This window comes from Phocoena sinus, chromosome 14, assembly GCF_008692025.1.
Source record: "Phocoena sinus isolate mPhoSin1 chromosome 14, mPhoSin1.pri, whole genome shotgun sequence".
NCBI classification, from domain to species: Eukaryota; Metazoa; Chordata; class Mammalia; order Artiodactyla; family Phocoenidae; genus Phocoena; species Phocoena sinus.
Window position 1 is genome coordinate 35,282,824 of NC_045776.1, and position 72,089 is coordinate 35,354,912.

Here is a 72,089-nt window from a genome sequence, read left to right on the forward strand (position 1 = left end):
CCCTTCAGAGAAGTCTTCTTCTTCCCCAATAAAAAGGTTCATCCCAATTCCTTTGGGTCACATGAGGCTCTTTTATTTATATTATAGCAAATATCACTGACCCAAACAATGCATACAGTCTGACTCATAGAAATACAAGTTCCTTGGGGGCAGTAGGCACCTCATGTGTGTCTCCTTCACTGATGTATGTCCAGGATCTGGAGTATTATCTGGAACATAGCAAACATGTAACATTCAACTAGTGTATAGGAATTTGAAGTTTGGAGTCCAGTGAGATATTTTCATGCCATTTTGTGTAAAGATTTATGTTCTAAACCTATAAATAGATAAAGAGATGACTTTGTGGAAAAATATAAAGTTGTGCCTTGGAAAAAATTATCTCCAACCAGCCAACTGCAAGGTACACAACATCGGTCCATACAAATCAAGGCCGAAACACAGTTAATTCTCAAACACTTCTTTTGGAGGTGAGATAGTTGCAGTCCACAGAGGCTAAGTAACTTCCTATAGGTTGATTTGATGGAAGGGTAACTGTAAAACTTCAGAGCAATCAACAATAGAAAGAGCTGTTTTGTTATATGGTACATACAGCTAAAATTGTTTTTAGAATAGCGTTTTCAAACCAGGTTCTTCATAACTTTATTCCACTCAGAGATTTCCAATGCAGTATCAAAACAAAGCTCTGAGGACAACATTTTTTTAAAAAGCTTTACAATTTAAACCTGCCTTCTTTTTAAAAGTAATGCCTACTATACAACATGCATAGTAACGTACAATTTATTCAACCCCTGATAGCTGGCTTCCACTTCCACAACTCTTGGATAGTTTACCAACAAAAGAAAAGATAATAATGCTTGACTTTTTAAGGCAATGTAATCCAATAAAATTGTAAATGAAAGATTTTTAGAAGTATGAAGTCTTTTGAAAATAATATAAAGTGTTTGAGAAAAGATGCAATATGAATCCAAAGAAAATATTATGAAATAAAGGTCAGAGTTAGGATTTAGTTGGCCTTCATATTATCAAACACAAAACCCTGAAACATAAAGCAAAATTCTCAAAAAGACTCTAGTTCATTAGGTTACTTCGGAATGCTCTGTACTGATAGAGGCTCCAACCCCCACTGAAGGAAAATCCAGTCCCATTTCACTTAAGGTATCCCAGTTTCTCTTACAGTCTGCATATTTCAGAATCCCGAATTTCAAGAGACAAAGGGAGAACCTGTTTGCTCTGGGGAGGGCAAAAACAAGCTTAATATATCAAATTCGGGCTTCCCTGGTGGCGCAGTGGTTGGGAGTCTGCCTGCCGATGCGGGGTGAGCGTGTTCGTGCCCCGGTCCGGGAGGACCCCGCGTGCCTCAGAGCGGCTGGGCCTGTGGGCCATGGCCGCTGGGCCTGCGCGTCTGGAGCCTGTGCTCCGCAGCGGGAGGGGCCGCAGCAGTGAGAGGCCCGCGTACAGCAAAAACAAAAACAAAACAAAACTATATATATATATATAGATATATAGATAGATATATATCTATATATCTATCTATCTATATATATATATATCTCAAATTCACAGAAGAATTTCAAGTTATAAAAGCCACTCGTATGGGAATGAGTTTTTGAAATTGCTTAACATGAAGGATGTTTGAGGATAGTGGAATATTTAACTTCAAGAAGAAAAGTTTAGGGATTTTTTGATAGTTTTCTTCAAATATATAGGAAAGTGATTAGATTTATTCTGAATGTATCTAGTGGTCACAGAGCAGTCAGAAGTAGAAACAATACCTGGGCAATACAGTGATTTCAACTTAATATAAGAAAGACAATAAATGGAGCTGCAATTGGATATATTGAGTTGTCCATCCCTAGAAAGTTAAAAACAAAGCAAATATTAATGTGATCCTCAATACTGTAGTAGATCAATCCTTAGGTGAGTAGTTGAGCCAAATTAACCCTGTGGTACTTTCCTGAGGTTCAATGAATTCTGTTGAGATTCTTCTGCACTCAAGATGACATTTGGAGCTAAATGCCAGCTCCATGATTTGTAGGTACAGAATGGTTTTGGAGCTCTTCAAATTACATCTCAGCCAAAGTCTTAACATTCCCATTAGTTATTAAAAATAAAGCTACCTGATGTACTGTAACATATATGAACTCTCCTGATTTAATCAACACACTCTGAAGTGATTATTCACCACCTCCAAAGATATCTTATTCCATCATTGCATTATTGCAATTGTTATACATGATTTTCTTAGTCTGATGAACTTGAGCAAGTAAACTCACCTTTCTGAGTCTCAGTTTTCTCATCTATACAATGAAAGATTTATGTTCCAATTTCTGTGCACCAAGTAAAAGCCTAGTTGCCAACAAAAGCTCACCAACTATTTAAGGAAAACTACCACAGTTCAGTTTTAGACCTCTGTTTAGGAATTCCTCGCAGTGTCCGTTTATGACACAAGAATACAAGTCTCATTAGGTTATAATCAAATCTTGTTTTTAACAACAAACTATTACCCAGCTTGATCACTCATCTTATTCATTAGACTTGGTTCTGAATGACTTTTAGCTATTTCCAAAAATTAAATCCATCTGCAAAAGATGAAAATTTACCACTATTGAGTTCTTTAAAAAAAAGTACTACAAAAAAAAAAAAAAAAAAGCTTTGAAGTAAAGTCCAAAAGAAGAGATCAAACAGTGTTGTGAGCTATAGCAGCATCATTAAAATAATTGTATAATTGCCCAATGGACAACAATTATTTGAGAGTGTAAGTTCTGATATGACAAAAAGTGGTGCCATAGCATATTTCATTCACAAAAACATTAAGGAACAATACAAAGCAGCATGTGGGAGAGATAGAACATAATAAACCTTACAGAGGTCCAGAGGAGGGGGAGGGGGAACCCCTTTATATGGACTAGTCAAAGGAGGTTAAATGGAAAAGATGAAATCTGCCTAGACTTTGAAGGGTAGACAGATTATTAACCTCTATTCTTATCTGAATTTTAAAAATTATTTCATCAGAAAGTATTAGTTGGTACTATTAGTTAGCTTTCACTTAGAAAAAAGTTGAATTCTGAGGGACTAGAACAAAAGGCAGTTGACCTTTGTCTTGGCAGAGGTCTGAAAGGGCCAAGAGAGAAGCCACAGTCAGAGTAGACTGAAGTGGATAGACTACCAAAGGGATGATCCTCTCTCTGCCTTCTAAGTAACGTGGCCAGTTCTCTTGCCTATAAAGACCAACATCTTCTTAAGGAAGTAAAATCCTACCCACCATCAAACAGCACCACCAAGTATGCCGACAAACAACATCAATAAGAAAGTGAAGGGTCTACTTTTCCTGTCAGGAAGGCAAGAGAAGACTCCAAAGACCCAGTTACGTGTTGGCCTAACTTAAATAGTGATTTGGTTCTTAATCCCTGTTTACCTACCCCAATTTATAGTTTTCTGTCTTTTTTTTTCCTGGAAAGATGCTATGGATCAGGACTCTCAATTCTGACTTTTATAACTATGCCAGAAAAATAGCTATGAAATGACAAGATTATCAGGACATTTAAAATCATAGAGATGGGTTAACACAAGGAGGCTGGTGATGATGAAAATGATCTTTCCTCAGAAGTGTCACTCAAGTGAAATCTACTTATTCTTTCTATGTCTCATCAGGGATGGGAATGTCAGTAAACTGGTGCATCACATGTTTGCAAATCTCTAAGTGTTCTAAAGGTCATTTGCAATCCACATGGCTTGGCATTTTCCTTCCAGAACACTAAAAGAAATAAGTTAATTAACTCTTCCAAAGAAACATAATCAGACTTAATTGGAATTTATGCCAATCAAGGTATTTGAGTCTAGGACCTGGATAACTGAAAAATAAGTGATACAAAAAACACTTGATAGTCGGTGTCAGTAAGTTAAGGTTAAGTACTTGAAAAGGAGATCAGAATTAACCTATAAGAGTTTGTATTTCATAAGAGTTCAGTTTAGCACTCTGGTAAGTTTTTCTTGGCCCATTTCCCCAAACTCTTAATCTGTAGAAAATATGTCAAAAATGAGTCAATAACAAAGCTTGCCTCTGAAACAGAAGCTTGACAACAAATACTGTCCAGCTGTCATTGTTTAAGCTGTAGTTTACTTATGAGCAATTGAATCTCATTATTTCAGCCAACTTATGTTTTACTGCAGTGAGAAGTCAAAAAAATAATAATTTAAACTGTGTTTTTTCTTTTTTTTTCTTTGCACTTCAGACTTCAGTGATATGGAAAAACATTGAGCTCTCAAGCAAACAAAAATGTCTTTAACCAAGAAGACTATCCCAGGGGCTTCGCTGGTGGAGCAGTTGTTAAGAATCCTCCTGCCAATGCAGGGGACATGGGTTTGAGCCCTGGTTGGGGAAGATGCCACATGCCACAGAGCAACTAAGCTTGTGCAACACAACTACTGAGCCCATGTGCCACAACTACTGAAGCCCGCACTCCTAGAGCCTATGCTCCACAACAAGAGAAGCCACCACATGAGAAGCCCACACACTGCAACGAAGAGTAGCCCCCACTCGTCGCAACTAGAAAAAGCCCACGTGCAGCAATGAAGACCCAACACAGCCATAAATACATAAATAAATAAATAAATAAATAGAATATCTCAGGAATGATAACTAGGTCCTGTGAACCTAGAAGATAGGGGGAAAAATTAACATTTTAGCCAGATCTTTATCATCCATGTGGGTAGTTATTTAGAGACTGATTGTTACCGTATAGAAAATAAATAATGGATATTTCTAATATGTGTTTGGCAGAAAAATGCAAGGCATCTTACACCTTTTTGTAAGATTTTTCTTGCTAAATGACTAAGAATGGTTATTAATAATAACAAAACTACTATAAATTGAGTAAGCTAATATGTTAAATTATTTGTAGGGATTCTCTCTTTTAAGTGTTACCAAAACACTGTGTTTCTACAGAGGAGAAACCTGAGACTCAGAAATATAAGTAATTTGCTCGAGGTTACCCAGCTAGTAAATGTAATTACACTGCTGTCTTAGTAAGTTGCAATACAATGCAAACTGGGTAAGAGTGAAAAAAAAAAGGAAGAATGTACTATTATTTCATGAACCTGAGCAGTCAATGCAAATGTATTCTCGGTATGCCAAAGACATGATTGGGATTCAGCCTCTTTCCTTGATACATTTTCCTCTTTGTGATCTTCATTCTTTGCACATTTCCTACATAATGGCAAAGATGGTTGTAACATCCTAGGATATATCTGCAGAAGTAGACATTACATATCCTCAGAGATGCAAAGAAATAAAAGTATATTGCATGAATAACTGCTCTAATTTTGTTCTGGAGTCTCCATTAATGCTGAAAGTGACATTTTCCTCCACTCTACACACACCTATTAAAAATACCACAGTCTCTGCCACTTTATTTCTTTTAATACATTTATTTTTGGCTGCATTGGGTCTTTGTCACTGTGTGCGGGCTTTCTCCAGTTGTGGCAAGTGGGGGTTACTCTTTGTTGTGGTGCACGGGCTTCTCATTGTGGTGGCTTCTCTTGTGATGGAGCACAGGCTCTAGGCACATGGGCTTCAGTAGTTGTGGTATGGGGCCTCAGTACTTGTGGCTCACAGGCTCTAGAGCGCAGGATCAGTAGTAGTTGTGTCTCTGCCACTTTAAACCAATCTATTTTAGGGTATTTCAAGGAGTTGCAGATAAACATTTGATTAAATTTGAGGTTCAAACATTTCTCCCAACTCAGATATCGACCCACGTATTTCCTCCTACCGCATATGGTGACTGTGTATGGGCAAAGCTCATGTATCCCATGGAAATGGGTAGATGTGGCTGGTTTGCCTGCCATTTTCATTGGCCTTTCAGGGATGTCCTTTGCTTCAAGGCCATTGGCTCTTGACTCCCAGATCCCTCCTGCCTCACTTACCAAGGCTTACTCCACATTATACCCATGCTGGGAAAATAGACACACAATCTGGGTCTGTTCCCTTTCACCAGAGATGTTCTTCCATTGTGCTACTTCCACCCAGTGTTTGTCCTAAGCACTGTGTGAGTCTCTGTCCTCCACCAATTCTAAATGGTAGGAAAGCCCTCCCTGTTTTGGATTTTCTCCTCATCTTACATATTTTTAGATATTTCCTTCCTTGGTTGAAACCTCAGCTGAGGAGTGGAAAGCAATAACCATGCACTTCTTATTTCATGTCCTCCTCCCAGAATCTAAGGCCATTTTTAATTTTACTTTCATTTCTGAGATGAATTTATTCGACATCATATTCTCTCCTTTCCTGGGGGACAAAAATGCCTAACTGCAGCAAAGAAAAAAACAAAACAAAACAAAAAGAACTACATTAGGAAGAAGGGAAAACATATCATCAACCCTGTAGTGAAAATAGTTCCTCTTTCTTGATGGCTTTAGTAAAGTCATGACGTGACTCACGGAGACCCATATAGGGCCTATGCCCAATCTGAACTCACTATTGTGGAAAGGAAATGAAACACCATCATTGGTCAGACCCAGGTAAAATGCTAATATGATATTGATGAGATAGAGATTAGGATATAGCTCCATCTAAACATAAGCACAGTTTAAAAGAGGAAAGTTTAGAAAGAAGTACGTGATTTGTTACAGGCTATACTAATTATGCATTGTCTGCATAGTGGATACAGGGGAATGCCTCATTTTATAATTAATTTACATTAATTTCACTCTACATATTTGGAAAAACACATAAACCTAGGTCTATTTCCTATCTATCTATCTATCTATCTATCTATCCCTTTATATCTCAACAACTTAGTCTCTACTATCCTAAGGAAATGTAGTCCTCAGCCTAAATACAAAGCCAAAAATAAGTTAATCTAATGTCTGTAAGTATCTAATGTCCCAAATTCTAGTGATTGGTAATTTAAGCAATTTTCAGTAGCAGATTTCACTATATGAGTTTTTTTTCAAATTATACCTTAGATTTTCAGTCAAATTGCCAGTAGGTCATCCCCCACCTCACACACCTCTGACATGCATGCATACCTAAGAGGCAGTTCTTCTGAATTCAAAAGTTCATACTCAAGGACAAAGTCAAAATGCCTACCTAAGTGATATTCTATCCTGAGTTGTGACAATAGCTTCAAATTGTGGTGTTATTTTTGTTTGTTTGTGTCTTTGTTTTGTTTTGTACCTAAATTCCCTCCTCCGTAGTACCTCATGAGCCCAAATGCCTTTTGCTCAATTATATGAGGTCTTTCTACTGTCCTCAGGAAAGAAGCCAAAGTCCTGAGTCTAGCATTTAAGACCTTTTATAATCTGGCCCTGATATACATTTCTTATTAACTAACATCTCTATATACCATTCATTCTAAAAATTTAGGAAGTTTAGTATTTGAACATCTTGCTAAAAATTAAGAATTCTGGGCTTCACTTGCTCTAGATTCTGATTCAAGGGTTTAATATGGTCCATAAATTTATATTTTTAATGAGCATTTTTGTTAGCCAGGATGGACTATGTTCCACTGCAATAACAAACAAACCTCCAAATCTTAGGGGCATTGAACAATCAAAGTTGATTTTCTTCTTAACATAGGTCAGCTAGAGGCTCTTCTCCAGGATCAGGGCAAAAATGTTACCATTCACCTGAACTGAGGAAAGGAGAATGTGTTAAACTGCTCACTAGCTCTTAAACCTTCCACTCAGAAGTGACACCAATCTCCTCATCTCTTTTGTTTATACTTCACTGGACAAAAGGGGTTCTGTGGCCGTATTTAAGCTGAAGGTAAGAGGAACCATTTGGTGCATGATATTTATGCAGCTATTCTGAGGCCGTCATTTTTGGATGCAGGTGCCATAGTTTTTATTCTGAGTTAGCTTGTCCCCTAAAGGTTTCAAAACCTGCCTTTAATCTTCCTCTACACATTTGTATATCCATTACTGATGCTGTATTTGTCTTCCCTGTTTCTAGGCGCAAAAGAAATTCCAACTCTAAGTTTATCTTCTGAAAATAAGAAGTCAAAAGGTACCTTCTACTTAATAATGTATTTGATTTTACTATATTTTTTAATACTCAACTTGTTCAAAAATCGTTTAATGTACCTATAACATACATTGTAATGTTATTTTTTTTTTTTTTTTTTTTTTTTTTTTTTTTTTTTTTTTTTTTTTTTTTTTTTTGCGCTATGCGGGCCTCTCACTGCTGTGGCCTCTCCCGTTGCGGAGCACAGGCTCCGGACGCGCAGGCCCAGCAGCCATGGGTCACGGGCCAGCCACTCCGCGGCATGTGGGATCTTCCCGGACTGGGGCACGAACCCGCGTCCCCTGCATCGGCAGGCGGACCCTCAACCACTGCGCCACCAGGGAAGCCCTGTAATGTTATTTTTAAGAAAAAAATCTTTCAGCAATAAAATCAAGGCAAAAGAAATATAAAGGAAATTAACTTTTTCTACTCAGCAGAATAAAACTACCAACAGATTATTTTCTGAAAATTTCTCTATAAATCAGTTGTTTGAACATCTTTTCTGTTTCTCCATTGGGATGATATTATAGTGATTGAGATTTCTGGGAGAGTATTTCCAATGCCTAATTAATTCATTAGGCTGTATGTTCAAAATAAAAAATGTAAAATAAAACAGTGTAAAATAAAAGGCAACACCTTTGCAATGCTAGTAATTTAACAGAACAAAAAAATGTTAAAATTCAAACCATATGTTTGTTATGTATATTTTAAGCTAATACTGAGACAAGCCTTTTCCATTAGAGAAGAATGAAAAGGTAGGTAGAGATTTTGGAGATATTTTGAAAGGGACTTATGAGTATTTTCAAGGGTTTATATGTTATCAACAGAGGATCTTAATTATTCCTAATTGCCACTTCAAATTGTGTGATGTCCTTGCTTTAACAAAGGTATATCACTAATAATACTTTAAAATTTCAAACTCTGATTAGCCCATTGTTCAAATCATGATTGCAATAATGAGGGTGAGAATAAAAATGTTAATGAGTAAGAAAATAAGGAGAGAAAATATATACTGTGCTAACTGAGAAAAAAGTTTTAGCAAACAGAGGAGGAAACAATAAAATTGAAGTGGATGTGTTTATGTTGTGAAAATTGTCTGATGGGAAAAGCTGAGCTACTACTGGTAAACTAAGGTGGACAGAGAGAGAATACAGTCTGTGCATGATACATATGAGAAAAATTTGGTTGTAATATAGGAATATATGAGTCAGACAACTTGCATAGCATAGGGCAAGGGAAAAGGGAAGAATGAAATTACTTGCTTGCTTTTTAAAGTAATGTGTCTGAGTGGGACTTGAGCTCCTGAGATAACAGGGGTAAGGATGGGAAAAGGAAGGCAGAAAAAGAGAAATGAGATGAGAAGGTTCATAAAAGATGTTTTCTTTAGCATTTAAGAAAAACATCATCTTCCCACTTAAGTTTCCTGAAGATGAGGAAGGAGTTCCCACAGTCCCACATCCCCTTAACGATCAGAGCCCATAATCTATGTCAATTTTTCATTTGTTGATCAATGATGTCTGGCACATTTTGATGTAGTGAAGTTTGCTGATCTTCATTGCATTATACCCACACCTCTGTCTCCTTCCTGCTTTAAACAAACACTATCTTCAGGCTCAATCCTGAGAATTTCTCCAGAGTAGATCCCAAATTAGATTAGAACTAGGACTATTAACAAACACAGAGCCAGGGAAAAATGGAATTAGCAATAATCCAAGGAGGACAGTGACTTGATTCAAGTGAATCAAGTATGTATTGAGTGTCTACTTATGGATCAGATGCTGCACTCTGAATTTCACATACATAATTTCTATTTAGCATTTAATCAGTTTTAGTGACCATATTCTCAGCAACCTTAGACAGAGCCAGAGGGCTAACTGGCACAGTCATAGGTTCAAGTCAGAGGAAGCAGAAACCAGAGCAGTACCATGACAGGTGGGGATCACCGGGGATGTAAGGCTGAGGGCAAACTCTAGGGTCTGAAAATGTGCCTTTTGTGTCCCTGTCTTCTCCACTTCTCCTCCTTTGAATATCCCTCAAGGAACCATTGCAAATGAAAACTGGTTCTCAGAGCCTTCATCACACTGACATGTGAGTGAAACCAGCTTTAGGTGCCAGCTGTTTAAGAACATCAGGCAATTTCTCTTGAATTGAAGGCTTGGAATAAATAAATCCATTCATTTATGCATTATTCAGTCATGTATTGAATACCTTCCACATGCCACACATTAGACAAGGCTTTATTGTCACATGTCAATAGAAGCTATAAATGGTAAAATGGAATTTCAGGTATTAATTTAAAAAGGTGAGTTTGGAGGATGAGGATATCAAGGCCTTTGGCCTCCTCTGAAATCAGATCACGATGCCCTATTTCTTCAGTTTCCCCTCATTAGTTTAACTTGTTCATAGAAATACAGGAAGAACATGGGCACATAGATAAGCTTTCAAACTAGAAAAGGCCTTCTTTTTTAATTTTTAAACAAAATTTTTTTTTAAATTTTAAACAAAACCATATCCCAATATACTCTAGTCCTTTCTTGAAGCATAGAGACACTGTCCTGTGCAATAGGGCATTGGGAGGAAGAGCTTCCCTCCAAAACTCAGACATTACTGTATGAGAGCTCAGGCTCAGGATGGTAAGGCCACGTGTGAGGTCTTTTCTGTCCAAAAATATCTTGTATCTTATTCTGTCACTAAATTGTTCCCCAAGGCATTCATTCTTTTCCTATATCAGGACCCACCACTGTCACTTCCCTTGGGAACATAGATATTTCTAGGAGGAGCAGCAAGCTGCTGGAAGTCACTTCAAGATTGTGGATTATGTTCAGAGAGCTATCTTCCTGCACAGCCACAACTTCAGACTAAAGGCAGAGCCAGGAAAGGCCAGACTTGGCTGAAACTCTGATGTGAGGTCAGCTTGCTCCCACCAGACTTTTTGTGTGGTTTAGGCTAACATTTAAAGACAGCAGGCAGATCACTGGTTCTCAAAGTATGGTCCCCACATCAGTGGAATCAGCTTTACTTCAGAACTCGGTATTAATGCACATCTTCAGGGACCATCTCAGGAAGGCTGAAGAAGGAACTCTGGGGTGGGGGCCCAACAATATGTGTTTCAACAATCTCTCTAGGTGATTCCAATTCATGCTCAAGTTTAAGAAACACTGACCTACCTGACAGTTCCACTGGGGACCCACCCTATACTGTGGATCCAGGTAATAACCTAAGAGTTTCCAGTGTTTTCTTGAAATAAGACTTTGCAGCCATGGAGAAGGGCTAGAATAAAAGCTTCTAATGTTGGGAGTTGGGAGTAACAAGGGTAGGGTAAGATGAGAAGGAAGAGGAATAAGGTGGTGTGAAAAAGAATCCAGAAACAAAAGAACAGAAGAGGATGAGAGATTGCAAGAAGACACATATATTACCATTTTTTTCTAGCTTAGTCCTACCTTAACTTCAGTCTTTTCCATGATAGAACTTTACACTAGTGACTACTGCATTGCAGACCTGGATTAAGGCTGCGCTGGGGACCATTTTATCCTGGGTTTTTGTTTTTCTGTCTCTAAAGGCAGTAGCAGCAGGTTAAGCTGCCTCTCTGTGAGCTTTCTTCCACCCCAACTTGTGTTTTTCTTACTTTTTGTAATGAATTCTAATGTACTTACATCTTTCCAGGGATTAAGCCTGACAGCAAGAGCCACAATAAAGTGAGCACAAAGTCACACAACAATATATGAGGAAGAATGAACTACAATTAAACAAACATAATTGCTTACAAGCAACACCCTCCAAAGTAGGGAACAATAAATCTTTGGCTCCAAGTAATGAGCCAAAGATCAGGAGATCTGGGATCAGGAGACGAGAATGTTGGAATGACTCAATGGAGCAGTCTTAAAACTCACAATGAAAGGAAAACACATAACAAAAATTTGCCATAGATTAGTAATTCCAGGAAATCAGCCTGTCCTCCAAATGTAAGACACATACTTTCTAAGGTACGTGGTTATTGACCACCACTTAATCCCTCCTGGTTTGGAAGAGCAGTTGGACCTTTATTTAGAGCCAATGTTCAATTACAAAGGTAATGGGAAAGAGTCTTATTAAGAAATACCCAAACCTAAAGTTAATCAGTTCAATTCTAAATTGTCACAATTCATTCTATTTATTAGTATTTTCATTGCAAAAACTGAGTACATACTTTCCTTCAAATGATTTTTAAAATTCTCCAGTCTCAGCAGAGTAGAGGCAGGTTTTTTGTTTAAGCATCTTTTCTTACTGTAAGTCATCTAGAAATTGACCTACTCTGAGAGGAAATGTGCCTGTGAGGGACTTGGAGATCCAAGCTAAAATGAATATGCTTATTACTTTTTATCTCTTCCTGATGGAGGAGCGAAGAGGCAATTGTATGAGAGCAGAGAGATAAGGGCTTTTGTTTTCTTTAGAAATTATTTTTCTACTTGTGACTTTATAACAGAGGATTAAGTAACTTTGATTGAGTCTATTTGCTCCTATACTACCCATATCATAAAAACTTTCATAATTAAGAATTAATGAACTAAAAACTCAATTGCTCAGAAAATATTTAAAGAGTTTTACTAGGTTTCTAAATGTGGTTTAGTCATTACCCAAACAGGTCATGGTAGCATTCTTTTTCCCAAAGAATACATATTCTATCATAGGGGTGGGTTTGGTCAGGACTAAGACAGTTAGTTGACAAATCATAGACTAGTTAAGTGCTTATTTATAAGCTACAGATTATCAAACAATAGGGAAGCATAGAGAGAGATATGTTACCTTAGAACAGAGAAGCTGAACGTACTAGAATTGAGCTTGACTTGAAAGGGAATTCTTTGCAAAACCAGCAAAGATCCTGCTCTCCACCTTCTTCCTTATACTCTCCCTGCAAGCTTACAAAACAGGGCACCAAGCTTTCAGTCTACTTGGAAAACATCTATACGATAATATCACCAGGGACTGTATTTTATCACATTAGACCTTTGTGGGATACGGAGAACATCATTTAAAATTCAGTTCTTGTCAGTGGAGAAACTGGGTAGAAAAGACATCAGATTGGTTGGAATCTTAAGAAGACTGTGGCTTTTGAAAATTTCCCTAAATGAGGCAAAAGAAGAGACAGAGATGGAGAGACAGAGAAATAATGAGAGACATATAGGAGGGAAATCAAAGGAGAAGAGAAGAGAAAATAAACAACCAAAAAAGAAAAAATTGAGAAGAAGGAAGTCAGGATATTTAGAATATTTCTATTTTTTGGTGTGAAATCTTATGTTTTAGAAGCATATTCTGTGTGTGTGTATTTATGTTAGTTCTCTATTTGATTTCACCTGACGTGTGTTGGTTTTACAAGTGTGATTGGCCAGTTGTGTTTGAAAACTGATGCCATGTGGGAAAACCTTTTCTGCTCACAGGAGGAGCAGGGTCTTTCATTTTTTTGGCTTCAGTATAGTGACAAACACAATTCTGGACACCTTACCTGTGCTTGGTACCTGCTAACCTAGTGACTTGAATACATAAGGTCAGTATTAGCTTTCCTTTGGCCCCAAGTTATTTGACTTTGAAGCCAGGAGCCATAGAACCAAGACACAAAGGAAGCTGAAGCTGTAAGGACAGAGAAAATTAGGGATCCTCTCTTACTTCAGATATGGAGCCAAACATGTGTTAGAAATGCTTGTGCTTACTAATTAAGTACCTTTCATTTGCTTCTACATCTTTTTTGCTTAACTAAGGAGAAAATGTGCATTATTTAAAGGAACCAAACAGAGTGAAAACACAACAAAGGAAATAAATCTTTTTGATTTGAATCTTGGCAAATACCCTACTTGCAAAAACTTGAAGATTTAATATTATTACATGCACACACACACACACACACACACAAAAACCTAATGCTCATCCAAGCATATTTCAATCAAAACTCTCTCTGGGAACCTTCCTACTGACAATACAATTTCATGCAAAATAAACAATAAGATACCAAAACTATTGTAAGCAGTTTAGGAAATTACATATCAAATATCTTTCTAAGAGCCTGGGGGTCTTACTGAGCAGATATTTTGCCTAACAGGTCTCATTGCATATGCAGATTTAAATAATTCACTTGTTTAAGAAATCTCCTATTCTCTATTTACTCAACACTTCAGCAGTGGGTTGTCGCCAGCAGTCATGCCAAGAGTCAAAGGGAAAATTGTTATTTTTATGGTTTCGAAGGAAATGATATGAAAATAATTAGCAAGCCTAAGGTTTTGCAGTAAAATCATGTAACAATAGTACATTCAATCAAAATCTATTCTCCATAAGTGTGATTTCAGAAACCAGGATAATTCATACAAATGTGCATAGACTTACACTGAATAGTTGTATGGTTATGCTTAGCTACCTGACCAACTGGTCTCCTACATCTCTTATTACATCAGTAGTAATTTCAAAGAGAGATGTTGTCCAAGGTCACAAGATCAGCCCTGGAATGAGTCAACAGAACTTCCAAAGGTTGGTTTCTCTCTTCATACATGGCATCCTGTATGTGTGAATAAAACTATATAAAATCTTAAGTGTGTGTGTATGTGTGTATATCCTCCCAGACTTACAAGTTATTTAGACTCTGATTAAATGGAATAAATCTCCAGTTCTCTCATGTACTCACAGATCTTCTTTGATGATTTAGCCAATAATAGAATAATAAAGTAAAAAGACAACAGCGACAAAATAACCAGATCTTCTCTAAAAGAGTAAATTAACAAAATCAATGTCTGCAATACAAGTTGTACTGAGATAGGTTTTCAGAGTTTTTGGTCTGAAAGTTTGAATAGAAATGGTCTGATTACCAAAATTCTTGTGCTTTCAAGAGGTTCATTTTTATTTCAGTCTCATTTTTTTAAAATAAATTAGATTAACATGTATTGGAGGGGATATAAAAACACTTTTTTTTACCACCTCCTTTTCAGATAAAAGTGGCCCACAGAGTGTAAAGCAGTTGTTGGTAATAAAACCACACAATAGGTGTGGACTTAGTTGGATGTGTTCTTTGTGATTTCCAGACTCTATTTCACATGTTCAGTTTTTCTCTGTAAAAGTCTCACAGGCATTCCAAGACATCAACTTCCTTTACATAAAAAAACTCACCATGCCTAGAAATTCAAAGTAGAAGAAATTGTCCTGCCTTTAGTGGAGTTCACATACTTTTCAGGAAGAGATGACCTTTTAAAATGAAAAGTTAATTTCCTGTTCAAGGCTGTATCCCATTCAGTGACAAAAAAATGGCATAGAGCAAAAGCTTGATTCAATTAAGTATGGGAGACACTGTCCTGAGCTCTGGGGATCAAGGAAGTTTTCCTGGGAAGACAGACTTGCATGGGCTACACATCAATGAGAAAAGAAAGCCTTCACTTGAAATAACTCTGGAAGGATGAAAGCCAAGCTGTTTATAGTGTTTTCCTTAGATAAGGTCTGTATGAATATGGTATTTGAGTGAGAAAAGTCAGTTTGCTTTATATATATATATATATCTTTAGTCATTAAGACTTTTACAATAAAATATATTTATATATTACTGGTATAGTTATTAGGAAAATAATACAAGGCCAAGTGCACAGTTTAAACAAACTGTTTAACTGTTTAAAATAATGCAAGGCCAGAGCTTCCCTGGTGGCGCAGTGGTTGACAGTCCGCCTGCCGATGCAGGGGACACGGGTTCATGCCCCGGTCCGGGAAGATCCCACGTGCCGTGGAGCGGCTGGGCCTGTGAGCCATGGCCGCTGAGCCTGCGTGTCCGGAGCCTGTGCTCCGCAACGGGAGAGGCCACAACAGTGAGAGGCCCGCGTACCGCAAAAAAAAAAAAAAAAAAAAAAAAAATACAAGGCCAGGTGGACAGTTTAAACAAACAAAATATTCAACTACATTAAAACTGGGGTTTGATGTCTATACAGCATTGTGGGAACTGTGAGGAAAGCATGGTGGCTGGAGTTGATGTTGTGGTGGTACAGAATGGAGTGGAATTTGCACTCAAGTTTAGTAATGTTATGAAATTAGATTTGGAAACATTGACTAAGGTAAAGCAGATGATGGCTGATCCTCATTCATCAAGCAATTCATCATTTTTTCAACATATATTTATTGTGAATATTAACTCTATCACATGCATTGCTCTTGGGGGAAAAACAGCTGAACTTTCTTGGAAAATGTATTTCATGGGGGTAGAGGGTTTGTTATGTAAATTAATGATAAAATACAATTTTAAAATCAGATAGTTATGTTCTGTGAGGAAAATTAAATGGAAGGGGGTGTAAAGGAGATGAAATCTGTGAGTTCCATTGCTAATTGTGAATCCCTGTCTGAGAGGGTGACATGAGCTATGATATTAATGATGATAAATCCTGAAGAAAAATGGAGTGGTTCTGGTCTGAATTAGTTGTGGGTACCAACCAGAATACATGAAGTTATGCATATACAGAGATGTAACACAATACCTAAAATCTCAAGACTTCTCAGAACACCTTAAAAAAACAAAACAAAGAAAGAAAATTCTTCCTTCCCTGACAACTTAGCCTACTCAAAGGCAAACTACTCTGTTAATGGCCTTCATTCAATCAGCTATCTAAGCAGAAAAAACCAAAAACAGACAAACAAACACAGGACCCTGTTCCACAGTCTGTAGTTTTTACTTTTATAAATGTAAACTTTTTCTTTGTTTGGGGAGACAACCTATACAGGATTGATATCCCTCAGATATGAGTAAATATTCAACTACATTAAAACTATCTCAGAGTCATTCTTTGACAGTATTAAGAAGAAATCAGCTATGCAAATATCAGGAGGAAAACCATTCTGGACAGATGAAACACCTTGGGTTAGAATAGTTTGAACTGAGCTGTAGAAGACTGGGGAGAAAGCAGATTTTGTTGGGTTGGGGAGAGGTATTGTCAGGAGTCTTGTTTTGACCACATTAAGCATGGATGCTTTATTAGTCAGCTTGGCTGCCATAACAAAATATCATAGACTGGGGGATTTGAAAAAAAATAAATTTATATCACCGTTTTGGAGGATGGAAGTCTGAGATAAGGGTGCATGGTTGCATTCTGGTGAGGACTCTCTTCTTGGCTTAAGATGGCTGTCTTCTTGCCCTATCCTCACATGTCAGAGAGATCAAGCTCCATTCTCTTGTTACAAAGAGACTAATCCTATCTTGGGAGCTCTGCCCTCATGACTTCATTTAAACTTAATTACATGCTGTCAATTGGAAAAATAATGCACAACCTATAAGTTGAAATTATGTTTAATTTGGCAGACATACTGAGGACATAAGCCTGAGAGACAGCCTGTCGGATAGCTCTGAGGGACTGTTCCAAAGAGGTAAGGGAGGAGCCAGGATATATGAGTTTTTGAAAAAAAACAAAAAAAACAAAAACAAGTAGTCAGAAGACCAAAAGATTATTGTTAATTAAAGACAGTCAGACATATCAAGTTAATTAATTTAGCAGTTTTCTACATAAGGGAAGATGCAAGAGTCTGGGCTCATTGAAATCACTCCTTTGATATGCACTCTAACTATCTAGGGCTAGTATGCTGTTTTATCCACCCTCTATCCCACTGCAGCTGCAGTGGCTGATGGCTTGGTGGCCCCAATATATTTTGTTTTCTGATATGGCAGGCAACATGCTTTGTCCATACTCCCAAAGACCCTACCTCCAAATACTATCACATCAAACATGAATTTGAGCAGAGGGAGGAAAAAAATTTGGTCCATAACAGATGCTTATTAGATTTACATGTGGCGAGGTCAAGGATGCAGTGAGATGCTCACATCTGGTGTTTTGGAAAGAGGGCAAAATAAAATATTGGATTTAGGAATTGCATTATGTAGATTTTTTAAAGAAATTGGACTAGATGAAATTGGAGGTGGGGGAGTGTACATAGGGAAGGGATGGGGATCTGCAATAACTTATGAAAACAGCAAGACCCTTCAACCTGAGAACATGCAAACAGCTTAGTTAAGTCAAACCTAAAGTTATCTTTCTGGCATTTCTCCTGGTGTAAACATAAATACAGGTCCTGTCCTTAGTTGCTAGGCTTACATGATTAAACTAATCATTTTGTTTAGTTTATAGTTAAGTGTACCCTGGTATATTGATTGACGTTCATCAAACTTATAAGGAAATATTTTAACAACCAGAATTCTTGTTTGTTACTTGGTAATAAAGAACTTATCCTTCTAACATCCTCAACTAGTTATCTATCAAGGCACAAGTAGGTCAAGATGTTAAAATTAGTTTATGGTAGATCTAATTCAAGAGTTGGATGGCATATAACCATCTAATTATTTTTGCAATGAGTTAAGAGTAATTCTCAGTTTCTTTAATTTATTTTACCAAGAAAAAAGACCTCAGATTCAAACAAACCTGGTTTTGAATCCTAATACTATAAATAACTACTGAATTTAGGAAACTTACTTAACATTTTTATGATTTTCCATACCTCAAAAATGGGAGTAATTTTACCTTCCTTCTAGGACTGTTGTGAGAATTAAGTAAAATAATGAATGGGTGAAGGCATTAAGCACGTGACTGATACATTGTATTCAATCAATGTTATTGATTATTTTGTTAACATTAGAGATGCAACACGCACTCAGGAATTTAAGGATTTGGACTTAAGCAGCTAGATACAAGCATTTAGTTTCTTTGAAGTCTTGTGTTGAAATTTCAAACATTTTGTGCATTTTTATTTCCTCTCATAGCAATCTGTTTATGTTGATATAGAATTATTCTCCGTCAAACGATGGTACATATTGACACTTTAAGAAAAATCTCTGTGGTTTTACACACCATCAAGAATTCTGCTCCATACATCCTGGGATGTCATGCATTGAAAAGGGATGCTTGGATGTAGAGAAGAGCTCATCTTGTAGTCTTAAAAAAAAAAAAAAGTTGGTTACTATTAATGTAATATTCATATTTGTGAGATACCCATGATCTCCCAGATAAAAAGATAAAAACATCTTAATATTTGCCATATAATAGACTATTATCACTTATAATAAACTATTTCCTCAATAGATTTTCACAGATGGATGTTTTTATCCACTTATATAAATTCTTATGAAATGAGTCTGAGTGACCTTTATTAAACAGTCATACTAAATCTAGGGATAAGCACTACAAATACAAACTTGGGACAGGGTAGATAATTTAAATTCAAATCTGAGTTAGAGAGTCCTGGGAAATATGAAGAGTTTCATATGGAGGACAAATCACTTAGGGTTATGGTGCTGGTATACACACATGCAAACATGCACACAGAAAGATAAACACACACACTATATTTTTTTCCCTGAGGCCCCCCTGTTTTAAATAATTTTATTTAACAATGTGTTTTTGGCATTTTTACTGATCATAGGTAGATACTTGACAAAGTTTCTGATCAACACAAGATAACTTACTTCAACTAGGGTTACTGTAGTGACTGGATGTTATTTTACACAAGGCAAAGAAACCAGATACTTGACCTAAGTGTGAGCAACTTTCTTAGTTACTAAAAAAGGGTGTTTTTTGCATATTACAGATGACTTTTGTGGATATTTATCACTTTATGTGGACCTTTATTACTTAGCTTTATAAGTTTAAAGACCCAGAGTATAATAACTGACCAGGAGTGTAAGCTTTCCTCTTTGGCAGTTAATGTTGAAAGAGTATTTGGAAGTAGGGACATGTCTGAAATTCAGCCCCTTAGGAGGCATCTGAGAGCTTTATCAAAGGATCCGTTGAAACCTGCCTCTTATATGCCCCAATTTCACAGAATACCTCTCTGTATTTTACAGTCTCTTACTATCTCTCATTGCACTTAGCATAGAATTGCAAATTCCTATTGAGTGATTAAACCAGTTTAGACTGGTTCACTTGCAGATGGCCCAAAGGGAATAACACAAAAAACAAACAAAACAGAAAAAAAATCCAAGTCCTTTCTCTTCCAGAGCCTTTGGAAGCTCTGTAATACAGAGAACAACACTCACTCACCGTTTCTTTTTTCAAGATTCCATGTAGGTGGTTGTTGTTTCCCCTCCCCAACCCCTCAAAAAATGTGTAAACAGTAGAATACAAAATAGGCTGTCGCTCCTAGTAATTTGCAGTTTCAGGCTGATATCTTGTTGCCTTTTTTCCTGAGTCATTAGTTGCAGCCTAATGGAACATAATCTTACACACACACACACCTCCTTCAGATGAATGTGACTAGTTTCACAGTTTGAAGAAAGGACAGGGCCAACTCTCACTCTTTTTGAGCATTATGGACTGTGTATAAAACTCAATCCAATTTGGACTCTTCGTCTGAAACTTTGAAATTGTGGTGATCTAAGAAGGGTTTGAGGGGGTAGGAACTGAAACAAAGGTGTGAATTAGATATATGCTTGAACTCTGATTCTTTTCACAGGAACCTCAACAGGAAAAGGTAACTTCACTTAAAATTAGTAGCATGTAGAAAAAGAGGAAATACTGGTTGGGGGTAAAAAAACTGTGCAATGTTTCTACTCATGATAATATTAATTTATCTATTTGTGAACAATAAGAAACAGAGAAAATGTTCCCAAGTCAGCCACATGGTTCATTTAGTCTTAGGCTATGACTCTGTTCAATGTCATGCCTCTGTTTTGGGAAATGATTTTTGTTCTTGGCATCAACCTCAATGTTTGGAGTTGTGTTCTTATAAAGATGTTCTTTGTTGATCCATTTTATTTTTGGCATCTGCAGATATCTTAAACTATTCACATTTATGGGATACTGTAGGGAAACAAAACTTGCCACCCTAAAATGTCTCTTTGGCGTGTAGATTATTTCAAGCTGAAAACAATCAAGGCCCAAAAGGCCCAGGAAGAAATTTTGACCTTCTCCCTAAGTGCCTAAAATAATTTACATAGGAGTTTTGTTCCTGGAATACCACTCTCACCCAGAGATATCTACAAAGAAAATGGGTTAGGAGTGGTGGGGGAAACTCTTCAGGGCTTAGAGATCAAGTCCACTCTGTGTCTCACTATTTTTACATGACTCAGAAAATATTTATTTACCAAAGATCTGCTTTTTCATCTCCATGTGAATTGCCTTCCTTCCCTTTGAGGTCCCAAACCACTACCCCAACGTCTCTTTTGTTTTTAGCTGAAGATGGTTTTTAAGGTGAGGGCTTCAGCTATTTTGGTGAGTTACTCTGTTTTCCTGGGTCTCTCCCATGGATACATGTTTTGGGCTGCACCCTACAGGCCTACAAGTCCCCTCAAGACTGAAGAAAGAGCCTAGAGTCAGTGACAGAGATATCAGTGGTTTAATGGATGGGGGAATCTTACATGTCTGAAGCAAAAGAGTCCTAGAGAGACTCTCCACCCTGTGGACGGCAGATGGCAAGCAGGACAGTACAGAAGTCTTCCGTCCCGGGGAGAGAAGGGGGTTACCAGTTATAGAAGGAATTGAGTCAGGTTGGTTCATTGGTTACTAGGGAAATCAGCAGTGGAATGTGCCCCTCACCGTCCCTTTGATAAACTATCATCCTGGAGACATTCTAATCTAAATATTAGAACAATCACTAGCTGGGGTTGGGGCAAATATATAGGCATTTACTGATTAGGCTATATGATTCAGAGGGAAAGTCAGTCATGTAAGTAGCATGTAGGTGAAGCAGGGATTGGTCCAGCAGGAGATGTACAGAGAGCAAGAGAACAGCCATCTTGGGTGGCCTGACCATATATATGTTATTAAACTTTGGTTTGATTTTTACCTGTTAATCTGTCCTGTGTCAATTTAATTCTTAGGCCAGCCAGAAGAACTGGAAGGGTAGAGAAAAAGTTCTTCCTTTCTGATGAAATTCACTATTTACCCCATATCACTTCTTGGGATTATGAGATTTATCCCTCTGTTTCCTAATGATCAAATAAATTTCCTTAACATATTTTATTAGTTTTTAATTATTTTTTGTTTCATAACAACTGAGGGGGGATTTTATTTGCAAAATTATGTATTTAATTATTACATGGTCATGCTGTAACTTCAACTACTTAGTCTTCATGATTTAATATAATTTTAAAATATCCACTCTGCATCTTTGTTTGATCAATGGGCTTTAAATTGTGCTTGTAGATCCCTTTCCAGAGTCAAGGAATAAAAGAGGAAAGGAGGGGGAAAGAGTCCCTTCTTCCTAGTCTAATCCTTCATAATGTATTCTCACTTTCCCTGTTTTACACATTAGGTGACATATCTGAAAAATAAAAATTAGATAACCACCAGTCAATGCTATAGAATTTTAGTTCTTTTTATTAAACAATACATTTATTTATTTGATAACAATCGATTTTTTTTTTCTAGGTGCCATGTATGTGTAAGGAAAGAATATAAACTAAATGATTAACCCCTTCTCCCTGAGTCCCTCCATTGACCAGTCCAAGGTATAGCCTGGGAAGTGTTCCTTTCTCTGTTCCCAACAGCTTGTTTCACATGCCTTTTTAGAAGCATCTTTGTAGTACTGCAATAATTTATTTCCTATCCTCCACATTACAACCTGAGTTCATTGAGGGTAAAGACTTTGGCATTTTTCTTTGTATACATAATATCCAGCACTGAGGAAGAGGCTAATAGGCATGTAAATCATAGTGCCAATTGAATTTGATCTCATCTGAGCAGAAGACCTCAATAAATGATGTAAATTTCACTCAAAATAGGTAATCAAGTGGGAGAAATACTTCCCTAATCACAAGGAGATTGTATATTCTCTCCACAAAAGACTCTTTAAAAAACAATTATTATTTTATCTTTGAAAGAGTAACCCTCTGCCTCTTAGTTAAAGATCAGATTATCTGACTGATGGATTGATTCTTTCCTTCCTTCTTTCATTAAAATTTCATCACAAACCTACTATACACACAGGGTTATGCTAGGGACTGGGGGTACAAAGATGAATAAACTGTGGTGTATATTCCTGAGGTTCTCATAATATTAATGAGGATCTACATGGAGACAGAGTCAAATTGTAGCTCAAGATATAATATAGCAGGCCAATTAATTAGTTCTAGGGAGGTTTTCAGGAAGACAGAATACTTGAGAACAGTGTTTCTTCGATTATGGAGTGGAGGCTGAAGGGAGCCTTTAGGAACGGTTAGGATTGAGAGAGGCAAACGTGTTTGTGTGTCTGTACCTATAAGGAAGGAGGTTATGCAGAGTGAGCTGTACAGGGATGGGAGATGTAGAGGGTGGCAGCCAACCTCAGAATGAGCAAGAAACCATCAAAACAAGCTGAGCAACCGCCTGCCAAGCACAAAGGGTTCAGGTTCAATTGTCTAGTATGAGTCCAGTATTATACTAGGTTTTGTGCTGTTTACCATTCCTCCATATACATTCGCTGAAAAACAAGCAAACAAAGAAAAGAATCCAATGTATATTGAGAATTCCCATGTCCCTACACTTTCCCAAATGACAAGGAAAACATGGGTATTATTCTTCTCTAATAAGTAGAAAAGAGGAAAGAAAATATTAAAATGTATATGGAAGTTATTAAACATGTAAATATCAATATGTCTTAGAAGAGGAAAATATAAAGTCTTTTTTTGGGGTGGGGATGGAGCAGTTGATGCCTACCTGTCCCTAACAGGAAGGCAAGGAAATGGGACTTTCAAAGTCCATTCATATAATTCAAAGACATTGCAACCAAAAAGCCATAGCTTTCAACCCCAGACTTTCTGGTAGATCATCAAACACCAATTTCTCAGACTTAGCATCCTGTGAGAACTCAGAATGCTAGGGTTGAAAATGAGATTTGGGGTAAGTTCACTTTGTAAGAATCTTAGAACCAGAGAGGTACTCTCTTTGGCTTGGAGACTTTATATCCTTTCATTTGAATTCCTGGCAATGTGTGCTGATCCTTTTGTTCTAACCCAAATGTGCAGTTTCAACACCCAGGCCTCCTTGGTGCTCCCCTCTCAGGCTGGGAACACAGACCCATGTAGGAACCTGGATCATCTTCCAGCTTGTTCCACAAAGTAGGGGAAAAAAAACTCTACATTTGGGAGCTCTGGAAGGCTTCTGGCCCCCTTGGTGACTGGGGATTTGGCTGTAGAAATTTTCAAATTTCCTTATGCTGTTAATAATTCTGATGTCAATGAGGAGAAAGTAGAAGAGATTTGGAAAACATATACATCCTTGAGAGTGTTAGGCTACTCTCTATCTTAAATCCATGCCTCGATAAAATTCCTCAGCTTGTCTGAGAAAAAACCAGACCAGAACAAAATCAAGCAGTGACCTACAATTTGTTCTTTATTTTTATTTATTTATTTATTGGTCTTTTATTATTTTTTTTTTAATTTTTTTTAAACATCTTTATTGGGGTATAATTGCTTTACAATGGTGTGTTAGTTTCTGCTTTATAACAAAGTGAATCAGATATACATATACATATGTTCCCATATGTCTTCCGTCTTACGTCTCCCTCCCTCCCACTCTCCCTATCCCACCCCTCCAGGCTGTCACAAAGCACCGAGCTAATATCCCTGTGCCTTGCGGCTGCTTCCCCCTAGCTATCTACCTTACTACGTTTGTTAGTGTATATATGTCCATGACTCTCTCTCGCCCTGACAAAGCTCACCCTTCCCCCTCCCCATATCCTCAAGTCCGTTCTCCAGTAGGTCTGCGTCTTTATTCCTGTCTTACCCCTAGGTTCTTCATGACATTATTTTTTTCCATAAATTCCATATATATGTGTTAGCATACGGTATTTGTCTTTTTCTTTCTGACTGACTTCACTCTGTATGACAGACTCTAGGTCTATCCATCTCATTACAAATAGCTCAATTTCATTTCTTTTTAAGGCTGAGTAATATTCCATTGTATATATGTGCCAAATCTTCTTTATCCATTCATCCGATGATGGGCGCTTAGGTTGTTTCCATCTCCGGGCTATTGTAAATAGAGCTGCAATGAACATTTTGGTACATGACTCTTTTTGAATTTTGGTTTTCTCAGGGTATATGCCCAGTAGTGGGATTGCTGGGTCATATGGTAATTCTATTTGTAGTTTTTTTAAGGAACCTCCATACTGTTCTCCATAGTGGCTGAACCAATTTACATTCCCACCAGCAGTGCAAGAGTGTTCCCTTTTCTCCACACCCTCTCCAGCATTTATTGTTTCTAGATTTTTTGATGATGCCTATTCTGACTGGTGTGAGATGATATCTCATTGTAGTTTTGATTTGCATTTCTCTAATGATTAATGATGTTGAGCATTCTTTCATGTGTTTGTTGGCATTCTGTATATCTTCTTTGGAGAAATGTCTATTTAGGTCTTCTGCCCATTTTTGGATTGGGTTGTTTGTTTTTTTTGTTATTGAGCTGCATGAGCTGCTTGTAAATTTTGGAGATTAATCCTTTGTCAGTTGCTTCAGTTGCAAATATTTTCTCCCATTCTGAGGGTTGTATTTTGGTCTTGATTATGGTTTCCTTTGCTGTGCAACAGCTTTGAAGTTTCATTAGGTCCCATTTGTTTATTTTTGTTTTTATTTCCATTACTCTAGGAGGTGGGTCAGAAAGGATCTTGCTGAGATTTATGTCATAGAGTGTTCTTCCTATGTTTTCCTCTAAGAGTTTGATAGTTTCTGGCCTTACATTTAGGTCTTTAATCCATTTTGAGCTTATTTTTGTGTATGGTGTTAGGGAGTGATCTAATATCATTATTTTACATGTACCTGTCCAGTTTTCCCAGGACCATTTATTGAAGAGGCTGTCCTTTCTCCACTGTACATTCCTGCCACCTTTATCAAAGATAAGGTGTCCATATGTGCGTGGGTTTATCTCTGGGTTTTCTATCCTGTTCCATCTATCTATCTTTCTGTTTTTGTGCCAGTACCATACTGTCTTGATTACTGTAGCTTTGTAGTATAGTCTGAAGTCAGGGAGCCTGATTCCTCCAGCTCCTTTTTTCGTTCTCAAGATTGCTTTGGCTATTCGGGCTCTTTTGTGTTTCCATACAAATTGCGAAATTTTTTGTTCTAGTTCTGTGAAAAATGCCAGTGGTAGTTTGATAGGGATTGCATTGAATCTGTAGATTGCTTTGTGTAGTAGAATCATTTTCACAATGTTGATTCTTCCCATCCAAGAACATGGTATATCTCTCCATCTATTTGTATCATCTTTAATTTCTTTCATCAGTGTCTTATAATTTTCTGCATACAGGTCTTTCGTCTCCTTAGGTAGGTTTGTTCCTAGATATTTTATTCTTTTTGTTGCAATGGCAAATGGGAGTGTTTCCTTGATTTCACTTTCAGATTTTTCATCATTAGTATATAGGAATGCCAGAGATTTCTGTGCATTAACTTTGTATCCTGCTACTTTACCAAATTCATTGATTAGCTCTAGTAGTTTTCTGGTAGCATCTTTAGGATTCTCTATGTATAGTATCATGTCATCTGCAAACAGTGACAGCTTTACTTCTTCTTTTCCGATTTGGATTCCTTTTATTTCCTTTTCTTCTCTGATTGCTGTGGCTAAAACTTCCAAAACTATGTTGAATAAGAGTGGTGAGAGTGGGCAACCTTGTCTTGTTCCTGATCTTAATGGAAATGCTTTCAGTTTTCCACCATTGAGGATGATGTTTGCTGTCGGCTTGTCATATATGGCCTTTATTATGTTGAGGAAAGTTCCCTCTATGCCTACTTTCTGGAGGGTTTTTAACATAAATGGGTGTTGAATTTTGTCGAAAGCCTTCTCTGTATCTATTGAAATGATCATATGGTTTTTCTCCTTCAATTTGTTAATATGGTTTATCACATTGATAGATTTGCGTATATTGAAGAATCCTTGCATTCCTGGAATAAACCCCACTTGATCATGGTGTATGATCCTTTTAATGTGCTGTTGGATTCTGTTTGCTAGTATTTTGTTGAGGATTTTTGCATCAATGTTCATCAGTGATATTGGCCTGTAGTTTTCTTTCTTTGTGACATCCTTGTCTGGTTTTGGTATCAAGGTGATGGTGGCCTCATAGAAGGAATTTGGGAGTGTTCCTCCCTCTGCTATATTTTGGAAGAGTTCAAGAAGGATAGATGTTAGTTCTTCTCTAAACGTTTGATAGAATTCACCTGTGAAGGAATCTGGTCCTGGGCTTTTGTTGGTTGGAAGATTTTTAATCACAGTTTCAATTTCAGTGCTTGTGATTGGTCTGTTCATATTTTCTATTTCTTCCTGATTCAGTCTTGGCAGGTTGTGCATTTCTAAGAATTTGTCCATTTCTTCCAGATTGTCCATTTTATTGGCATAGAGTTGCTTGTAGTAATCTCTCATGATTTTTTTTATTTCTGCAGTGTCAGTTGTTACTTCTCCTTTTTCATTTCTAATTCTATTGATTTGAGTCTTCTCCCTTTTTTTCTTGATGAGTCTGGCTAGTGGTTTATCTATTTTGTTTATCTTCTCAAAGAACCAGCTTTTAGTTTTATTGACCCTTGCCATCGTTTCCTTCATTTCTTTTTCATTTATTTCTGATCTGATTTTTATGATTTCTTTCCTTCTGCTAGCTTTGAGGTTTTTTTTTTTTGTTCTTCTTTCTCTAATTGCTTGAGGTGCAAGGTTAGGTTGTTTATTCGAGATGTTTCCTGCTTCTTAAGGTGGGCTTGTATTGCTATAAACTTCCCCCTTAGAACTGTTTTTGCTCCATCCCATAGGTTTTGGGTGGTTGTGTCTCCATTGTAAATTGTTTCTATGTATTTTTTTATTTCCTCTTTGACTTCTTCAGTGATCACTTCATTATTAAGTAGTGTGTTGTTTAGCCTCCATGTGTTTGTATTTTTTACAGATCGTTTCCTGTAATTGATATCTAGTCTCATGGCGTTGTGGTCAGAAAAGATACTTGATACAATTTCAGTTTTCTTAAATTTACCAAGGCTTGATTTGTGACCGAAGATATGATCTATCCTGGAGAATGTTCCATGAGCACTTGAGAAAAATGTGTATTCTGTTGTTTTTGGATGGAGTGTCCTATAACTATCAATTAAGTCCTTCTTGTTTAATGTATCATTTAAAGCTTGTGTTTCCTTATTTATTTTCATTTTGGATGATCTGTCCATGGGTGAAAGTGGGGTGTTAAAGTCCCCTACTATGAATGTGTTACTGTCGATCTCCCCTTTTATGGCTGTTAGTATTTGCCTTATATACTGAGGTGCTCCTATGTTGGGTGCATAAATATTTACAATTGTTATATCTTCTTCTTGGATCGATCCCTTGATCATTATATAGTGTCCTTCTTTGTCTCTTTAATAGTCCTTATTTTAAAGTCTATTTTGTCTGATATGAGAATTGCTACTCCAGCTTTCTTTTGGTTTCCATTTGCATGGAATATCTTTTTCCATCCGCTTACTTTCAGTCTGTATGTGTCTCTAGGTCTGAAGTGGGTCTCTTGTAGACAGCATATATGAGGGTCTTGTTTTTGTATCCATTCAGCCAATCTGTGTCTTTTGGTGGGAGCATTTAGTCCATTTTCATTTAAGGTAATTATCGATATGTATGTTCCTATTCCCATTTTCTAAATTGTTTTGGGTTCGTTATTATAGGTCTTTTCCTTCTCTTGCGTTTCTTGTCTAGAGAAGTTCCTTTAGCATTTGTTGTAAAGCTGGTTTGGTGGTGCTGAACTCTCTCAGCTTTTGCTTGTCTGTAAAGGTTTTAATTTCTCCATCAAATCTGAAGGAGATCCTTGCTGGGTAGAGTAGTCTTGGTTGCAGGCTTTTCTCCTTCATCACTTTCAGTATGTCCTGCCACTCCCTTCTGGCTTGTAGGGTTTCTGCTGAGAGATCAGCTGTTAACCTTATGGGGATTCCCTTGTGTGTTATTTGTTGTTTTTCCCTTGCTGCTATTAATATGTTTTCTTTGTATTTAATTTTTGACAGTTTGATTAATATGTGTCTTGGCATATTTCTCCTTGTATTTATCCTGTATGGGACTCTCTGTGCTTCCTGGACTTGATTAACTCTTTCCTTTCCCATATTACGGAAGTTTTCAACCATAATCTCTTCAAATATTTTCTCAGTCCCTTTCTTTTTCTCTTCTTCTTCTGGAACCCCTATAATTCGAATGTTGGTGCATTTAATGTTGTCCCAGAGGTCTCTGAGACTGTCCTCAGTTCTTTTCATTCTTTTTTCTTTATTCTGCTCTGCAGTAGTTATTTCCACTACTTTATCTTCCAGGTCACTTATCTGTTCTTCTGCCTCAGTTATTCTGCTATTGATCCCATATAGAGTACTTTTTATTGCGTTGCTCATCGTTGCCTGTTTCATCTTTATTTCTTCTAGGTCCTTGTTAACTGTTTCTTGCATTTTGTCCATTCTACTTCCAAGATTTCGGATCATCCTTACTATCATTATTCTGAATTCTTTTTCAGGTAGACTGCCTATTTCCTCTTCATTTGTTAGGTCTGGTGCATTTTTATCTTGCTCCTTCATCTGCTGTGTTTTTCTGTCTTCTCATTTTGCTTATCTTACTGTGTTTGGGGTCTCCGTTTTGCAGGCTGCATGTTCGTAGTTCCCGTTGTTTTTGATGTCCGTCTCCAGTGGCTAAGGTTGTTTCAGTGGGTTGTGTAGGCTTCCTGGTGGAGGAGACTAGTGCCTGTGTTGTGGTGGATGAGGCTGGTTCTTGTCTCTCTAGTGGGCAGGTTCACGTCTGGTGGTGTGTTTTGGGTTGTCTGTGGCCTTATTCTGAATTTAGGCAGCCTCTCTGCTAATGGGTGGGGTTGTGTTCCTGTTTTGCTAGTTGTTTGGCATAGGTTGTCCAGCACTGTGGCTTGCTGGTCGTTGAGTGAAGCTGGGTGCTGGTGCTAAGATGGAGGTCTCTGGGAGATTTCCGCCATTTAATATTATGTGGAGCTGGGAGGTCTCTTGTTGACCAGTGTCCTGAAGTTGGCTCTCCTACCTCAGACACAGAGCCCTGACTCCTGGGCTGGAGCACCAAGAGCCTTTCATCCACACGGCTCAGAATAAAAGGGAGAAAAAGTAGAGAGAATTAGTAGAAATATGAGGAAAGAAAGAAGGAAAGGAGGAAAGGAAGGAAGGAAGAAAGAAGCAAAGAATGAAAGAAAGGAGGGAGGGAGGGAGGGAGGATGGAAGGAAGGAAGGAGGGAAAGAAAGAAAAAAGACAGAAAGAAAGAAGATACAGTGAAAATAAAATAAAGTATAATATAGTTATTGAATTAAAAAATATTTAGAAAAAAATGGGGGGATGGATAGAACTTTAGGAGAAATGTTGGAAGCAAAGCTATACAGAGAAAATCTTACACAGAAGCATACACATACACCTTCACAAAAAGAGGTAAAGGGGGACAAAATCATAAATCTTGCTCTCAGAGACCACCTCCTCAATTTGGGGTGATTTGTTGTCTAAAGGGGGGAAGGAAGGAAGGAAAGAAAGAAAGAAAGAACAAAGGTAAAGTATAATAAAGTTATTACAATTAAAATTAATTATTAAGAAAAAAAATTTTTTAAAAAGAACCATGGACAGATAGAGCCCTAGGACAAATGGTGGAAGCAAGAGTATACAGACAAGATCTCACACAGAAGCATACACGTACACATTCACAAAAAGAGGAAAAGGGAAAAAAAATCATAGATCTCGCTCCTAAATTCCAACTCTTCAATTTGGGATCATTCCTTGTCTATTCAGGTATTCCACAGATGCAGGGTATATCAAATTGATTGTGGAGCTTTAATCTGCTGCTTCTGAGGCTGCTGGGAGAGATTTCCCTTTCTCTTCTTTGTTCTCCCAGCTCACAGGAGCTCAGCTTTGGATTTGGCCCTGCTTCTGCGTGTAGGTCGCTGGACGGCATCTGTTTTTTGCTCAGACAGGACGGGGTTAAAGGAGCCGCTGATTCGGGGGCTCCGGCTCACTCAGGCCAGGGGTGGGGGGGGGAAGGAGGGGCACTGCGTGCGGGGCGGGCCTGCGGTGGCAGAGGCAGCATGACGTTGCGGCAGAGGCCGGCGTGACATTGCACCAGCCTGAGACCCGCCGTGTGTACTCCCGGGGAAGTTGTCCCTGGATCCTGGGAACCTGGCAGTGGCGGGCTGCACAGGCTCCGCGGAAGAGGGGTGTGGAGAGTGACCTGTGCTCGCACACAGGCCCCTTGGTGGCGGCAGCAACAGCCTTAGCGTCTCCCGCCCGTCTCTGGGGTCCGCGCTTTTAGCCGCAGCTCGCGCCAGTCTCTGGGGTTCCTTTAAGCAGCGCTCTTAAACCCCTCTCCTCACGCACCAGGAAACAAAGAGGGAAGAAAAAGTCTCTTGCCTCTTCGGCAGGTGCAGGCTTTTCCCCGAACTCCCTCCCAGCTAGTCGTGGTGCACTAACCCCTTCAGGCTATGTTCAAGCCGCCAACCCCAGTCCTCTCCCTGTGCTCCGTCCAAAACCGAAACCCGAGCCTCAGCTCGCAGCCCCGCCCGCCCCGGCGGGTGAGCAGACAAGCCTCTCGGGTTGGTGAGTGCTGGTCGGCACCGATCGTCTGTGCAGGAATCTCCCCGCTTCGCCCTCTGCACCCCTGTTGCTGTGCACTCCTCCGCGGCTCCGAAGCTCCCCGCTCCGCCTCCCGCAGTCTCCACCCGCGAAGGGGCTTCCTAGTGTGTGGAAACTTTTCCTCCTTCACAGCTCCCTCCCACTGGTGCAGGTGCCGTCCTTATTCTTTTGTCTCTGTTTTTTTCTTTTTTTCTTTTGCCCTACCCAGGTACGTGGGGAGTTTCTTGCCTTTTGGGAGGTCTGAGGTCTTCTTCCAGCCTTCAGTAGGTGTTCTGTAGGAGTTGTTCCACGTGTAGATGTATTTCTGTGGTACCTGTGGGGAGGAAGGCGATCTCCGTGTCTTACTCTTCCGCCATCTTCAAGGTCCCCCCTCCTGGTGGTCTTTTAATAGGTATGGATTTTTAAAAAGCTTTTTCCAGATCAATAGCTGCATACCAGATACCAGGGGATGTCTGTTCTTTATTTTATACTTATTTAATTTTAATACTAAAATCAGCACATTCCTGTGTGTTGACTTGTATTTTATCTCACTTTATTATCTTGTTTAAAATTTGTATTATTATTTTAATTTTATTTAATTTATTTTTTTATACAGCAGGATCTTATTAGTCATTTTTTTTCTTTTTACATATTTATGGGAGTATAATTGCTTTACAATGGTGTGTTAGTTTCTGCTTTATAACAAAGTAAATCAGTTATACATATACATATGCTCCCATATCTCCTCCCTATTGTGTCTCCCTCCCTCCCACGCTCCCTATCCCACCCATCCAGGTGGTCTCAAAGCACCGAGCTGATTTCCCTGTGCTATGCGGCTGTTTCCCATTAGCTATCTATTTTACATTTGGTAGTATATATATGTCCATGCCACTCTCTCACTTTGTCACAGCTTACCCACCCCCTCCCCATATCCTCAAGTCCATTCTCTAGAAGTCTGTGTCTTTATTCCCATCTTACCCCTAGGTTCTTCATGACATTTTTTTTTCTTAGATTCCATATATATGTGTTAGCATATGGTATTTGTCTTTATCTATCTGACTTACCTCACTCTGTATAACAGACTCTAGGTACATCCACCTCACTACAAATAACATGATTTCGTTTCTTTTTATGGCTGAGTAATATTCCATTATATATATGTGCCACATCTTCTTTATCCAATCATCCAATGAGGACACTTAGGTTGTTTCCATCTCCGGGCTATTGTAAATAGAGCTGCAATGAACATTTTGGTACATGACTCTTTTTGAATTATGGTTTTCTCAGGGTATATGCCCAGTAGAAGGATTGCTGGGTCATAAGGTAGTTCTATTTGCAGTTTTTAAAGGAACCTCCATACTGTTCTCCATAGTGGTTGTACCAATTCACATTCCCACAAGCAGTGCAAGAGTGTTCCCTTTTCGCCACACCCTCTCCAGCATTTAGTGTTTCTAGATTTTTTGATGACGGCCATTAAGACCGGTGTGAGATGATATCTCATTGTAATTTTGATTTGCATTTCTCTAATGATTAATGATGTTGAGCATTCTTTCATGTGTTTGTTGGCAATCTGTATATCTTCTTTGGAGAAATGTCTATTTAGGACTTCTGCCCATTTTTGGATTGGGTTGTTTGTGTTTTTGTTATTGAGCTGTATGAGCTGCTTGTAAATTTTGGAGATTAATCCTTTGTCAGTTTCTTGATTTGCAAATATTTTCTCTCATTCAGAGGGTTGTCTTTTGGTCTTGTTTGTGTTTTCCTTTGCTGTGCAAAAGGTTTGAAGTTTCATAAGGTCCCATTTGTTTATTTTTGTTTTTATTTCCATTTCTCTAGGAGGTGGGTCAGAAAGGATCTTGCTGCGATTTATGTCATAGAGTGTTCTGCCTATGTTTTCCTCTAAGAGTTTGACAGTTTCTGGCCTTACATTTAGGTCTGTAATCCATTTTGAACTTATTTTTGTGTATGGTGTTATGAAGTGTTCTAATCTCATTCTCTTATATGTAACTGTCCATTTTTCCCAGCACCACTTATTGAAGAGGCTGTCCTTTCTCCACTGTATATTCCTGCCTCCTTTATCAAAGATAAAGTGACAGTATGTGCGTGGGTTTATCTCTGGGCTTTCTATCCTGTTCCATTGATCTATCTTTCTGTTTTTGTGCCAGTACCATACTGTCTTGATTACTGTAGCTTTGTAGTATAGTGTGAAGTCAGGGGGCATGATTCCTCCAGCTCCGTTTTTCGTTCTCAAGATTACTTTGGCTATTCGGGGTCTTTTGTGTTTCCATACAAATTGTGACATTTTTTGTTCTACTTCTGTGAAAAATGCCAATGGTATTTTGATAGGGATTGCATTGAATCTGTAGATTGCTTTGGGTAGTAGAGTCATTTCCACAATGTTGATTGTTCCAATCCAAGAACATGGTATATCTCTCCATCTATTTGTATCATCTTTAATATCTCTCAACAGTGTCTTATAATTTTCTGCATACCGGCCTTTTGCCTCCTTAGGTAGGCTTATTCCTAGATATTTTATTCTTTTTGTTGCAATGATAAATGGGAGTGCTTTCTTGATTTCACTTTCAGATTTTTCATCATTAGTGTATAGGAATGCCAGAGATTTCTGTGCATTAATGTTGTATCCTGCTATTTTACCAAATTCATTGATTATCTCTAGTAGTTTTCTGGTAGCATCTTTAGGATTCTCTATGTATAATATCATGCCATCTGCAAACAGTAACAGCTTTACTTCTTCTTTTCTGTTTTGGATTCCTTTTATTTCCTTTTCTTCTATGATTGCTGTGGCTAAAACTTCCAAAACTATGTTGAATAAGAGTGGTGAGAGTGGGCAACCTTGTCTTGTTCCTGAGCTTAGTGGAAATGCTTTCAGTTTTTCACCATTGAGCACATGTTGGCTGTGGGTTTGTCATATATGGCCTTTATTATGTTGAGGAGAGTTCCCTCGATGCCTACTTTCTGCAGGGTTTTTATTGTAAATGGGTGTTGAATTTTGTCGAAAGCTTTCTCTGTATCTATTGAGATGATCATATGGTATTTCTCCTTCAATTTTTTAATATGGTGTAACGTTGATTGATTTGCGTATATTGAAAAATCCTTGCATTCCAGGAATAAACCCCACTTGATCATGTTGTTTAATCCTTTCAATGTGCTGTTGGATTCTGTTTGCTAGTATTTATTTGACGATTTTTGTATCTATGTTCATCAGTGATATTGGCCTGTAGTTTTCTTTCTTTGTGACATCTTTTTCTGGTTTTGGTATCAGGGTGATGGTGGCTTCGTAGAATGAGTTTGGGAGTGTTCCTCCCTCTACTATATTTTGGAAGAGTTTGAGAAGGACAGGCGTTAGCTCTTCTCTAAATGTTTAATAGAATTCGCCTGTGAAGCCCTCTGGGCCTGGGCTTTTGTTTGTTGGAAGATTTTTAATCACAATTTCAATTTCAGTGCTTGTGATTGGTCTCTTCATATTTTGTATTTCTTCCTGATTCAGTCTTGGCAGGTTGTGCATTTCTAAGAATTTGTCCGTTTCTTCCAGCTCGTCCAATTTTTTGGCATAAAATTGCTTGTAGTAATCTCTCATGATCTTTTGTGTTTCAGTGGTGTCAGTTGTTACTTCTCCTTTTTCATTTCTAATTTTATTGATTTGAGTCTTCTCCCTTATTTTGTTGATGAGTCTGGCTCATGGTTTATCAATTTTGGTTATCTTTTCAAAGAACCAGCTTTTAGTTTTATTGATATTTGCTAATGTTTCCTTTATTTCTGATCTGATCTTTATGATTTCTTTCTTTCTGCTAACTTTGGGGTTTTTTGTTCTTCTTTCTTTAATTGCTTTAGGTGCAAGTTTAGGTTCTTTATTCAAGATGTTTCCTGTTTCTTAAGGTAGGATTGTATTGCTATAAACTTCCCAATTAGAACTAGTTTTTCTGCATCCCATAGGATTTGGGTGGTCGTGTCTCCATTGTCATTTGTTTCTATGTAATTTCTTGATTTCTTCTTTGATTTTTTCAGTGATCACTTGTTATTAAGTAGTGTATTGTTTAGCCTCCATGTGTTTGTATTTTTACAGATCTTTTCCTGTAATTGATATCTAGTCCTCATGGCATTGTGGTAGGAAAAGATACTTGATACAATTTCAATTTCTTAAATTTTACCAAAGCTTGATTTGTGACCCAAGATATGATCTATCCTGGAGAATGTTCCATTAACACTTAAGAAAAATGTGTATTCTGTTGTTTTTGGGTGGAATGTCTTATAAATATCAATTAAGTCCATCGTGTTTAATGTATCATTTAAAGCTTGTGTTTCCTTATTTATTTTCATTTTGGATGGTCTGTCCATTAGTGAAAGTGGGGTGTTAAAGTCCCCTACTATGAATGTGTTCCTGTCGATTTCCCCTTTTATGGCTGTTAGTATTTGCCTTATGTATTGTGATGCTCCTATGTTGGGTGCATAAATATTTACAATTGTTTTATCTTCTTCTTGGATCAATTCCTTAATCATTATGCAATGTCCTTCTTTGTCTCTTCTAATAGTCTTTATTTTAAAGTCTATTTTGTCTGATATGAGAATTGCTACTCGAGCTTGCTTTTGGTTTCCATTTGCATGGAATATCTCTTTCCATCCCCTTACTTTCAGTTTGTATGTGTCTCTAGGTCTGAAGTAGGTTTCTTGTAGTTGGCATATATATGGGTCTTATTTTTGTATCCATTCAGCCAGTCTGTGTCTTTTGGTGAGAGCATTTAATGCACTTACATTTAAGGTAATTATCGATATGTATGTTCCTATTCCCATTTTCTTAAGTGTTTTGGTTTTGTTATTGTAGGTCTTTTCCTTCTCTTGTGTTTCTTGGCTAGAGAAGTTCCTTTAGCATTTGTTGTAAAGTTGGGTTGATGGTGCTGAACTCTCTCACCTTTTGCTTGTCTGTAAAGGTTTCCATTTCTCCATCAAATCTGAATGAGATCCTTGCTGGGTAGAGTAACCTTAGCTGTAGGTTTCTCTCCTTCATCACTTTAAATATGTCCTTCTCCCTTCTGGCTTGCAGAGGTTCTGCTGAAAGATCAGCTGTCAACCTTATGGGGATTCCTTTGTGTGTTGTTGTTTTTTCCCTTGTTGCTTTTAATATGTTTTCTTTGTATTTAACTTTTGACAGTTTGATTAATATGTGTCATGGCATGTTTCTCCTTAGATTTATCCTGTATGGGACTCTCTGTGCTTCCTGGACTTTTTAAACTATTTCCTTTCCCATATTAGGGAAGTTTTCAACTATAATCTCTTCAAATATTTTCTCAGTCCCTTTCTTTTTCTCCTCTTCTTCTGGAACCCCTATAATTCAAATGTTGGTGTGTTTAATGTTGTTCCAGTAGTCTCTGAAACTGTCCTCAGTTATTTTCATTCTTTTTTCTTTATTCTGCTCTAGAGTAGTTATTTCTGCTATTTTATCTTCCAGGCCACTTATCCATTCTTCTGCCTCAGTTATTCTGCCATTGATCCCATCTAGTGTATTTTTAATTTCATTTATTGTGTTGTTCATCATTGCTTGTTTCATCTTTAGTTCTTCTATGTCCTTGTTAAATGTTTCTTGCATTTTCTCTATTCTATTTCCAAGATTTTGGATCATCTTTACTATCATTATTCTGAATTCTTTTTCAGGTAGACGGCCTATTTCCTCTTCATTACTTAGGTCTGGTGGGTTTTTATCTTGCTCCTTCATCTGCTGTGTGTTTTTCTGTCTTCTCATTTTGTTTATCTTACTGTGTTTGGGGTCTCCTTGTTGCAGGCTGTAGATGTGTAGTTCCAGTTGTTTTTGGTGTCTGTCCCCAGTGGCTAAAGTTGGTTCAGTGGGTTGTGTAAACTTACTGGTGGAGCGGACTGGTTCCTGTGTTCTGGTGGATGAGGCTGGATCTTGTATTTCTGGTGGGAAGGTCCACATCTGGTAGTGTTTTTTGGGGTGTCTGTGGACTTATTATGATTTTAGCCAGCCTCTCTGCTAATGGGTGGGGTTGTGTTCCTGTCTTGCTAGTTGTTTGGCATGGGGTGTCCAGCACTGTAGCTTGCTGGTCGTTGAGTGAAGCTTGTTTCTGGTGTTTAGATGGAGATCTCTGGGAGATTTTTGCCATTTGATATTAAGTGGAGCTGGCAGGTCTCTTGTGGACCAGTGTCCTGAAGTTGGTCTCCCACCTCAGAGGCATAGCACTGACTCCTGGCTGGAGCACCAAGAGCCTTTCATCCACACGGCTCAGAATAAAAGTGAGAAAAAGTAGAAAGAAAGAAAGCATGAAAGAAAGAGGATAAAATAAAATTAAAAAGTAATATAAAATAAAAGTTATTAAAATAAAAAATAATTTTCTAAGAAAAAATAAAATGGACAGTTAGAACCCTAGGACAAATGGTGAAAGCAAAGCTATACAGACAAAATCTCACACAGAAGCATACACATATACACTCACAAAAATAGAAAAGGGGAAAAAATAATAAATCTTCCTCTCAAAGTCCACCTTCTCAATTTGGGATGATTCATTGTCTATTCACATATTCCACAGATGCAGGGTACATCAAGTTGATTGTGAAGCTTTAATCTGATGCTTCTGAGGCTGCTGGGAGAGATTTCCCTTTCTCTTCCTTTTTCACACAGCTCCCAGGGCTCAGCTTTGTATTTGGCCCTTCCTCTGTGTGCAGTTCGGTGGAGGGTGTCTGTTCTTCCTTCCGACAAGACAGGGTTAAAGGATCAGCTGACTCGGGGGCTCTGGCTCACTCAGACCGGCAGGAGGGAGGGGTGCGGATGCTGGGTGAGCCTGTTGTGGAAGAGGCCGGCGAGACATTGCACCAGCCTAAGGCACACCGTGCATTCTCCCGGGGAATTTGTCCCTGGATCACGGCACTCTGGCGGTGGTGGGCTGCACAGTCTCCCCAGAAGGGAGGTGTGGATAGTGACCTGTGCTCACACACAGGCTTTTTGGTGGCAGCAGCAGCAGCCTTAGCATCTCATGCCCATCTCTGTGGTCCACACTATTAGCTGAGGCTCATGCCATTTTCTGGAACTCCTTTAAGCAGTGTTCTTAATCCCCTCTCATCACGCACCAGGAAACAAAGAGGGATAAAAAAGTCTCTTGCCTCTTTGGCGGGTCCAGACATTTTCCCAGACTTCTTCCCGGCCAGCCGTGGTGCAGTAACCCCCTGCAGGCTGTGCTCACGCCACCAACCCCAGTCCTCTCCCTGTGCTCCGACTGAAGCCTGAGCCTCAGCTCAAACCTCGCCTGCCAGGGTGGGTGAGCAGACATGCATCTCATGCTGGTGAGTGCTGGTCAGCACCGATCCTCTACACGGGAATCTCTCCACTTTGCCCGCTGCACCCCTGTTGCTGTGCTGTCTTCCATGGCTCCAAAGCTTCCCCACTCTGCCATCCACAGTCTCCGCCCCCGAAGGGGCTTCCTAGTGTGTGGAAACCTTTCCTCTTTCACAGCTCCCTCCCACTGGTGCAGGTCTTGTCCCTATTCTTTTGTCTCTGTTTTTTCTTTCACCCAACTGAGGTACATGGGGAGTTTCTTGCCTTTTAGGAGGCCTGAGGTCTTCTGCCATCGTTCAGTAGGTGTTCTGTATGAGTTGTTCCACGTGTAGATGTATTTCTGGTGTATCTGAGGGGAGGATGGTGATCTCCTCATCTTACTCTTCCGCCATCTTCCCCCTCCAGCCTAGTCATCAATTTTATACACATCAGTGTATACATGTCAATCCCAATCGCTCAATTCAGCACACTAACATCCTCACCTCCCGGGCGGTTTCCCCCCTTGGCATCCATACGTTTGTTCTCTACATCTGTATCTCAACTTCTGCCCTGCAAACCAGTTCATCTGTACCTTTTTTATAGGTTCCACATATATGCGTTAATGCACGATATTTGTTTTTCTCTTTCTGACTTACTTCACTCTGTATGACAGTCTCTAGGTCCATCCACGTCTCAACAAATGACTCAATTTCATTCCTTTTTATGCCTGAGTAATATTCCATTGTATATATGTACCACAACTTCTTTAACCATTTGTCTGTCGATAGGCATTTAGGTTGCTTCCATATCCTGGCTATTGTAAATAGTGCTGAGATGAACATTGGGGTGCACATGTGTTTTTGAATTATGGTTTTCTCTGGGTTTACACTCAGTAGTGGGATTGCTTGATCATATGGTAACTCTATTTTTAGTTTTTAAAGGAACCTCCATACTGTTATCCATAGTGGCTGTATCAATTTACATTCCCACCAACAGTGTAAGAGGGATCTCTTTTCTCCACACGTTCTCCAGCATTTGTTGTTTGTAGATATCCTGGTGATGCCCATTCTAACAGGTGTGAGTTGATACTTCATTGTAGTTTTGATTTGCACTTCTCTAATATGAGTGATGCTGAGCAGCTTTTCATGTGCTTCTTGGCCATCTGTATGTCTTCTTTGGAGAAATGTCTATTTAGGTATTCTGCCCATTTTTGGACTGGGTTGTTTGTTTCTTTAATATGGAGCTGCATGTGCTGTTCATATATTTTGGAGATTAATCCTTTGTCTGTTGATTCATTTGCAAATATTTTCTCCCATTCTGAGGGTTGTCTTTTGGTCTTGTTTATGGTTTCCTTTGCTGTGCAAAAGATTTGAAGTTTCATTATGTCCCATTTATTTACTTTTGTTTTTATTTCCATTACTCTAGGAGGTGGACCAAAAAAGATCTTGCTGTGATTTATGTCAAAGAGTGTTCTTCCTATGTTTTCCTCTAAGAGTTTTATAGTGTCTGTTCTTACATTTAGGTCTTTAATCCATTTTGAGCTTATTTTTGTGTATGGTGTTAGGGAGTGTTCTAATTTAATTCTTTTACATGTAGCTGTCCAGGTTTCCCAGCATCACTTATTGAAAAGACTGTCTTTTCCCCATTGTATATCCTTGTCTCCTTTTTCATAGATTAGTTGACAATAGGTGCGTGTGTTTATCTCTGGGCTTTCTATCTTCTTCCATTGATCTATGTTTCTGTTTTTGTGCCAGCACCACAATTACTGTAGCTTTGTAGTATAGTCTGAAGTTAGGGAGTCTGATTCCTCCAGCTCCATCTTTTTCCCTTCAATACTGCTGTGGCTATTCGGGGTCTTTTGTGTCTCCATACAAATTTTAAGATATTTTATTCTAGTTCCATAAAAAATGCCATTGGTAATTTGATAGGTATTGTATTGAACCTGTAGATTATTTTGGGTAGTAGTCATTTTCACAATGTTGATTCTTTCAGTCCAAGAACATGGTATATCTCTCCATCTGTTGGTATCATCTTTAATTTCTTTCATCAATGTCTTATAGTTTTCTGCATACAGGTCTTTTGTCTCCCTAGGTAGGTTTATTCCTAGGTATTTTATTCTTTTTGTTGAAATGGTAAATAGGAGTGCTTTCTTAATTTCTCTTTCAGATTTTTCATCATTAGTGTATAGGAATATCAGAGATTTCTGTGCATTAATTTTGTATCCTGCTACTTTACCAAATTCATTGATTAGCTCTAGTAGTTTTCTGGTGGCATTTTTAGGATTCTCTATATATAGTATCATGTCATCTGCAAACATTGACAGTTTTCCTTCTTCTTTTCCAATATGTATTCCTTTTATTTCTTTTTCTTCTCTGATTGCCATGGCTAGGACTTCCAAAACTCTGTTGAATAATAGTGGTGAGAGTGGACATCATTGTCTTGTTCCTGAACTTAGAGGAAATGCTTTCAGTTTTTCACCATTGAGAATGATGTTTGCTGTGGGTTTGTCATATATGGCCTTTACTATGTTGAGGTAGGTTTCCTGTATGCCCAATTTCTGGAGAGTTTTGATCATACATAGGTGTTGAATTTTGTCAAAAGCTTTTTCTGTATCTCTTGAGGTGCTCGTATGGTTTTTATTCTTCCATTTGTTAATATGGTGTATCACATTGATTCATTTGTGTATATTGAAAAATCCTTGCATCACAGGAATAAATCCCACTTGATCAGGGTGTATGATCCTTTTACGATGCTGTTGGATTCTGTCTGCTAGCATTTTGTTGAGGATGTTTGCATCTATATTCATCAGTGATAGTGGTCTGTAATTTTCTTTTTTTGTAGTATCTTTGTCTGGTTTTGGAATAAGGGTGATGGTGGCCTCATAGAATGAGTTTGGGAGGATTCCTTCCTCTGCAAATTTTTGGAAGAGTTTGAGAAGGTTGGGTGTTAGCTCTTCTCTAAATGTTTGATAGAATTCACCTGTGAAGCCATCTGTTTCTGGTCTTTTGTGTGTTGGAAGATTTTTAATCACAGATTAAATTTCATTACTTGTGATTAGCCTGTTCATATTCTCTATTTCTTCCTGTTTCAGTCTTGGAAGGTTATCCATTTTAAGAATTTGTCCATTTCTACCAGCTCGTAGATTTTCTTGGCATAAAGTTGCTTTTAGTAGTGTCTTAGGATGTTTTATATTCCTGCAGTGTCTGTTGTAACTTCTCCTTTTACATTTCTAATTTTATTGATTTGTGTCCTCTCCCTCTATCTCTTGATGATTCTGGCTAATGGTTTATCAACTTTGTTTATCTTCTCAAAGAACCAGCTTTTACTTTTATTGATTTTTGCTAATGTTTTCTTTGTTTCTATTTCATTTATTTCTGCTCTGATCTTTATGATTTCTTTCCTTCTGCTAACTTTGGGTTTTGTTTGTTCTTCTTTCTCTAGTTGCTTTAGCTGTAAGGTTAGATTGTTTATTTGAGAATATTCTTGTTTCTTGAGGTAGGCTTATATAGCTATAAACTTCCCTCTTAGAACTGCTTTTGCTGCATCCCATAGGTTTTGGATTGTCGTGTTTTCATTGTCATTTGTCTCTAGGTGTTTTTTGATTTCCTCTTTGATTTCTTCAGTGATCTGTTGGTTATTTAGTAACGTACTGTTTAGCCTCCATGTGTTTGTGTTTTTTATGTTTTTTTTCCCTGTAATTCATTTCTAATCTCATAGTGTTGTGGTCAGAACATATGCTTGATATGATTTCAATTTTCTTAAATTTACTGAGGCTTGATTTGTGACCCAAGATGTGATCTATCCTGGAGAATATTCTGTGCATACTTCAGAAGAAAGTGTAATCTGCTGTTTTTGGATGGAATGTCCTCTAAATAACAACTAAATCTATCTGGTCTATAGTGTCATTTAAAGGTTCTGTTTCCTTATTCATTTTCATTTTGGATAATCTGTCCATTGGTGTAAGTGAGGTGTTAAATTCCCCCACTATTATTGTGTTACTGTCTATTTCCTCTTTTATAGCTGTTACCATTTGCCTTATATATTGAGGTGCTCCTATGTTGGGTGCATATATATTTAGAATTGTTATATGTTCTTCTTGATTTGATCCCTTGATCATTATGTAGTGTCCTTCCTTGTCTCTTGTAACATTTTTGTTTTATTTTAAAACCTATTTTATCTGATATGAGTATAGCGACTTCAGCTTTCCTTTGATTTCCATTTACATGGAATATATTTTTCCATCCCCTCACTTTCAGTCTGTAGGTGTCCCTAGGTCTGAAGTGGGTCTCTTATAGACAGCATATATATGGGTTTTTTTTGTTTTTGTTTTTTGTTTATGTATCCATTCAGCAAGCCTGTTTCTTTTGGTTGGAGCATTTAATCCATTCACGTTTAAGGTAATTATTAATATGTATATTCCTATGGCCACATTCTTAATTGTTGTGGGTTTGTTTTTGTAGGTCTTTTTCTTCTGTTGTGTCTCCCACTTAGAGAAGTTCCTTTAGCATTTGTCATAGAGATGGTTTTGTGGTGCTGAATTCTCTTAGCTTTTGCTTGTCTGTAAAGCTTTTGATTTCTCCTTCGAATCTGAATGAGATCCTTGCCAGGTAGAGTAATCTTGGTTTCAGTTTTTTCCCTTTCATCACTTTAAATATACCATACCATTCTCTTCTAGCTTGTAGAGTTTCTGCTGAAAAATCAGCTATTAACCTTATGGGAGTTCCCTTGTATATTATTTGTCATTTTTCCCTTGCTGCATTTAATATTTTTTCTTTGTCTTTAATTTTTGCCAATTTGATTACTATGTGTCTCGACATGTTTCTCCTTGGGTTTATTCTGTATGGGACTCTCTGTGCTTACTGGACTTGGGTGGCTATTTCCTTTCCCATGTTAGGGATGTTTTTGACTATAATCTCTTCAAATATTTTCTCAGGTCCTTTCTCTCTCTCTTCTCCTTCTGGGACCCCTATAATGTAAATGTTGTGTTTAATGTTGCCCTAGAGCTCTCTTAGGATGTCTTAATTTCTTTTCATTATTTTTTCTTTATTCTGTTCCACAGTTGTGAATTCCACCATGCTCTCTTCCAGGTTACTTATCCATTTTTCTGCCTCAGTTATTCTGCTATTGATTCCTTCTAGTGTAGTTTTCATTTCAGTTATTGTATTGTTCATCTCTGTTTGTTTGTTCTTTAATTCTTCTAGGTCTTTGTTAAACATTTCTTGCATCTTCTCGATCTTTGCCTCTATTGTTTTTCCGAGGTCCTGGATCATCGTCACTATCATTATTCTGAATTCTTTTCCTGGAAGGTTGCCTATCTCCACTTCATTTAGTTGTTTTTTTTCTTGGATTTTATCTTGTTCCTGCATCTGGTACATAGCCCTCTGCCTTTTCATCTTGTCTATCTTTCTGTGAATGTGGTTTTTGTTCCACAGGCTGCAGGACTGTAGTTTTTGCTTCTGCTGTCTGCCCTCTTGTGGGTGAGGCTATCTTGAAGCAGCTATTGTTAATACCCTATTTAAAGATGAGGAAATTGAAGTTTAGAGACATGAACTTGTCCAAAATTTTTCTGCTAGTGGTGGAAGGCCTCCTGCAGATGCAGGGGGAAGTTGTGGCTCATCATGGGGACAAGGTCACTGGCAGCAGAAGTTCTGGGAAGTACTTGGTGTGAGTACTCTTGGAGTCCATCATTAGGCCCACCAAAGTGTCTCTACCTCATTTTGTAATCTTTTGATATTGGTAATTGGGGGTATCTGAATGATCCAGGAAAAAAAAGAAAAAGAAAATTTGGCATTTGGATGTTTCAGTCATCTTTCTTCCCTATCTAATAAAAACATCAGATGCTCATTCAAACTTAGATGTAAATGTTTAAAGTGTTAATGAGTCAGAGATTTTGCATTTAAAACACAGAGATCAAATCCTTAAGGCATAGAAATTTCCATGGTGCTATTATAAACACTACTGAATTTGGGCTCCAGTGTTTCTGAAACCAAATGATGTGGGTGATTTGCTTGTCTTTCAGGTGGAAGGATAAACGCTTCTAAAGCTCAGTCAGACCAGGAACCTGTATCAGGAGCAGCACATTTGCCCATTGTTTTCACCCTTCTGGATTCACTCTGCCAGTGGAAGGCTGCCTCTGCCTCCCAGGAAGCATATGGTTAGTTTTTGACTGTTACTTGCCTATTACTGGTCCCAAAAAAACAAAATGAGGAGATCAAAACTTTCAGGCCAAACACACACACAAAAAAACCCATTACTTACAAAAAGGAAGGCTTCTGTGGGCTGGAATTTAGGACAGCTCAACTTTTAAATTTCTTCTTCCAACTCCAAATTCACTCCTTTTTCTTTTCTCTCTCTTTGGAGTTTCTTTCTTTTCTCTTTCTTCACATACTTTTATTTTCCTTTAAAATTTTATAGTTTATCTTTCCTGGCAGGGGGCTGATGATACAGCAACTATTTCTTTGGAAAGCAAAGAAAAAATCATGTATTGTAATTGTGGCATTGCTTATTTCCATGGTGTAAATACTCCTTTCATGACTAGTTTGCCTTGTGTGAGTATGTGTGAGCAGACTATAGCACACCACGAATTCCCTCAACCCCTCTCTTTCTCACACACGTGTGCACACACACAGATACCTAAAAAGCCACCCATCAGAGAGATAAAGAGATTACTAGAGAATAAAACTCTGCAACTAAAGATTATAGTCAAGAATTCCTCCACTTATTGAAGTGCCATTTTGGTCTCGTGATATTTGAAGTTTTGGGCCAGCTATGTTCTACCTCTTTTCTTTAGAGTTGGGGAAAAATTCAAATCTCAGCTGAATTCTCTCATTTCTTTTCCTACTAATAAAAAATGAGCCCTAAGGAAGAGGAAAAATCTGAAGAGTTAATGTGTGTGTTTTCACTTGTTGCTTTGAGATTCAGAACTTTTGTTCTATTGCCAGTTTAAAAAACAATTTTTTTTTTTTCTCTTTAAATCAGTGGGGACCTGGAGATGATGAGCCTAGGACTTGGTTTCAGCCCTGGGACAAAACATCATAAGATTAAAATCATATCTTATAGATTTGCATAACATTTTTTTTTCACCAGGGAGTTCTAAGCATGTTGAAATGTGCAAATTTCACTCTCAGTATTCATTTCCAATTGGTTTTCTTTCCTTTCAGCATTTTCTCCTCTCGAAGATTTTTCTCTCTTTCCTTTTCTTTCTTTTCATTCCATTTTCTCTTTCATTCCCTCTCTTCTCTATGCCTTTAATCACCCTTTTCCTTTCCATTTTTCAGTCCTGTAACTTTCTTTCCATCTCTGACTTCACTCTTTTAAAAATCTTCACCCAAACTTCTCTTACACGACATCACATGCAGTAACATGTCTTTGCAATACATTGAAATATGTTGCAGTAAGAAAAAGGTCGTTGACATAAACAATGAGACAGCCAAAATGGGAGTTGAAGCTGTGGAAGGAGAGGGAACATTCAGTCACAACTGAGAAATGAAATATTTCCTGCCATATCAATAAACAAAGGATGACACAGTCATCAATGATTGCAGCTCTCCAATGTGAGCCCCAGGAACTCAGGGCTGAAAAGAATACCTGCCATCTAGCAGCCATCAGACTGCAGCCACTCCCTGTGATGAGCCCTGAGGAAACCCAGGATGTGTCCAGATACTGGCTCCAGATAGCTAAGGTGCATATCAAAGGAAGGATTTCATTGATTGCAGACTCTCTATCTTCCCATACTTAGAAAAGTGATAAATTCCTTAAGATATCTGGTTTTCTTTAATTAATAATAATCTTTTGATGTTCCCAACTTCCTGTCATTTTTTGCAACACTCCTATATATCCTGGCTCCTCCCCTAGTATCCTCAGAGCAGTTTCTCAGAGATATCTGAAATGCTGTCTCCTGGGCTGCAGTCCTCATTTTGCCCTAAATAAAACTTAACTCACAACTCTCACATTGTGCATATATATTTTTTTTAAATCAACACAACCTTAAGCAAACACTGGAGTCAAAGTCAGTATAAGTGCTTGTCATTAGGACTGTTCAGCCCGTAGCTCTGCTGCTTCTTTCTGGCACATGACAGTATGTATTGAGTTGGGTGTAGCCATGATACAGGTGTAGGCAGGTGAAATGTGAGCAGCAGCAAGATTATTTCAAGACAAAGTTTTTTGGAGCTGATGACATGACAGTTTACAAGAAGGTAGAGACTCAGTCAGCTTGGGTCCCAGAGTGAAGATAAAGCAGGACAAAACCTCCAGAAGACTTGTGGTGAAAATGTAAGATGAGCAAGAATTAAAATTTGGAGGTTGTTTTTTACACAATGCATAACATAACCTGTTCTGAAAAGTACAGCAACCAAGAGGAGAAAGCATAAAATAAGCTATTGGCTTTCAGAGATAAGAGTGTAGAAGCTCAAAAAGAAATGAAAAATGAGGTTAAATTACTGTCACTTCAAGGAAGATTTCCCCAAGAGTATAAAAGATGGCTGAAACTAATCCTGTATTTTGGATGAATGCAGAAAGCACTAATTCCTGTTGTCCATGCACATGACATGTTTAAGGTCCAACAAATACTTCAGAGCATTTGCAAATGTTGCTGCAGCTAGCCAAGAGGAAAATGTGCCTTGTCAGAAGTGTTCCCATCCATTATTCGCAAATCACTGCTATATCCAACTTGAGGTCTGTGCCAACCTGGGATGTAAGTGAACCCATTATTTTCTCATGATATGGGATAAGCAGCATTCTATCATCATTTTCATACTTTATTTATTAAAAAAAATATCTATCAGATAGTTATTTGAAACCAAAGGATATTTTGGAGTTTTATCTTTGTTATAGTTAATGTAATATACCTAGAAGGGTATCAAATAGGAAATAAGAAAAACTGAGCAACTGCTCAAATGCTGCCAATAGTCGACCATATAATATTAAGTAAACAAACCCAAAGCTCAATTATTCTCATCTATAGAATGAGGGATGGTCTCGAAGATCACATCTAAATTGAATGCATAGAAGTCACAGCTTATACGAAATACTAATAATTGATCCTTGACATGGCTGTGATTTGCTGGAGGAAGCTAGTCCTGTACTAGTACTCAGGGGATGTCAAGAACTGTGAACTATTTGAAAACAAATGAGTTACTCTACCACAGTTTAATGGATACAGGCAGAAGACAGGACTTTCTTGAGTAAGAGACAAAAGACTTTGTTACTCACGACAATAGCAGTAGTGAGAGTAGCAACGTGCCTTATACTAGTTCCTTAAGCCCCACTTCCCACAAGGTGATGTAAAGAGGGCTGAGCGACCCCTACGCAGGTAGTGGGTTAACATTTCAGGAAGAAAACCTTAGCTTGGGGAAGCCAAGTATTTTATAATGGACATCAAGCAAGTCTGCCCTTAGTCCAGAGGGAGACATCATCTTTATTACACTGGACAGGAAGTGTGATTGCCCTTTGCTCTAGAGGGAGATACTATCTCTTGTCTTCAAGACAGTAAGCAAACTTGTTCTTTGTTCTTGTTGGAGACACCAGCTCTATTTTCCAAAGAAGTTCACTATACGAACATCCCTGAAAAGAAAATTCAGGACAAAAGCTATCAGTGTGTTTGCTCACAACATATGTGGAAATATGTAAGACGATGGAGAATTGTCTCCCCAAAATAAGTACCCATTGTTTTCACACTATCATGATTTCTGGAACATTTTCATGAATAAGCCACTCCATCAACAACTTTGACTAATCAACTCATCTCATATAGCATTTAATTAAGGAGCCTAACAGGATTCCGAGAAGCAAGATGCTGTCAACCTGAAATATTTGACCTCAGCCGTATCTCCAAATTCTCATTCCCAACCAGTTGATCAAAGACCAAACCATAAGGTCTACTTTAGAAAGCCAGGGGGCTTTCTCCTCATGTTTCTGTATTGACATTTCCACTTGGCCTGAGGTGTTAGTGCAGGCACAGCAGATAGTATGAGGTGTTAATGCAGGCACAGCCACACTTTCCACCTTGTCCTTCAAGGAGGAAGTCTATGGCAATTCTATCATCCACAATAATAGGCAATTAGTTTAGGTTAACCTGAATACCTCCTAAGGCCAAGGTGGTTTCATTGGTCATTTAAGGTAAAGTGAAGGGCAAGTTTTGCACCACCTTTTCCAATTAGATGTGCCCCATATTAAGGATAACACCCAGCATGTGCACAAAGTAACAAGATAGAAGATATTTATCCCTCTCTCTATAAGGGATAATTTTATCAACAAATATGAGAGATTTCAAAGCCATATCTGGTATGAAATTGCTAGAACAATGCCAAACTAAAATAAAATAAATTATATATTTCATTTACTGCCTAAATGTTATAATTTAAATTGTCCTTCTCTGATGCTACTAGGTAAAATTTTACTCCTTCATAACCCATAAGACCCTTTATCAAAAAATGTGAGAATGAATGTTCACAAACACCAGCTTGGACAAGCACTATATGAAGGCAGAATAGGTATTTCCCACAAAGCATGCAGTTAAGCAGCTCTGATTTAAATAAATTTCTGCCACTTGCCTGACCTTGTGTCTGATATTCCCACCCTTAGATATAAATTTGTTTATGTCTATATAATATATAAATATATAATTCATTTACATCTCTATATAAAATGAAGGGTTTCCTGCTCAAAGCAAATATCCTTAAAAAGAGAAATGCTCTCAGTCACTGTTTAGTATCCACACATTTTCAATTAATATGACATCTTTTCCACTGTGACTGCACCAATTTAAAAGAAACTTCCTATGAGATGAGACCCACAACAGGTCAGTTCTGAAGACATCAGAATAAAGAAAGGTGTAATAGGATAAATATGAAAATTGAGGGATGTATGGGGTGGGAAGGAGGACCATGAACATTGCAGTTTAAGGGCACAAGGTGTCAAAAGCCCAGAGCAGGGAGAAACCTTCAAGATGACGGAGGAGTAAGATATGGATATCACTTTCCTCCCCACAAATAAATCAGAATTATACTTACATGTGGAACAATTCTAACAGAACTCCTACTGAATGCCAGCAGAAGACTTCAGACTTCCCCAAAGTCAAGAAACAGCCCATGTATCTGGGTAGGGCAAAAGCAAAAAGAAAAAAAACAGAGACAAAAGAATAGGGACAGGACCTGTACCTCTGGGAGGGAGATGTGAAGGAGGAAAAGTTTACACACAATAGGAAGCCCCTTCACTGGTGGTGACAGGGGGAATCTTCAGAGCCACGGAGGAGAGCACAGCAACAGGGATGCAGAGGGCAAAGCAGAGAGACTCCCACACAGAGGATCGGTGCCAACCAGCACTCACCAGCCTGAGAGGCTGGTATGCTCAGCCACCAGGGCAGGTAGGGGCTGGGAGCTGAAGCTCGGGCTTTCGAGTTCAGATCCCAGGGAGAGGACTGGGGTTGCCTGTGTGAACACAGCCTGAAGAGGGCTAGTGCACCACAGCTGGCCGGGAGGGTGTCCAGGTAAAAGGCTGGACCAGCCTAAGAGGCAAGAGAAAAGTGTTTTAGGGTGCGAGAGGAGAGGGGATTCAGAGCACCACCTAAATGAGCTCCAGAGATGGGCACAAGCCACAGCTATCAGTACAGACACCAGAGATGAACATGAAATTCTAAGGCTGTTGTTGCATCCAGCAAGAAGCCTTTGTGCAAGCACAGGTCACTATCCTCACCTCCCCTCCCAAGAGCCTGTGCATCCTGCCACTGCCAGAGTCCTGTGATCCAGGGACAAATTCCCTGGGAGGGCACACAGCACACCTTATGCTGTTGCAATGTCACGCTGGCCCCTGATGCCACAGCCTCACATTGCATTCTGTACCACTCCTTCCCTCCGGCTTCAGTGAGCCAGAGCCCTCTAATTAGCTGCTACTATAACCCCATCCTGTCTGAGCAAAGAACAGACACCCTCAGGTCACCTACATGCAGAGGTGGGGGTAAATCCAAAGCTGAAACCCAGGAGCTCTGTGAACAAAGAAGAGAAAGGGAAATTTCTCCCAGCAACCTCAGAAGCAGTGGATAAATCTCCATGATCAACTTGATGTACACTGCATCTGTGAAATACCTGGAGAGACAATAAATTATCCCAAAATAAAGCAGTAGAGTTTGGGAACAACTGTAGACTTGGGGATTGCTTTCTGCATCTAATTTGTTTCTGGTTCTATGTTTATCTTAGTTTAGTATTTAGAGCTTATTATCATTGGTAGGTTTGTTTATTGATTTGGTTTCTCTCTTCCTTTTTTTTTTAATATATAGATATAGATATAGATTTTTTTTTCCTTTTTCTCTTTTTGTGAGTGTGTATGTCTATGCTTCCTTGTGTGATTTTGTCTGTATATATTTGCTTTTACAATTTTTCCTAGAGTTCGATCAGTCCGTTTTCCTTTTTTCTGTTTTTTTTTTTTTTATATATAGATTTTAGCACTTGTTATCATTGGTGGATTTTTTTTTTTTTTTTTTTTTGGTTTGGTTGCTGTCTTCTTTCTTTTATAATTACTTTTTAATTTTATTTTTAATAATTTTAAAATTTTAATTATAATAATTTTATTTATTACTTTTTTTCTCCCTTTTATACTGAGCTGGGTGGCTGACAGGGTCTTAGTGCTCCAGCCGGGTGTCAGGCCTGGGCCTCTGAGGTGGGAGAGCAGAGTTCAGGACACTGGTCCACCAGAGACTTCCCAGTTCCACATAATATCAAATGGTGAAAACTCTCCCAGAGATCTCCAACTCAGTGTTAAGACCCAGCTCCACTCAATGATCAGCAAGGTCCAGTGCTGACACCCTATGTCAAACAACTAGCAAGACCAGAATACAACCCCACCCATTAGCAGAGAGGCTGCCTAAAATCATAATAAGGTAACAGACATCACAAAACACACCACCGGATATGGTCCTCCCCAGCAGAAAGAAAAGATCCAACATCATCCATCAGAACACAGGCACCAGTCCCCTCCACCACCCACTGAACTAAACTTAACCAATGGGGGCAGACACCAAAAACAACAGGAACTATTAATCTGCAGGCTGCCAAAAGGAAACCCCAAACACAGTAAGTTAAGAAAAATGAGAAGACAGAGAAACACACAGAAGATGAAGAAGCAAGGCAAAGACCCACCAGACCAAACAAATGAAGAGAAAAGAGGCAGTCTACCTGAAAAAGAATTCAGAGTGGTGATAGCAAATATGATCCAAAATCTTGGAAAGACAATGGAGAAAATACAAGAAACATTTAACAAGAACCTAGAAGAACAAAAGAGCAAACAAAGAGAGATGAACAGCACAATAAGTGAAACTAAAACTTCTCCAGAAGGAATCAATAGCAGAATAACTGAGGTAGAAGACCAGAGAAGTGAGCTAGAAGATAAAATGGTGGAAATAACTACCATAGAGCAGAAAAAAGAAAAAAAATAATAAGAAGAATTGAGGACAGTCTCAGACACCTTTGGGAAAACATTAAACACACAAACTTTCAAATTATATGGGTCCCAGAAAAAGAGGAGAAAACAAAAGGGACTGAGAAAATATTTGAAGAGATTAGAGTTGAAATCTACCCTAATATGGGAAAGGAAATAGTCAGTCAAGACCAAGGAGCACAGAGAGTCCCATACAGGAAATATCCAAGGAGAAACAGGTCAAGACACATATTAATGAAACTATTAAAAATTAAATACAAAGAAAAAATATTAAAAGCAGCAAAGGAAAAACAAAAAATAACATACAAGGGAATCCCCATAAGCATAACAGCTGATTTATCAGCAGAAACTCTACAAGCCAGAAGAGAATGGCATAATATATTTAAAGTGATGAAAGGGAAAAAACTGAAACCAAGATTACTCTACCTGGCAAGGATATCATTCAGATTAGAAGGAGAAATCAAAAGCTTTGCAGACAAGCAAAAGCTAAGAGAATTCAGCACCACAAAACCAGCTCTATGACAAATGCTAAAGGAACTTCTCTAAGTGGGAAACACAACAGAAGGAAAGGACCTACAAAAACAAACCCAAAACAATTAAGAAAGTGGTCATAGGAACATACATATCAAAAATTACCTTTAATATAAATGGATTAAATGCTCCAATCAAAAGACATAGACTGGTTGAATGGATACAAAAATGAGACCCATATATAGGCTGTCTACAAGAGACCCACTTCAGAACTAGGGACACACACAGACTGAAAGTGAGGGTATGGACAAAGATATTCCATACAAATGGAAATCAAAGGAAGGCTGGAGTAGCAATTCTCATATCACAGAAAATAGTCTTTAAGATGAAGACTATTACAAGAGACAAAGAAGGACACTACGTAATGATAAAGGGGTCAATAGAAGAAGAAGATATAACAATTGTAACTATATATGCACCCAACATAGGAGCACCTCAATACATAAGGCAAATACTAACAGCCATAAGAGGGGAAATCAACAGTAACACAATCATAGTAGGGGACTTTAACACCCCACTTTCACCAAGGAAAAGACCATCCAAAATGAAAATAAATAAGGAGCCATAAGCTTTCAATGACATATTAAAAAAGAAGGACTTGGGCTTCCCTGGTGGCGCAGTAGTTGGGAGTCCGCCTGCCGATGCAGGGGACATGGGTTTGTGTCCCGGTCCGGGAAGATCCCACATGCCGCGGCAGCGGCTGGGCCCGTGAGCCATGGCCGCTGAGCCTGCACGTCCGGAGCCTGTGCTCCACAACGGGAGAGGCCACAACAGTGAGAGGCCCGCGTATCGCAAAAAAAAAAAAAAAAAAAAAAAGAAGGACTTAATTGATATTTAGAGGACAATCCATCCAAACACAGCAGAATACCCCTTCTTCTGCAGTGCTCATGGAACATTCTCCAGGATAGATCATATCTTTGGTCACAAAGCAAGTCTTGGTAAATTTAAGAAAACTGAAATCATATCAAGGATCTTTTCTGACCACAACACTATGAGACTAGATATCAAAAATTACAGGAAAAAATCTGTAAAAAATACAACACTTTGAGGCTAAACCATACATTACTAAATAACCAAGAGATCACTGAAGCAATCAAAGAGGAACTCAAAATTACCTAGAAACAAAAAACAGTGAAATGACGACCAAAAACCTATGGGATGCAGCAAAATCAGTTCTAAGAGGGAAGTTTATAGCAATACAGTCCTCCCTCAAAAAACAAGAAACATCTCAAATAAACAATGTAACCTTACACCTAAAGGAATTACAGAAAGAAGAACAAAAACAATCCTACTGTAGCAGAAGGAAACAAATCATAAAGACCAGATCAGAAATAAATGAAAAAGAAATGAAGGAAATGATAGCAAAGATCAATAAAACTAAAGTTGCTTCTTTGAGAAGATAAAATTGATAAACCATTAGCCAGACTCATCTTGAAAAAATGAGAGAAGACTCAATTCAATAGAATTACAAATGAAAAAGGAGAAGTAACAACTGACAATGTAGAAATACAAAGGATCATGAGAGATTACTACAAGCAACTATATGCCAATAAAATGACAACCTGAAAGAAATAGACAATTTCTTAGAAACGTACAAACTTCCTAGACAGAACGAGGAAGAAATAGAAAACTTAAACAGACCAATCACAAGCACTGAAATTGAAACTGTGATTAAAAATCTTCCAACAAACAAAAGCTCAGGACCAGATAACTTCACAGACGAATTATATCAAACATTTAGAGAAGAGCTAACACCTATTCTTTGCAAACTCTTCCAAAGTATAGCAGAGGGAGGAACACTCCCAAACTCATTCTACAAGGCCACCAGCACCCTGATACAAAAACCAAGCAAAGATTTCACAGAGAAAGAAAACTACAGGCCAATATCACTGATGAACCCAGAGATGCAAAACCCAGAGATGCAAAAATCCTCATCATAATACTAGCAAAAAGAATCCAAGAGCACATTATAAGAATCATACACCATGATCAAGTAGACCTTATCTCAGGAATGCAAGGATTCTTCAATATACAAAAATCAATCAATGTGGTAAACCATATTAAAACTGAAGGAGAAAAACCATATGATAATCTCAATAGATGCAGAAAAAGCTTTTGACAAATTTCAACACCAATTTATGTAAAAACCCTCCAGAATGTAGGCACAGAGAGAACTTACCTCAGGATAATAAAGGCCATATATGACAAACCCACAGCCAACATCGTTCTCAATGGTGAAAAACTGAAATCATTTCCTCTAAGATCAGGAACAAGACAAGGTTGTCCACTCTCACCACTATTATTCAACATAGATTTGGATGTTTTAGCCACAGCAATCAGAAAAGAAAAAGAAATAAAATGAATCCAAATTGGAAAAGAAGAAGTAAAGCTGTCACTGTTTGCAGATGACATGATACTATACATAGAGAATCCTAAAGATGCTACCAGAAATCTAGGACAATCAATGACTATGGTAGTAGCAAGATAAAAAAGTGATGCACAGAAATCTCTTATATTCCTATACACTAATGATGAAAAATCTGAAAGAGAAAATAAGGAAACACTCATTTACCAATGCAACAAAAAGAATAATATACCTAGGAATAAATCTACCTAAGGAGACAAAAGAATTGTATGCAGAAAACTATAAGATGCTGACTAAATAAACTAAAGATGGTACAAAGAGATGGAGAGATATACCATGTTCTTGTTGGAAGAATCAACATTGTGAAAATGACTATATTACCCAAAGCAATCTACAGATTAAATACAATCCTTATCAAACTACCTATGGCAGTTTTCACAGAACTCAAACAAAAAATTTAACAATTTCTATGGAAACACTAAAAACCCCAAATAGCAAAATCTATCTTGAGAAAGAAAATCTGGGCTAGAGGAATCAGGCTGCTGGACTTCAGACTACACTACAAAGCTACAGTAATCAAGACAGTATGTTACTGCACAAAAACAGAAATATAGATTAATGGAACACGATAGAAACCCAGAGATAAACCCATGCACATATCATCACATTATTTTTGATAAAGGAGGCAAGAATATATAATGGAGAAAAGACAGCCTCTTCAAGAAATGGTGCTGGGAAATCTGGACAGCTGCATGTAAAAGAATGAAATTAGAACACTCCCTAACACCATCCACAAAAATAAACTCAAAATGGATTAAAGACCTACATGTAAAGCCAGACAGTATTATACTCTTAGAGGAAAACATAGGCAGAACACTGTATGACATACATCACAGCAAGATCCTTTTTGACCCACCTACTAGAGAATAGGAAATAAAAACAGAAATAAACAAATGGGACCTAATGAAACTTAAAAGCTTTTTCAAAGCAAAGGAAAACATAAACAAGAGGAAAAGACAGCCCTCTGTATGGGAGAAAATATTTGCAACCGAGCAACTGATGAAGGATTAATCTCCAAAATTTATGAGCAGTTCATGTAGCTCACTATCAAAACACAAACAACCCAATCCAAAAATGGGCAGAAGACCTAAATAGACATTTCTCCAAAGAAGGTAACCAGATTGCCAACAAACACATGAAAGAATGCTCAACATCATTAATCATTAGAGAATTGCAAATTAAAACTACAATGATGTATCACCTCACACCTGTCAGAATAGGCATCATCAAAAAATCTACAAACAATAAATGCTGGAGAGGGTGTGGAGAAAAGGGAACCCTCTTGCACTGTTGGTGGGAATGTAAGTTGACACAGCCACTATGGAGAACAGTCTGGAGTTTCCTTAAAAAACTAAAAATAGAACTACCATACTACCCAGCAATCCCACCACTGAGCATATACCCTGAGAAAACCATAATTCAAATAGAGTCATGTACCACAATGTTCACTGCAGCTCTATTTACAATAGCCAGAACATGGAAGCAACCTAAGTGTCCATCGACACATGAATTGTTAAAGAAGATGTGGCACATATATACAATTGAATATTACTCAGCCATAAAAAGAAATGAAATTGAGTTTTTTTGTAGTGAGGTGGATGGGTCTAGAGTCTTTCATACAAATTGAAGGAAGTCAGAAAGAAAAAAATAAATACCGTATGTTAACACATATATATGTGATCTAAAAAAAAAAATGGTCTGAAGAACAGACTATTTTTTAGGGGCAGGATAGGAATAAAGATGCAGATGTAGAGAATGGACTTGAGGACACTGGGATGGGGAAGTGTGTGTGGGATGAAGAGTGAGTGTGGCATGGACATATATACACTGTCAAATGTAAAATAGATAGCTAGTTGGAAGCAGCCATATAACCCAGGGAGATCAGCTCAGTGCTTTGTGACCACCTAGAGAGGTGGAACAGGGAGGATGGGAGGGAGACGTAACAAGGAGGAGATATGGGGATATACGTATACGTATAGCTGATTTGCTTTGTTATACAGCAGAAATTAACACACCATTGTAAAACAATTATACTCCAATAAAGATGTTTAAAAAGTAAAATAAAAATAAAATAAGCCTTTTATACCCTTGAAACAAAAAGTAGCTGGGAGTTTGAGAGACTTTGACTACTGGGCAAACTGAATGTAGACTTGGTACAGGGTTTGGGGGAAGGGTCCTCATTTTTGTCATTTATTCACTGAATGAGCTTGGACAAGTGAATTCCCCTCTCTGAACTATGGTTTCATCATCCATAAAATGAAGAGAATAATTTTGCCTTTGCAAAAAAAGAAAAACAGAGCCCAGAGCAAAAAAAAAAAAAAAAAAAGAAAACCCAAAAGTGAAACACACTGTAGAGATCAGATTGTGTCAACATCTCCGTTTTGCCTAATAATGCTCTTTTAGGTTATAAGGAGTTGCTAAATGATTGGAAGCTGGAAGCAGAGCCTTTCCTGTGATGGAGTGTCCCATTAAAGCATACTGGCTCCTTTTATTTCAGAACAGTGTTGACTCAAGTCCAATGAGATCCATCAAACATCCCTTCTCTGCTGAGTCATTTAGCCACAAGAAGAGGTTCACTAATCAATTGCAAATAGAAAAATGGGGAAGGTGCACACAATAACAAACAATCGAAAGGTATCATGTAAGATTTCTAACACCCTTAAAAAAATTCAAGCAAAAAGGAAAAGAAAATACTGTTTGGAAATTATTTTTAGGGGGAAACTGAGCACAAGACCATTGTACCAGGTTTATAATAAGAAAAAGATATTACCTTTCGTCTCTAGGAATGATAGATGGATGATCATGAAATTGTACAATTTGGAAATGGTTTCCCCACCACTGCCTGAATACCGAGCTCCTGCATCTCACATCCATAGCTCAGATTTTATATCACAGAATCTAAAGGGAGACATGAGGGGCTCAGCTGTCAGACAGTGTTGATACCACACAGCAAGGGCTGTTCAAATGGACAGATTTTCAGTGGGATGATTCCTAACTCAATCGTTAGTCACTCACCCTTCATGGCTTAACTGCTTTAATTTGTTTATCTTGTTTGGTCATTAGTTTTGTCTAGATTTTATATTCATTATTCTGTATCGTATCTCTGACATTTCAGTTTAGGAGGTGATTGTTTACCATATACATTGATTCTCCCAGGCCCTCAAATATTCCACAATCGATGCTAACAAGATAGTAACTACGAATAGTCATTATGTGGCTATTTTGGGACATATTCTCTGTCTCATTTTAATTCATTCTTATATTTCCAGTCTCCTGTGGACTCTCACATATTCCTTTTGAACATTTACTCTTTAATCCTACCCAGACAGATCCTTTGTATCCCTTTGGAATGAATAAACACAGACTATCTCAGGTGATTTAAATCTCTCTCTCATGTGCCTTTAAAAATGCACACCTTGCTTTTATCAACCCCATATTTTTCACTTTCAAGAGAAAACACTGCAGCTGGTGTAGGTTCTCTTATCAGCCTGTGTTACAGACAAGGGGACCAAGTGGAGACAGGCTTGTCTTCTTGGTTCCTAACGAGTCACAGACACAGAAGGAATGTATTATGGATGTTGTACATCATATGTCTGGCCTGTTTGCTATTGTATTTTTGTTGCTAGTTTATCTATTTACTGCACCTGGAGTTTCCATGTGGCCTTTAATTGGGACTGAGCAGGGAACAGTTACTCCTGTGGCCTAAGTAAATATGGACATCCTTGGGTTTCCTGGGAGTTTGTTAAACTTGGTGCAAACAACTCTCTTATCCTAAGGGAGCCAGCCTTGGTACTTGTAAAAACTGTCCCTTCCACTCTCTTTCTTTGTGCTTTTCTAGCTTTACTTGCCCTTTTATTTTTTCTCTGTAGTGGAGTAACCACTGGTATAGCTGCCATTGATCCACAATTAGGAAAGCCTGTTGAAGCTCCTTGGGATATTTAGATGAATTCCATGTATTGGCAAAATTGCTGTGCATAGCATTCCTTCTCTACCTCATGTCCTTATGCTACAACTTTTATATAACAATAGTATAGTGCAGTATACAATAGTATAATATAACTTGGTATGAAAACAGACAAGTTAGCTTAAATGGCTATGGTTTTATGAGTAGACCTAAAACAGGCTCTGCTCCCTGCTGTTCTAAAAAGATCTCACCTACTTATGTCAAACTGCTCAGACATTCTGAGCAGTTATATCAATAAGCAATAAATACCAAAATGCTACTGAGTTCTGCAGGATTGTGTGAGCAGTCAAGCACCTCTGGCCAAATGCCAGACTATCCAATACAAGGTCTGATGCACTGTGTTTCACTGCACTGTGCCCTGAGACTTGCTTTGGAAGAGGCATGAGATGGAACAAGATGGTGAAAGGAGTGTTTCTACTCAGCATCATGTGAGGCTCATACACTGGTTGTTTAATTCTGAGCACAAATGAGCCACCTAACCATAGCTAAGCTCTTGTTTGCAATATTCTGTTATCATCTTTTCCACAACAACCAAAATACAAAAACACTTTTAAGGGAATGATAAACACTGAAGTAGAATACAACTCTTTCTATTAGGAACCCAGATTAACTCAGTTAGATGTCTAGTCCAGGGAACAAAATATTCAACCTTTAAATAAATACACAATAAAAATAGCACACTCTTACTATAGGGTTACTGGACTGTAGCAGTAAATGAACTGAATAAAATTTTATGGCTTCTTAACATGGTGAGGTTTTTGCAGTGTCTTCCATCTTGTAGCTTAACAACATTTTGCAGTCTGCTATCAGTGAAACTAATAGCGCAGATGGAAATTTTATGAAAAATGGGAAATCTACATTGGTTTTATATTATGTCAGTGAAATGAATAAAGATCATATTTTGGCATTAATTGTTAATGGTGAGAAAAGGAGTGGGGGTTGGTTACTCTATTTTTGGCCGTGGAATTGATGTTTTTTAAAGAGTCAGCTGTAATTATGATATTTGAATGTCATTATCATTAAACTGATGAATTATTTAGAAAGAAGGTGAACAAGGCAAAGAGTCCCTCAGTGTGTTCATGCATTTGAGTTGTATTTTGCCGGTCAGGTGCTCCTTTCAGAAGGCGGTATTAATTACACAGATGGTGCAGATATGTTGTGTTATTACTTCCCTCAGCAAGGTCAAATTTTTCTACTACAGAGCATTTGGGGGATAGGAATAGAGGAAAAGGGAAGAGGAATTCCTAAATATCAATCATATTGTAAATGTTAGTAGGAAATAGTCCCCTACTCTTTGAAATGGATTTTATTATATCTTCTATTTGAGTTGTTATAATGACCTCCTTATCAACTTTCTGGCCTCCCACTTGATTGGCTCAAAGAAAGCTTTTTGATAAGAAGGAAGATATAATTTTGAAAAAAAAAAAAAAGACTATTAGAATGATATGGGGCTTCCCTGGTGGCGCAGTGGTTGGGCGTCCGCCTGCCGATGCAGGGGACAAGGGTTCGTGCCCCCGGTCTGGGAGGATCCCACATGCCGCGGAGCGGCTGGGCCCGTGAGCGTGGCCACTGGGCCTGCGCGTCTGGACCCTGTGCTCCGCAACAGGAGAGGCCACGACAGTGGGGGGTCCGCGTACAGCAAAAAAAAAAAAAAAAAAGAATGATATGGTGTGGATGAGAAAAATATTCAGTTTAAGATACAAGCAACTTAACCAGCAAATATTTTCCTTGAACCAAATGGAAAATTGATATTGAGCAACCTTTATTTTCTCACTTCTCTCTCTTCCACTCCCTCTCCAGGAAATAACATTTACTTGTTTCAGTGGTTTCATTCCTTGGGAGACTAAAACAATTTTCTCTCTAGATCTATTTTTAAAATTATCTTTCATTTATGTTGCTTAGATTGGTATGGCCCTGCCTCCAAACAGAAAACTTGCCACTTTGAATACTTCTTGCCAGTCTTTGCTTCATGCTTACTGAGTAACAAAGAGCATATTTTGTGTGGTATTCAAGATGAAAACAGACAGGTTTTCACTTTGGGATGTATATAGTTAACAGAATACCATAGTTTAACTTCATCCTACAAAATACAAGTAATCTTTTGCTTTACTACAGATTTTGTGTATTTTTCATAGTTTATAATATGAATACTTTTGTTCTAGAACATTCTGAATGTTCTTTCTTGGCAAAAAACACCTTTGCTTTCCTGAAGAACTTGTAGGATTCCATGATACCAGGAATGTGATCTCTCCCATTTGCCATTATTTTTGTGATTTTTTTCCCCCCTCATTTAGGGGCTAATACTGTTCTCACTAAGGATTCTACTTTGACTCAGATCCCAGAAGAAAACAAAGAGCTACGTGCTTGGAGAGGATGTGGGGTGTGTGACTTTAGGGACAACTCTAATAGATAAGTTTTTTTTCCCCATGTTTCCTCTATTCACTCAGTTCATCCAGAAGAGTTCCAGGAATACATGACCAAACTCCTGTTTAGTATAAAGAGTATGCATTTGAATTAACTACCTTTTCTACATTAGATTGAGGGGAAAACCTGACATGGAGTCTATGGAGATAAAAATACTCAACATCCAGTCAGTTTTCAATCAATTTGGCAAGATGAAAACAGTGAAATGCAAATCAAAACTACAATGAGAAATCTCCCAACAACACTTAGAATGGTTTATAGCATGTGGAGAAAAAAGGGAACTCTTGTGCACTGTTGATGGGAATGTAATTGGTACAAGCCACTGTTAAAAAATAGTATGGAGTTTCCTCAAAAAAGTAAAAATAGAACTGCAATATGAGTCAGCATTTCCACTTCTGGTATTTACCTGAAGAAAAACAAAAAACACTAATTTGAAAAGATACATGCACTTAAATGTTCATTCCAGCATTATTTACAATAGCCAAGACAATGGAAATGACCTAAATGTCCATCAATGCATAATGAATAAATAAGTCGTGATATAGTGACACACACACACACACACACACACACACACATATATATATATATATATATATATATATATACACGATGGAATATTATTCAGCCCTGAAAAATAATGTAATCTTGCCATTTGTGACCTTGAGGTTTTATGCCAAGTAAAAATAAGTTGGAAAGAAAAAGAAAATTAACATATGGTCTCACTTGCCTGTAGAATCTAAATCACAGCATAACAAAAAAACAAACAAGACAGAACAAAACAAAACAAAAAATTTGAGCACATGGGTATAGAGAAGAGATTAATGGGTTGCCTGAAGTGGGGTATGGGGGGTGGACAAAGTGAATAAAGGGGGTCAAAGTATACATTTCCGAGTATAAATGAGCAAGTCAGGGTGATACATGTACAGCACAGTGATTATAGTTAATAATACTGTATTGCACATTTAAAAGTAGCAAGGAGAGTGGATGTTGAAAGTTCTCATCAAAGGAAAGAAAAGTAACTATCTATGGTGTCAGATGTTAACTGGATTTTAATGTGGTGATCATTTTACAATATAATACAAATTTCAAATCACTGCATTGCAACACCTGAAATTAATATAACGTTCTGTAAATTAAAACCTCAGTTAAAAAGTAAAACAAAAAACCAAACAAAACAGAATTGTTTTCTTTCATTAATCTTTTTTCTTCTTAAATTTTAGTCTTAAATATGTATGGTAAAGAAATTTGTTTCATTAAATTGAGAAAATATTGTACAATAGTATTATAATTGTTAAAATATTTTTTGATTTTTTTAAACATCTTTATGAGGGTATAATTGCTTTACAATGGGTGCATCAGTTTCTGCTTTATAACAAAAGTGTATCAGTTATACTATACATATGTCCCCATATCTCTTCCTCTTGAATCACCCTCCCTCCCACCTTCCCTATCCCAACCCCCTGGGTGGTCACAAAGCAACCAAGCTGATCTCCCTGTGCTATGCAGATGCTTCCCACTAGCATTCTATTTTACATTTGGTAGTGTATACATGTCCATTGCCACGCTCTCACTTTGTCCCAGCTTACCCTTCCCCCTCCCCATATCCTCAAGTCCATTATCTAGTAGGTCTGCATCTTTATGTCCATCTTGCTTCTAGGTTCTTCTGACAATTTCTTTTTTTTAGATTCCATATATATGAGTTAGCACACAGTATTTTGTTGTTCTTTTTCTGACTACTTCACTCTGTATGACAGTCTTTAGTCCATCCACCTCACTACAAAATAACTCAGTTTTGTTCCCTTTTTATGGCTGAAGTAATATTCCCATTTTATATATATATAATATATATATTATATATAATATTATTATATATTATATATATTATATATATATATAATTTCTTTCAACAGTGTCTTATAATTTTCTGCATACAGGTCTTTTGTCTCCTTAGATAGTTTATTCCTAGTATTTTATTCTTTGTGTTGCAGGGATAAATGGGAGTGTTTTCTTAATGTCACTTTCAGATTTTCATCATTAGTGTATAAGAATGCTAGAGACTTCTGTGCATTAATTCTGTATCCTGCTATTTTACCAAATTCATTGATTAGCTCTGGTAGTTTTCTGGTAGCATCTTTAGGATTCTCTATGTATAGTATCATGTCATCTGCAAACAGTGACAGTTTTACTTCTTCTTTTCCAATTTGGATTATTTTATTTCTTTTTCTTCTCTGATTGCTATGGCTAAAAACTTCCAAAACTATGTTGAATAAAAGTGGTGGGAGTGGACAACCTTGTCTTGTTCCTTATCTTAGTGTAAATGGTTTCACTTTTTCATCATTGAGGATGATGTTGTCTGTGGGTTTGTCATATGACCTTTATTATGTTGAGGTAAGTTCCTCTATGCCTACTATCTGGAGCATTTTATCATAAATGCGTGTTGAATTTTGTCAAAAGCTCTCTCTGCATCTATTAGGATGATCATATGGTTTTACTCCTTTAATTTTTTAATATGGTGTTTCACATTGATTTGCATATATTGAAGAATCCTTGCATTCCTGGGATAAAACCCACTTGATCATAATGCATGATCTTTTTAATGTGCTGTTGGATTCTGTTTGCTAGTATTTTGTTTAGGATTTTGCATCTATGTTCATCAGTGATATTGGCCTCCAGTTTTATTGTCTTTGTGACATCTTTGTCTGGTTTTGGTATCAGGGTGATGGTGGCATCATAGAATGGGTTTGGGAGTGGTCCCTTCCTCTGCTATACTTTGAAGAGTTTGAGAAGGATAGGTGTTAGCTCTTTTCTGAACGTTTGAATAGAATTTGCCTGTGAAGCCATCCGGTCCTGGGCTTTTGTTAGTTGGAAGATTTTTATCACAGTTTCACTTTCAGTGCTTGTGAATGATCTGTCATATTTCTATTTCATCCTGGTTCACTCCTGGAAGGTTGTGAACTTCTAGGAATTTGTCCATTTCTTCCAGGTTGTCCATTTTATTGGCATATAGTTTGCTTGTAGTAATCCCTCATGATCCTTTTTATTTCTGCAGTGTCCAGTTGTTTACTTCTCCATTATCATTTCTAATTCTATTGGATTTAAGTCTTCTCCCTTTTTTCTTGATAAGTCTGGCTAATGATTTACCAATTGTGTTTATCTTCTCAAAGAACCAGCTGTTAGTTTTATTGATCTTTGCTATGGCTTCCTTCATGTCTTTCTCATTTATTTCTGATCGGATCTTTATGATTTCTTTTATTCTGCTAACTTTTGGGGATTTTTTGTTCTTCTTTCTCTAATTGCTTTAGGTGTAAGTTTAGTTTGTTTATTTGAAATGTTTCTTGTTTCATAAGGTAGGCTTGTTTAGCTATAAAATTCCCTCTTAGAACTGCTTTTGCTGCATTCCATAGGTTTTGGGTCGTTGTGTTTTCATGTCATTTGTTTCTTGGTACGTTTTGGTTTCATCTTTGACTTCTTCAGTGATCACTTCATTATTAAGTAGTGTGTTATTTAGCCTCCATGTGTTTGTATTTCTTACAGATTTTTTCTTGCAACTGATATCTAGTCTCATAGCATTGTGATCAGAAAATATACTTGATATGATTTCAATTTTCTTAAATTTACCAAGGCTTGATTTGTGACCCAAGATATGATCTATCCTGGAGAATGTTCCATTAGCACTTGAGAAGAATGTGTATTCTGTTGTGTTTGGATGGAATGTCCTCTAAATATCAATTAATTCCTTCTTGTTTAATATATCATTGAAAGCTTATGGTTCCTTATTTATTTTCATTTTGGATGATCTGTTCCTTGGTGAAAGTGGGTTGTTAAAGTCCCCTACTAGGTTGTGTTACTGTTGATTTCTGTTTTACGGCTCTTAGTATTTGCCTTATGTATTGAGGTGCTCCTATGTAGGGTGCATAAATATTTACAATTGTTATATCTTCTTCTTGGATTGATCCCTTGATCATTTGTTAGTGTCCTTCTTTGTCTCTTCTAATAGTCTTTATTTTAAAGTCTATTTTGTCTGATATGAGAATTGCTACTCCAGCTTTCTTTTGGTTTCCATTTGCATGGAATATCTTTTTCCATCCCCTCACTTTCAGTCTGTATGTGTCCCTAGGTCTGAAGTGGGTCTCTTGTAGACAGCATATATATGGGTCTTGTTTTTGTATTCATTCAGCCAGTCTATGTCTTTTGCTTGGAGCATTTTATCCATTTACATTTAAGGTAATTATCAACATGTATGCTCCTATTACCATTTTCTTAATTGTTTTCAGTTTATTATTGTAGGTCTTTTCCTTCTCTTGTGTTTTCTTGGCTAGAGAAGTTCCTTTAGCATTTGCTGTAAAGCTCGTTTGGTGGTGCTGAATTCTCTTAGCTTTTGCTTGTCTGTAAGCTTTTAATTACTCTGTCAAATTTCAATGAGATTCCTTGCTGGGTAGAGTAATCTTGGTTGTAGGTGTTTCTCTTTCATCACTTTAAATATGTCCTGCCACTGCCTTCTGGCTTGCAGAGTTTGTGCGGAAGATCAGCTCTTAATCTTATGGGGATTCCCTTATGTGTTACTTGTTGGTTTTCCTTGCTGCTTTTAATATTTTTCCTTGGTATTTAATTTTTGATAATTTGGATTAATGTGTGTCTTGGCATGTTTCTCCTTGGATTTATCCTGTATGGGACTCTCTGTGCTTCCTGACTTGATAACTATTTCCTTTTCCAATATTAAGGAAGTTTTCAACTATATCCCTTCAAATATTTTCTCAGTCCCTTTATTTATCTCTTCTTCTTCTGGAACCCCTATAATTCGAATGTTGGTGCATTTAAATGTTATCACAGAGGTCTCTGGAACTGTCCTTTATTCTTTCATTCTTTTTTCTTTATTTTGTTCTGCAGTAGTTATTTCCAATATTTTATCTTCCAGATCATTTATCTGTTATTCTAGCCTCAGTTATTCTGCTACTGATCCCTTCTAGAGAATTTTTAATCTCATTTATTGTGTTGTTCATCTCTGTTTGTTTGCTCTTTATTTCTTCTTGGTCCTTGTTAAACATTTCTTGTATTTTCTCTATTCTATTTCAATGTTTTGGATCATCTGTACTATCATTATTCTGAATTCTTTTTCAGGTAGACCTTCCTATTTCCTCTTCATTTGTTAGGTCTGGTGGTTTTTGCCTTGCCCCTTCATCTGCTGTGTGCTTGTCTATGTTCTTGTTTTCCTTAACTTACTGTGTTTGGGGTCTCCTTTTTGCAGGCTGCAGGTTCGTAGTTTCCATTGTTTTTGGTGCCTGTCCCCAGTGGCTAATGTTGGTTCAGTGGGTTGTGTAGGCTTCCTGGTGGAGGGGACTAGTGCCTGTGTTGTGGTGGATGATGCTGGATCTTGTCTTTCTGGTGGGCAGGTCCACTTCTGGTGCTGTGTTTTGGGTATCTGTTGCCTTATTTTGATGTTAGGCAGCCTCTGTGCTAATGGATGGGTTGTGTTCCTATCTTCCTATTGTTTGGCATGGGGTGTCCAGCACCATAGCTTGCTGGTCATTGAGTGGAACTGGGCCTTGGCCTTTGGATGGAGATCTCTGAAGATTTTCACTGTTTGTTATTACATGGAGCTGGGAGGTCCTGTTGTGGACCTATGTCCTGAACTTGGCTCTCCTACCTCAGTGGCACAGTCCTGATGCCTGGTTGGAGCACCAAGAACCTGTCTTCCACATGGCTCAGAATAAAAGGGAGAAAAAGAAAGAAGGAAGGAAAGAAAGAAAGAAAGAGAGATAAAATAAGAGTAAAATAAAATAGTTTATGACAATAAAAAAACATAATTATAAAGAAAAAAAATAATTAATAATAATAAAAAAAAAGAACTGACAGAACCCTAGGAGAAATGGTAAAAGCAAAGCTATGCAGACAGAAGCATGCACATACAGACTCAGAAAAAGAAAAAAAGGGGGAAAATATATATATATATCATTGCTCCCAAAGTCCACCTCCTCAATTTGGGATGATTTGTTGTCTATTCAGGTGTTCCACAGATGCAGGCTACATCAAGTTGATTGTGGAAATTTAATCCGCTGTTCCTGAGGCTGCTGGGAGAAATTTCCCTTTCTCTTCTTTGTACAGCTCCCGGGTTTAGCTTTGGATTTGGACCTTCCTCTGCATGTAGGTCGCCTGAGGGTGACTGTTCTTTGCTCAGACAGGTCTGGGTTAAAGGAGCAGCTGATTCGGACACTCTGGTTCACTCAGGACTGGGGGAGGGAGGGGTAAGGTGTGCAGGGCAAGCCTGCAGCGGCAGAGGCCGTCGTGACGTTGCACTAGCCTGAGGCGTGCTGTGCGTTCTCCGAAGGAAGCTGTCCCTGGATTACGGGACACTGGCAATGGCAGGCTGCACGGGCTCCCGGGAGGGGAGGTGTGGACAGTGACCTGTGCTTGCACACAGGCTTCTTGGTAGCACAGCAGAAACCTTAGCATCCCATGCCCTTCTCTGGGGTTCGTGCTGATAGCTGCAGCTCGCACCCATCTCCGGAGCTCCTTTAAGCGGTGCTCTTAATCCCATCTCCTTGCGCACCAGGAAAGAAAGAGGAAGGAAAATCTCTCTTGTCTCTTCATCAGCTCCAGACTTTTTCCCGGACTTCCTCCCAGCTAGCTGTGGCACTCTAGCCCCCTTCAGTCTGTGTTCATGCAGCCAACCCCAGTCCTTTCCCTGGGATCCGACCTCCGAAGCTCGAGTCTCAGCTCCTAGCCCCAACCTGTACTGGCGGGTGAGCAGACAAGCCTCTCAGGCTAGTGAGTGTTGGTCAACACTGATCCTCTGTGTGGGAATCTCTCCACTTTGCCCTCCGCACGCCTGTTGCTGTGCTCTCCTCTGTGGCTCCAAGGCTCCCCCGCTCTGCCACACACAGTCTCTGCCCGCGAAGGGGTTTCCTAGTGTGTGGAAACCTTTCCTCCTTCACAGCTCCCTCCCACTTGTGCAGCTCCCGTCCTTATTCTTTGTCTCTGTTTTTTCTTTTACCCTACCCAGGTACGTGGGGAGTTTCTTCCTGAGGCCTTCTGCCAGCGTTCAGTATGTGTTCTGTAGGAGTTGTTCCACATGTAGATGTATTTCTGATGTATTTGTGGGGAGGAAGGTGATCTCCACGTCTTACTCTTCCACCATCTCGAAGCTCATCCCCCAATTTTTTGAAAGGTATTCTTGACTTATGTCACTTTTAGCTTGGTACTGTCTTTCATCTGTTTAACCAAATCCTTTTTCTCTCCAGTGCTTCAAGTACCTTATGTGTTTATACACACCTGTCCCACAAAAACATACACATAAATACCCACACACACTCTCTTCACAAGTGAATATCAAAGAGAGGTCCATAAATTTATTAATTTATTCAGTGTTATTTCCATTGAATGAATGAGATTTTATATTTTCCAATAGTATTTACTTTTCATACCATTTAGTTTATAATAAAAAAATAAGGATTAGACACACATCTTTTCACATGTGAATTTTTAAGCATACACAAATTAGAAAATGATTAGCCTTGACTAAAGAGAAGCTGAATATTAAGAAAGTGATAATATTCTGTTCCTTGTTACTTAACAAAATTCTTGTAAGATCTTTAATTCTTACTTGTGTGTCTCTTTTTTCTCTTAATTTATTAATTAATATATATTTTTCAGAAATTTTATGTCATTCAGTTTTGGTTGTAGATGAGACTTAATTTAGTTCTACCTGCCTTTCAACAAAAACACAACCATTAATACAACCCCAATAGCATGAGCATGGAATGCCAACCCTTCAGTGCTTGAAAACCTTATATACATACACAATGTTACGTTCTTCTAGTGAGTTAACATTATGTAATCAATATCTCATACCGAGGGACTCAAGAAGCTTCCTAAGAAATGATCAATACTATTTTGATTCCACTGATATATCTTGAGCTAGGTTTTTGTTTGCTATTCTTGTTTATTGTTTGTTATTTTTATTCATCCTAGTTTAGTAGATCATATAAACTCATTTTATTTTATTTTTTTTAAGTTGTAAGAATTGACTGTCCTAACTTGAGAAATATACAAGAAGGTCCAACATTTGTACCTACTTCTCAAACCACTAGACATGGAGTAGGGAGGATAAAAACAGAGATCAAATCTTTCCTTCTGTAACTTTTCAGAATCAGAGTTAGAAAAAGTCTTTCTTTGGGATTTTGCCAATCAATATTTACAAGATTTCTGTGAAATGGTTAGAATTGAGACACAGTGCTGAACAAGTCAAATGTGGCTGAATTTCACCCTGGGACGAATGTTGCAGGTATTTAATTATCCATGGGCTCCAGTCAAGCAATTCAATACTCAATCTGCTCAAAGCCCAAGGATATAAAAATCACATAAGGAATTCCAGTTTGAAAGAATATTTTCTTTTTAATTTCTGACGTACAATGGCAGGCCATCTGACATCATGTCACATCAGCTTAACTCCCTGGCTGTAACAGTGTTGTGCTGTATCAGTGGGGGGAAATGTACAAACAGATTCTTGTCCTCAATCAGATTTCTGTGGTATCAAGTCTGGACAGCAAGCAGTCAATCCCAATTGAGCAAGCAGATGGCATCAGAGCAGATTAATAAGTGGATCCTCTTTATCTGAAGAGATGGCAGGCATCATGTTTCGCCAGGCACCTGAGTTATATTTTTAAATAAGTCAACACATCCAGTGTTTACAAAGGGGTAATGGAGTTCACTGGAAGATTGGCACCAGTGGGGAACACAATGTGGGGGTGGAGCTCAAGGTGTGTTTTAATGGAGGCAGTGGATTTGGGACAGTGGAGGAAGGAAAATAGTTGTTGTCCCTGTTTCACCATCTTGTTTGAAAAGAAAACAAAAAAATGTACCCTGGAAAGCACACAGAACACATCTAGATAATATTCTGAACTTGGTCAGGCATTTTTGTTTTTAAAACTTGAAATGCTATCATCACTGCCACTACAGAACCATCATCAGGGCAAAATACAGAGGTTTTATTTGTTCATTTCTTTATTTGTTTTGCACCTTACCAAGCACAGAATTCTCTGGAAGCTACACAGGAAGTAGAGAAATTGGACCTTCAAACAAAGCAGGCAGATGTGACCTATTAGGTTCAACTATGAAACAATAACACTGGGATGTGTGTGTGTTTGTGGGGGAGTATGTGTGTGTGTATGCATGAAAAATTCATTAAACAGCATTGAAATCAAGCCCAAAAGGAAACACAATTTTGTTTTGAACTGAGGCAACCAATAAACCAACATATAAGTAACGCATTTATAATAACCCCCAAAACTTCCAAATAATGCTGCCTTGAAAACAGAACTTTTTATATTATAGGCAACAATGTGATCAATAGCTTATACTTTGAACATTAACCTGTCTGAACCAGGAAGATTTAGTTCCTAAAACAAAAATATAAACCTTGTTACCACATTTTCCAAGGTATGTTTTCCCACAGATGGAATTATAGGAAGGTCCAAGTTCAATTATTAACTACAAGAACACGTGGCCTATTTCAAATATCCCATTTCCAAATCAACCCTGACTTACCAAAGAAGTCCGGGGAACATAAATGAGGATATACCAGTTAGCTGCTAGCTTGTATGTGAATGAATATGTATAATTAAAAGAAAAGAAATTGTCCAACTTTTTGAAATTATATCATTTGTCTTTGACTCCTTTCTCTGTCTTGGTGGTAGAGGAGGATTCTTGGGCCTGTGCCACATTACCCACACTCACAGGGTTTGCCTCAACACTTGATTTGAAAGCTGGAAGTCAAACTCCATTTGCTTGTGTTGTTTCCAAGGGTAGATAAAAAAATACATTTGAAAATAATAATTTGGGACCTCTAGGGAGAATATCGTGTTAATTGAGATGAAGTGTGCAAGGCTAAAGGAGTAAATTTCTCCTAAAATGAGACTCAGGAAAATTAAGTAGCAAGGGAGCAATGAGGTAACAATAAATACTTAACTTGGAAAGGTTTTTAGGTCTCCCAGAGTTCCTGAATCCTCTGATCTCAGCATCTTAGGTTTAGTCAGTGATTAAATGATTATCGGACATGACAGTACAGTGTGGTGGGAGTTTCTTCTGTAACTTCTGTATGGCAACAACCATGTGCTTCCCTTGGAAGATAGAGACATGAGTATTGGTGTTATATGTCTAAGGTATGTCGGGATGTAAAAGTAAAATGAAAGAACCCTGGACTTTCTTTCAAGTCAGTTGAGAAACCAGAGAAAACCAAGGAAGTAGAAACAGTCTTGGCATTGAGAGCTGAGGACATCCTGGAACCCAGAAAGGGAAAAGTGACCACAGAAAGACTGGATGCAGTTAGTATAATGCAGCCATGGGACAGGGAGATGCAATGGAGATGGAGTGGGCAGCAGGCCTGGACATTAGCTTGACAAATTGGTTCTGGGAAAGCTTGGAAGGATCACTAGACCTAGATGTACTGCTCCAAGACAACCACCTCAAATTAGAAATGTAAGCAGCTTTATCTTTCTTCAGTTCTTCTCATGCCCAGCAGACAACATTTCTAGTGTTTTATTTCTTATCACCCACCTCTCCTTCTCTCA